The following is a 61,025-nucleotide window of genomic DNA, read 5'->3' as shown; positions in this document are numbered from 1 at the left end:
ATATTTTGTCCGCCAGGTCCATCAGAGGTTGTGAACGAGTTCCGCCGAACCGGTTGATGTAAGCGATGGTGGTTGTGTTGTCGATTACTAGGTTGAGCATCCTCCCTTGTGTTTGCGGTAGAGTGACTGCGTAGTACACGGTTAGTAACTCTTTTAAATTGATGTGTTGGTGGCGTATGTTTGGTGGCCATAGCCCTGTCCAAGTGCGCTGCCCTATGACGATCCCCCAGCCTTGGTCGGAGGCGTCTGTGTACACGTCCATCTGAGTTGGCGACTGAATCCATGACGTCCCGTTCCACTCCTTGAGTTGGTGTGTCCACCAATCCAGATCGGCTCGAGCTCTGTCGTCCAGTGAGATCGTCGCTTCCCAAGATGACCCCTGATGGCTGAGTGCTCTGTTCTTCAATGCCAGAAGATGCCGCGTCATTAGACGAGCTGGAAATACTGCTGCTGTCGTCGCCATGGCTTTCCCTATGAACGTAGCCAAGTTGCGAACCGTCGTCCATCCCTTGCTGAGCATCTTCGCTGCTTCTCGCCGTATGTCCCTGACCTTGGACTTCGGTACCGAGAGGGTCATGTCGGTGGTGTTGATGGTGAAACCCAGATGATCTAGACATTTCGTTGGCATCAGAGAGGATTTCTCCTTGTTGATGAGGAATCCAAGAGACTTGAGTTTGTCCAGGACAAGATTCGTGTGCTCTTCTGCTTGGGCTTTGGAGTTGGCCATGATCAACAGATCGTCGATGTAAGCTGTCAGCCGTATTCCTCGACGCCTCGCCCATCTCAACACCGGGCGTAGGACCTTCGTGAAGACTAACGGCGACAGTGACATCCCGAAAGGTAGAGTGCGAAACTGATACAGCTGACCCTTCCACTGAAACTGAAGGTAAGGACGAAAATGTGGATGAATCAGCACATGAAGGAAAGCATCTTTGAGATCGATGCTCGTCAAATAATCGTTCTTCTGAAGGGTATTGCATACTACCTGAATCGTCTCCATCTTGAACGAGTCTGTGATGATAAATTGATTGAGAGGACGTAGGTTGAGGACAGGCCGGAGGTCCCCTGTCTTCTTGGGGATAGTAAACAAACGACTCTGGAAACCAGGTCCCGAAGCGTGCTCTATGGCTTTTTTGGCCAGAAGTGCGATCACTTCGTTCTCTATCGCCAGTGTCTCCTCCTTGGATAGATGCGGGGAAAGGGCTCTTGATGTGTGTGTTATTGGAGGTTGTCTGTGGAAGGGAATCTGAAAACCGTTTCCAATCACGGAGCGGACCCACCTGTCGTCCGTGAGGAGCCTCCAAGCCCTCGAGTAGAGGTGCAGACGGCCCCCTACTGGCTCTTGTTGGCGCTGCCGCGTCCCCGTCCACGGCTGCCTCTGTAAAAATACTGTCCCTGCTGGTTGTTATGCATGGGCTCTCCATACCCGTAAGTGAGCTGAGGAGGTGTGGCTTGTTGTGCTTGATGATGATTCGCTGGTGAATAAGGTTGCGATTGTGATGGAAATTGCTGGAACTGTTGCTGCTGGTGGGGGTACATGTTAAAGTAAATACCCCTGCTGCGAGAACCGGAATTGCGACCGGATCCTCTGTTTTGCAAAGCTGTCTTGCGAGGCTTGCTGGCCTCCTGGTACTCCTCAGCAGCTTTAATTCGGGCTGCAATATCATCTTTAGTGATAGTTGCAGTCTTTTCATGATCAGGGGCTGGCTTGAGACCCTTTGCGTACACAAAATTATCCATGCGCAGATCGGTGATTTGGCGTGCTGTAACGGCCAGATGAGATCGCATGACATGCCCAAAATCTGCGACGATCTGCCGTAATGCAGGATCGTGCACTTTGTGAAAGTATTCTGCCAGGAATTCGTCCAAGGGTCGCGTAGCGTGGGCCTGACGTTCCTGTAGTTGGGATAACCACTTGTCCACTCGTTGAAAAGAAGTGGTCTCCTGAGGCCAAGGCAACTCAAGAGAGGGCGCTTTGTACTGCTGATCTGGGTTCTTGGGATAGAGGACGTACTCGGTGAGGATGTTATCGTCGCCAGAGTTGTCCGGGGGACGGAAGAAATGAGAGCCGTCAAGGGAAGGTACAGCCGCTTTGAGGGTATCAGAGAGGACAAGTATCTTGGCCTGTGGGCGATCAATGGTGATGGGGGAAGGGGAAGAGGAGGAAGGGTTGGCCTGCGTAAGGGCAGCCACCTGCTGACGAAGAGTGTTGATTTCATGAAGGAGTGCATTATGAGTGTTGTCGGTAGAATTGTCGCTCATTGGAACGAATAGATAATAGTCTGCAACGGATGAGTTCCAGGAGCGACGAGAAGAAAGATCAGAGTTGCAGGGCAGAGGGATCTTTTTATTTAGTTTATTTTTCTTTATTTCTCGTCGGATTTTCAATGAAGAAAGGTGACACACACATACGGACATGGTACCGTAGACAATGTTTCCCATACCATGCATGTAAACATTCCTGCACAGCCCAGATACACAAGCATGTTCTCACGGCTCCATCCTCATTCACTCCATTCACTTCATTCTTGTGCCAAAAAAAAAAAACCAATATTAAACACATTTGAAAATATGATCATTCGAACAGAAACAAAAAAAACCAATTGACCTTTAGTCGACACGCATTGTAAAAAAGAAAAAAGTAGCAAATGTGCAACAATTTCAGCTGAATGTAGACTGCCAAAGCAACAGTCGCACAAAGGCAGGCAGACGCATGCTTCTAATCTTTCATCATCTCTTCATCCTTCATCTTTCATCCTTCATCCTTCATCCTTCATCACATCAGACAATTCCAATTGCGTTTCTTTTTATTAGTTCAATTCGAATCTTTTGAAGCATACAGCATGTAAGAGACGGGCTAACATGACTGGCGCACAAGAAAACATTTTTTCACATTCACCACTGACAAATAGTCATTCTCTCTCAGAGGCGTGGATAGGATACAATCTACGAGTAAAAAGACAAGCAATAGACCATGTTTGGCAGTATCAATACCCCTTCACGAAATACACTCTCGCCAACACAGGCTCTAAGACTCTTTGACTTGTACATGCAGAGTACTCGCACCATAGACAACGATCGCGTCCTACTGACGGAGTTATGCCTCGATGCTGACTCTGTACTATCTCGTATTCAAAAGTCTTGGAAGAGGTCTTTCGCCTCAATGACTTCAGCCTCTTCAACCTCTTCAGGTTGCAATGAAGATATGGCATTGCGCCAAGGTATTGCCTCAGCCTACTATGAACTTGCTCGCTTATTCGGGCAATTGGGTCACTTAGCTGATGCACAAAGGCGGTACAAGAAAGCAAAGAAATGGGGATACATCCAAAGGAGCAACAATAACAACAACAACAACAACAACAATAACGACAGCAATAACAGCGATACCACCACCAAACAACGAGTCAGCGGATCCAGCAGTAGCAAATTGAGCAAGGTGATGGAAACAGTGCAATTCACACCAGTACAGACCATTGCAACTATATCAAAGGACATATTCAACCATGATGAACCTCCAACAGTCATCAGGTACACCTTACCAGATGTTGATGCAAGTGTGGATGATTGCTACCAGCTTGCATATTGTCTCAGTCTGTGTCCTACTGCTCCTATCCAAACAAATGACCTTAATAAGCACGAGAAAGAGTGGCGGCAGGCTATATCAAGCAATCAAGATGAGCATGATCGATTGCGTAAATTGACATCGGATGTGATTGAACTGCTCATCAGCGATGGAGTCAAGACTGAAGCTGTAGCTGAGGTTGTAACTCTGGCTCCAGTTCTTGACCAAACACAGTTCAGAGCACTGCTAGCGGCTTTGATCAATGGAATCAGTCAAAACATCATGCTGGAGACTCATATGCTAGAAGGATTAGCTCAGTTGATGCATCATGCTCCTCTTGGATATCTCGATTCGGATGACCTTGTCTCAATCCTCACCACTCTCAACTCTCGCTTGCAAAACACACATGGTCAATCTACAGACCATCTCTATCACCTTTCAGCTACAGTCTCACATGTCCTCGATGCGATGGTCAACAACCAGGTCAAGGGTCTGAAGCGGGAACAGCTCCATGAGCCACTTACTACATACCTCAAAGGACTGAAAGAGAGTACAGACCCTCACTTAGTCTATCAAGCAGCTTATGCCTTCCAAGCACTATTGTACATTCCGGACGACGAAACAACAATACAAGCCATGCTTCGACGAACATCAACAGTACTTCGAGGAGTGTTTGGAGTAGTGAGTGCAGTAAAGGGCTTGAACTTGAATATCTTCATGGATGAGATAAGCAACATCCAGAAAGAACTTCCATCAGTGACAAATATCATAGACAATAGTCTGCAGGTGTACAAGGGTAGGGCATTACTCTATGAGAGCGGAGCAACATTCAAAGAGTGTATGGAAGAAGGACTGAGCTTCAGTCACAAGTCAGGATGGTATCCAGCACTTCGAGTAGCTGATGGGCTACTTCAGATAGGCGAACTGACCAAGTTCAAGATTCTTGTGTGTGAAGTATCCTGTCGAAATGAAGTAGCATTCCAATGGGGACTATGTCAAAGACTGGGACAGATAGCAGCAGATACAAAGTGGAGCATGGATATTCGACAAGATGCCATCACATTCCTAGGAGAGATATACAAGAATGATCGGGATTGGGGAGCCCATACACACATTAAGCAGTGGATCATAAATATTCTTAGACAACTATCCTCGCTACCACCAGATGGTTTTCAAGGTATGTATTTGATTCTTGTATGGATGACAACAATCACTACATACTAATCCACATACTCTATACATGTTTTCGCTCCATCATTGTGTTCTCGTCTATTATAGCTGTAGACAGTCTTTTGAATATTCTCAAGGTGGATGGGGATGACAAAAAACGAGAACTATACACCGATTATCTTCATGGCCCATTGATACAGTTCTCCTCTGTTGCTACTCCCTCTCGTCCTGAATCTTCACAATTACTTGATCGTGCACAGAAGAAGCCTGGTGTTGAGAGTAGTCTACGGCAACTAAAGAGACGGCGGATAGATGGGAATAATCAAAGCTTCTATGTTCAGCAGTATGCAAAAGCAAGTCCTCAAGCAAGCGATAACGATCGGTTCTTGTTGATGGACAAAGTGAAAGAGTTCTTGGGTAGCGACCAGAAAGTGATGCTTGTGCAAGGGAATTCAGGAGTAGGCAAATCCACATTCAACTGCACTCTAGAGTGCACACTCTGGGAAACATACCAAAAGAGACATGGCCGGATCCCACTGTTCATCAACCTTCCAGCCATCGACAAGCCAGAGAAGGACCTGGTTGCAAAGCAACTGCGAGACTACGGCTTCGCAGACTCGGAGATTAAGGAGATGAAGATGAATCGGTCATTTGTGTTGATCTGTGATGGATATGATGAGAGCATGCAGACCAACAATCTGTATGCATCCAACCAACTGAATAAACCTGGAGAGTGGAAGTGTCAGATGGTGATCAGTTGTCACAGTGAGTATCTTGGATCGGACTATCGAGATCGGTTCCATCCTATGGACCGCAATCATCGAGCAGATAGTGGAATGTTCCAAGAGGCAGTAATTGTACCATTCTCCGAGGCACAGATTGAAGACTATATCGAACAATATGTCAACTCTATGGATCTACTATGGGGTGTGGAGGACTATAAGGGTGCACTCAAGATGGTCCCTAGCTTACAAGAGCTTGTGAAGAACTCATTCATACTATCGATGTCACTAGAGGTACTCCCACGGATGGTGGATCCAGGACAAGAGATCACCAACAGCAAGATTAAGCGAGTCACACTGTATGACCAGTTTGTTGAGCAATGGCTCGAACGAGGCAAGAAGCGATTAGGCGAGACATTAAGAGCAGAAGATAGAAAGGTGTTCAGAGTGCTGACAGATGAAGGGTTTGCACAGAATGGGATCAAGTATCTGGCGGAGCTGGCTATAGCGATCTATAAGCATCAAAATGGCAATCCAGTGGTGGAGTACTCACCATCCAAGGACAAGGGCACATGGAAAGAAGCGTACTTCAGCAAAGAGAATAGAAGGAACCTATTGCGTGAAGCATCACCACTCACACGTACAGGCAATCAACATCGGTTTCTGCATCGATCTATTCTAGAGTACAGTCTGGTACGAGCGATATTTGAACCACAACCGATGATGAGTAGGTCTGCAAGCGATGGAGGGGCAAAGGCGACTACACTACTCCTCCGACGACAGAGTAACAGTTCGGTGTATAGTTTTGAAGGCATACATATCAAAGAGAGTGAGCAAGGAGTGGATATGGTCAAAGCTGATGAGACATCACCTTTAGTGTGGAGAAGCTTTGTAGATGAGGCATCTATCCTTCAGTTCCTGGAGGACCGTGTCCGTCTTGAGTCGGTGTTCAGAGAGCAGTTGTATAGATATGTAGAACTCTCGAAGAGTGATAGCAAGTGGCGAATAGCAGCAGCGAATGCGATGACAATTTTGATCCGATCAGGCGAGTCATTCATCGGAGCAGACTTACGAGGCATCCAGATTCCAGGAGCCGATATTAGTCATGGTATTTTTGAGTATGCTCAACTACAAGGAGCGGATCTGAGGAAGGTCAACTTACGGAAATGTTGGGTTCGTGAAGCGGACCTGAGTGGAGCAAAGATGGCAGGGAGAATGGCCTCTTATCGAAGCAGGCGATTGGGCGATTGATGGGACATATTCACCCGATGGCAAGACATTCGCTGCGGTTATCGGATTTAATTATTCAACCATTGTGTATGACACATCAACATGGGAGAAACTCATGATTTTAGAAGACAATGTAACCGGTAGTAGGCCCCTATATTCACCAGATAGCAGGCATATCACTTCCCGGCGCTATAATGAGGTTTTAATTTGGGATGCAGCCTCAGGTGTATTGGTTCACAAATTGGTGAGTCATACAGGCTCAGTTAGCTGTGTAGCGTATTCGCCAAGCGGGAAGGATCTTGCCTCAGCTAGCGATGATGGCTCGGTGCGAGTGTGGGACACCCAAACAGGCATTCTCAAATTTATGTTAGAGGGTCATACAGGTGCTGTGTGGACTGTGGCATATTCCCCTGATGGAAAGCATATTGCAACTGGCGGTAGCGACAAGATATTGCGGCTGTGGGATGCGACATCAGGGCAACAGTCGATGTTGCTGATGGACCATGGCTCTGGGATTGTGCAAATTGAGTATTCACCTAATGGACAAGAAATCATAACTCGTTGTTACGAAGATCGTTGGCTGCATGTGTGGGATGTTGGATCTGACCAAAAGAAGTTCAATTTGGAACATATTTATCACGTCAATCGCATACAGTATTCACCTAATGGAAAGTTCGCTGCTTCTTTCACCTTTGACACGGTGTATCAATGGGATATCCCAGCAGGGAAACTCATTCATACTTTTGAAAAAGAATATATTTCTGTCACTGATATAAAGTATTCACCAAATGGAGAAAAGATAGCCGCTTGCTATTCGGACAATGTAATATGCCTTTTGGACGCGAGATCGGGCCAACTCATGAATACCTTCTACGGTCACTCAGGGGAAATAACATGTTTGGAACATTCACCTAACAACCACCAGATTGCGTCCTTCAGTAGAGACAAAACGATACGCTTTTGGGATACTCGACCACAACAACCCAGCCATGACTTACATAGTCATTCAGCAAGAATCGTTGGCGTCAGGAGTTCGCCTGATGAACAGCAAATAGCTTCATGCAGTCGGGACGGAACAGTGCGTTTGTGGGATGCAAGAACAGGACATCCCATCCACGTTTTATATTGCCTCAATGGATATATAAATGACATCAAGTATTCACCTGATGGCCAATTGCTTGCCTCTTGCCATTCTTCTCCACGCGTCTATCTTTGGAGTCCTCGTACAGGACTAGTTGTTCACATTTTGGAGCTACAAGATGAAGGCGCGGATGGCATCAAGGCCTTTGATTTCTTACCTAATGGCCACCAAATTGTCTGTGGTCATGAATCTGGAAGAGTGACTATATGGAACACACAAACAGGAGAGCTCATCCGCATACTATATGGCCACAAAGCAGAAATGAAGAGTGTGATGTTCTCGCCTAATGGCGACCAGATTGCTTCTTATGATAAAAGCGGTAATATCAAAGTCTGGTGTGCTCAATCAGGGGATCTCCAGCATGAAGTGAGTGATGAAGTGAGTGATAAAGCAAGCTATGACTCTTATATCGTATACACGCTTGACAGTCGAAAGATAGTGTTGTATCGCAGCTATGAGCACAAAGGCTTGGCAGTATGGAGTGCAGAAACGGGTGAGCTCTGTTACAAAACAGAGTTTGACAATGATCTAGTGTGCGTAACATTATCGCCATGTAGCCAACAGATGGTTGTTGGGGATAGGAAAGGGCTGGTCAGTGCGGTGGATACGGAAACAGGGTCAGTGTTGTGTGTGTTTAAAGGACACACCAGTCGGATCATTGAGATGGCCTATTCGCCTGATGGAAGATACATTGTCTCAAGCAGTTTTGACATGACAGTACGAGTGTGGGATCCGAAATCAGGCCACTGTTTGATTGCAATCCCATTTGAAGGTGGAGCTGTTAGGACGCTTGTATGGAATGTCTCTGAAGAGGGCCATTATCTGGTAACAGGCTGTCGAGATGGCTCTATTCGGATGTGGCAGATTGTGAAGGAGGAGGATAAATATCAATACCACTTGAAGTGGAGCACCAGGCAAACGACCCTTAATGCAAATAACGCTCGTATTCACTCTGTAGATGGATTGAGTGAAGTCAACAGGAAGCTTCTGGTACAGCGTGGAGCTATAGACGAGCAACCCTCCTCTTTGACTGTAGGGACGCCATCAATAGCATCCGAGCCCAAGAGTGCGTCCAGTCAAGTGAGCCATTCTCAAGAACCATCAACAAAGGCAGATTTAGTGTCAGATTTAGAGGTGGATATAGAGGAAGAAGGTCTGAGGGAAGGAGCACGATTGACAAGGTTGGCAGAAATAAGCCAATCGATCGGAGGATATCGGCTCAAATGCAGAGTGTGCAGCGAATGTAGTATTGCACATATCATTTCATGCGAACCTTGTGAGTCAAGAGTAAAGAGAATGGATAGACAGGATGTCGTTCAGGATATAGAATGATGTGCAAACAACGCCTCTTTACAACAATAGTATAAAAAGAAAGTGGTTCTTGAATAAAATCGGGTAGCTTGAGAAAGATTGTTGTGTTATAGCAGCATGTTTAGTAGCTACAGCTATATATTAGAGGTATGAACAATCCCAGGCCAATGACACAATGTTTCTTCCACGATTCACTTTATTCGGTCATCTCTTGTTCCTTTTTTTAAGTCGTACTTTCATTCATTTTATATTGCTCTGTTTATTTCTCTTTCTCTCTACATTTATCACTCTTTCTCATCTTTTTGTTCGCTTTCTTTCTTCACTTTTTGCTACTCGTAAATCATTTCTCTCTCTCTCTCTCTCTCTCTTCTCTTACAGAATGACGGGTCCTCCATCTCAACTAGTCATTGGGCTGGCCCAGCCTTGAGAATAGTAACCACATCCTGTGATGTGCTTGCAGGGCCAGCTCCCTTTGGGAATAATATTCTCAAACCCATGAATTAATTCGTTCTTGACAAGAATAAACATGGAATGATGGGTGGTGCTAATAGCGTTTCTTTTGGCTTAAACCTCCAAGCTATTCTCTTTTCATTTTCTCTTTTATTATATGCTTATTGTCTTCTAAAGGCTTGACAGGGCCTCCATTTCAGCTGGTCATTGGAATGGTCCAACTCTGAGGATGGTAAATACATCGCGCGGCGTGTTCGCAGAGCCAGCTACCCTTGAGAAATTGCTGCACAGTGTCATTTACTACAACGAACTCTGGCAATGTTCTCAAAACCATGAAATGATCCCATATTGACAAGGATTTAGCATGGCATGATGGGTGGTGCCGATAGTATTACATTCGGCCTAAATCTCCAAGCCATCCTCTTGGTCTTGACATAATTCTTGTTTACTTCATTGATCTTTTTTTAATACCACAGCCAGGGATCTGCAATCTGCCTAAATCTTGAGTATATAATACAAAGACTAATTGTCGATCTTTTTTTTTTAAAAAAAAAGAATCCCGTCCCCCACCTGGTAGTAATTATAGAATATATATATCTATATTTTACTCCAGACACTTGTGGGGAAGTGGATATAGAGGAAGAGAAAGAAGGAAAGGGGCCTATTGGAAACAGTTGTAGCCTCCCCTATCTTTTCTCTCTCTTTCCTTTCTTACTCTCTTGTCTTTCCTTCGCTCTCACTCTGCTCCTGTCTTTTTCTCTTCCTCTTCCTCTTCAGTGGGTCTTTTGACCTTTTCTTTTTTAGAACAGATGGTGTGGGGTATTACACATTTGGTAGACCCTGAATACAAAATTAGAGCTGTTGTTACTGTTGTTACTGTTGTTTAGCGGTTACATTTATATACATGCATGGATCGTTGGAACAAAGAGGAATGACATGGGACAAAAGGAAATTGTCGAGGAACATTCTTGTTACTCCATCATTGAAACAACCCTTTCCTTTTTTCCTTTTTATTCATCTCATAATGGTACCTATGATAATAGCTAGCATTTATACGGACTTTTCATATCTACCATAGCTTTCACTTTGTCTTTTCCTTTCTTTTATAGACCGTAAAGCATTTTCTTAGAGTCGAAAGAATGTAAGATGGGGGAGAAGCGAATGTGACACAGATGTTCGGAATGTTATCTTAAACATTTGATGTACTGAGATTCAAGCCCTATTTCTCTCCCTTGTATAGATGATCAGAAAGGTGGCTGATGCCTCCGTTCCCCCCAAAAAGAAACAGATAAAGCTAGGGTCTAGAGATAAAAAGAGACATAAACCGTCATGATCATTGACATCATCAGTGAACCATACTTCTTCTCAGTCTGCGTCAGAAGATGTACCCATACTCCTTGCCATGTAAGTTCACCTTCAGCAGCTACCCAACGTTCATAATGGTGGTTATAGTCGACTTGGCTCCTGCAGACTGAGATTGGTAACTACTAAACATTTTGCCATAAATACAACAATCTCTCTCAAGCTATCCTGACTTATTCAAGAACCATTTTCTTTTTTGTGGTTTGATTGTAAAGAGGTAATATTCGCACTTTATTCTATATCCTGTACGACTTCATGTCTATCCATCCTTTTTACTCTTGACTCACAAGGTTCGCATGAAATGATATGTGCAATACTACATTCCTTGCACACACTGCATTTGAGCCGATATCCTCCGATCGATTGACTTGTTTCTGTCAACCTTGTCAATCGTGCTCCTTCGTCCAGACCTTCTGGCTCTAAATCTGGCTCTAAACCTGCTTCCGAATCTGCTTTTAGTGATGGTTCTTGATAATGGTCCACTTGAATGGACACACTCCTGGCCTTGAGCGTTATTGATGGCGTCCCTACACTCTTGTACATCCAACGAGGAGGATTGCTCGTCTATAGCTCCATGTTGCATCAAGAGCTTCCTGTTGACTTCACTCAACCCATTTACAGAGTGAATACGAGCGTTGTTTGCATTAAGGGTCGTTTGCCTGGTGCTCCATTTTAGGTGGTAATGATATTCTTCATCCTTCTTCACAATCTGCCACTTCCGAATAGAACCATCCCCACAGCCTGTAACCAGGTAGTGGCCCTCTTCAGAGACATTCCATAGAAGCGTTTGAGCATCACCACCTTCACATGGGATTACAATCAAACAGTGGCCTGATTTCGGATCCCACACTCGCACTGTCATGTCCCAACTGCTTGAGGCAATGTATCTTCCATCAGGCGAATAAGCTATATCAACGATCGACCAGGTGTGTCCTTTAAATACACACAACACTAACCCTGTTTCTGTATCCAACACACTGACCAGCCCTTCCTTACCTGCAACAACCATCTGTTGACTACATGGTGAAAATGCAACGCATTCTACATAATTGTCAAACTGCGCTTCGTAACAGAGCTCACCCGTTTCTGCACTCCATACATGCAAACACTTGCACTCACTGATGTGATACAACACTATCTTTCGACTGTCAGGCGTGTATACGACATAAGAGTTAGAGGTTACTTCATCACTCATTTCATGCTGAAGATCCCCTGTTTGAGCATCCCAGACTTTGATATTACCATGATCACGCGAAGCAATCTGGTCGCCATTAGGTGAGAACGTTACACTCTCAATTTCTGCTTTGTGGCCATATAGTATGCGGATGGGCACTCCTGTTTGTGTGTTCCGTATGATCACTCTTCCAGACCTATGACCACAGACAATTTGGTGGCCATTAGGTAAGAAATCAAAGACTTTGATGTCATCGGCGCCTTCAAATTGTAGCTCCAAAGTGTGAACAACTAGTCCTGTACGAGGATCCCATAGATACACGCGGGGAGAAGAATGGCAAGAGGCAAGCAATTGGCCATCAGGTGAATACCTGATGTCATTTATATATCCATTGAGGCATTGTAAAACGTGAATGGGATGTCCTGTTCTTGCATCCCACATACGCACTGTTCTGTCCCGACTGCATGAAGCTATTTGCTGTCCATCAGGCGAACTCCTGACGCCAACGATTCTTGCTGAATGACTATGTAAGTTATGACTGGATTGTTGCGGTCGAGTATCCCAAAGGCGTATCGTTTTGTCTCTACTGAAGGACGCAATCTGGTGGTTGTTAGGTGAATGTGCCAAACATGTTATTTCCCCTGAGTGGCCGTAGAAGGTATTCATGAGTTGTCCTGATCTCGCATCCCATAGCCATATTGCATCGTTCACATCGTAAGCGGCTATCGCTTCTCCGTTTGGTGAATACTTTAAATCACTGGTAAGAGGACCTTCTTTTACAAGAGTATGAACGACTTCTCCTGTTTGCATATCCCACTGATATACCGTATCAAAGTTGAAACAACCAGCGAGCGAAGCAGCGAACTTCCCATTAGGTGAATACTGTATCCCTTTGGCAAGAGGATCATCATGACCCAAACTAAACTTCTTTTGACCAGATCCAACATCCCACACATGCAGATAGCTATCCAAAAAACAAAGAGCTATGATTTCTTGTCCATTAGGTGAATACACAGCATGTACAATCTCATCCTCATGGTCCGTCAGCAACATCAACTGTTGCCCTGATGTCGCATCCCACAGTCGTAATATCTTGTCGCTACCGCCAGTTGCAATCTGCTTTCCATCAGGTGAATATGCCACACTTCTCACGGATCCAGCATGGCCCTCTAATATAAATTTGAGCATGCCTGTTTGGGTATCCCACACTCGCACTGAGCCATCCTCGCTAGCGGAAGCAAGATCGTTCCCGCTTGGTGAATACGCTACACAGCTGACAGAGCCTGTATGACCCACTAATTGGTGAACCAATACACCTGAGGCTGCATCCCAAATTAAAACTGCAGCTTGATCATTGCCCCAAGAGGCGATATGCCTGCTATCTGGTGAGTATAAAAGCCTGTCGCGAGTTACATTGTCTTCTAAAACCAAGAGTTTCTCCCATGTTGATGTGTCATGCACGGTAATTGAACACATATATGATTCATCTCTGATAACTCCAATAACTGCAGCGAGTGTCTTGCCATCAGGTGAATATGCCCCACCCAATACCTCACCATTTGCTTCAAGAAGTGGCCATTCTCCAAATTGTATTCTTGCCATCTTTGCTCCACTCAGGTCTGCCTCTCGAAGCCAACATCTCTGTAAGTTCACCTTCCTCAAGTCTGCTCCTTGCAGTTGAGCATACTCAAAAATACCATGACTGATATCGGCTCCTGCAATCTGAATGCCTCGTAAGTCTGCTCCGATGAATGACTCGCCTGATCGGACCAAGATCGTCATCGCATTCGCTGCTGCTATCCGCCACTTGCTATCGCTCTTCGAGAGTTCTACATATCCAAACAACTGTTGTCTGAACACCGGCTCAAGACGGACACGGTCCTCCAGGAACTGAAGGATAGATGTCTCATCTACAAAGCTCCTCCATACTAAAGGTGATGCCTCATCGGCTTTGACCATATCCATTTCCTGCTCGCTCTCTTTGGTGTCCATGCATTCAAAACTAAATACCGAATTAATACTCTGTCGACGAGAAGGCGATGTAGTCGCCTTTGCTTCTTCATCGCTCGCAAACGTATTCATCATCGGTTGTGGCTCAAATATCGCTCGTACCAGACTGTACTCTAGAATAGATCGATGCAGAAACCGATGTTGATTGCCTGTACGTGTGAGTGGTGATGCCTCACGCAATAGGTTCCTTCTATTCTCTTTGCTGAAGTACGCTTCTTTCCATGTGCCCTTGTCCTTGGATGGTGAGTACTCCACCACTGGATTGCCATTTTGATGCTTATAGATCGCTATAGCCAGCTCCGCCAGATACTTGATCCCATTCTGTGCAAACCCTTCATCTGTCAGCACTCTGAACACCTTTCTATCTTCTGCTCTTAATGTCTCGCCTAATCGCTTCTTGCCTCGTTCGAGCCATTGCTCAACAAACTGGTCATACAGTGTGACTCGCTTGATCTTGCTGTTGGTGATCTCTTGTCCTGGATCCACCATCCGTGGGAGTACCTCTAGTGACATCGATAGTATGAATGGGTTCTTCACAAGCTCTTGTAAGCTAGGGACCATCTTGAGTGCACCCTTGTAGTCCTCCACACCCCACAATAGATCCATAGAGTTGACATATTGTTCGATATAGTCTTCAATCTGTGCCTCGGAGAATGGTACAATTACTGCCTCTTGGAACATTCCACTATCTGCTCGATGATTGCGGTCCATAGGATGGAACCGATCTCGATAGTCCGATCCAAGATACTCACTGTGACAACTGATCACCATCTGACACTTCCACTCTCCAGGTTTATTCAGTTGGTTGGATGCATACAGATTGTTGGTCTGCATGCTCTCATCATATCCATCACAGATCAACACAAATGACCGATTCATCTTCATCTCCTTAATCTCAGAGTCTGTGAAGCCGTAGTCTCGCAGTTGCTTTGCAACCAGATCCTTCTCTGCTTTGTCGATGGCTGGAATGTTGATAAACAGTGGAATCCGGCCATGTCTCTTTTGGTATGTTACCCAGAGTGTGCACTCCAGAGTGCGGTTGAATGTGGATTTGCCTGCTCCTGAATCTCCTTGCACAAGCATCACTTTCTGGTCGCCGTTTAGGAACTCTTTCACCTTGTCCATCAACAAGAACCGATCGTTATCGCTTGCTTGAGGACTTGCTTTGGCATACTGTTGAACATAGAAGCTTTGGTTATTCCCATCTATCCGTCGTCTCTTTAGTTGCCGTAGACTATCCTCAACACCAGGCTTCTTCTGTGCACGATCAAGCAATTGTGAAGATTCAGCTCGAAAGAGTGTAGCAACAGAGGAGAACTGTATCAATGGCCCATGAAGACAATTGGTGTATAGTTCTTGTTTTTTGTCATCCCCATCCACCTTGAGATCATTCAAAAGACTGTTTGCAGCTGGAATAGGCGAGAATAGGAAGAAAGGGACAATATCATTTATAGAGCATATGAATTAATATATAATCATTAACATCATCGCCACCAAACGTATCCATACAGGAATCAAGTACATACCTTGAAAACCATTTGGTGATAGCGAGGATAGTTGTCTGAGAATATTTATGATCCACTGCTTAATGTGTGTATGGCTTCCCCATTCTCGATCATTCCTGTATATCTCTCCTAGGAATATGATGGCATCTTGTCGAATATCCATGCTCCACTTTACATCAGCTGCTATCTGTCCCAGTCTTTGACATAGTCCCCATTGGAATGCTACCTCGTTTCGACAGGATACTTCACACACAAGAATCTTGAACTTGGTCAGTTCGCCCATCTGAAGTAGCCCATCAGCTACTCGAAGTGCTGGATACCATCCTGACTTGCGACTGAAGCTCAGTCCTTCTTCCATACACTCTCTGAATGTCACTCCGCTCTCATAGAGTGATACTGTTCCTTTGTACACCTCCAGACTCTTATCCATAATATCTGTCACTGATGGAAGTCCTTTCTGGATGTTGCTTATCTCATCCATGAAGCCATTCATATTCATGTCTTTGACTGCACTCACTACTCCAAACACTCCTCGGAGTACTGTTGATGTCCGTCGAAGCATGGCTTGTATTGTTGTTTCGTCGTCCGGAATGTACAATAGAGCTTGGAAAGCATAAGCTGCTTGATAGACTAGATATGGATCTGTACTCTCTTTCAGTCCTTTGAGATATGTAGTAAGTGGCTCATGGAGCTGTTCTCGCTTCAGACCCTTGACTTGGTTGTTGACCATCGCATCAAGGACATGTGAGACTGTAGCTGAAAGGTGATAGAGATGGTCTGTAGATTGACCATGTGTGTTTTGCAAGCGAGAGTTGAGAGTGGTGAGGATTGAGACAAGGTCATCCGAATCGAGATATCCAAGAGGAGCATGATGCATCAACTGAGCTAATCCTTCTAGCATATGAGTCTCCAGCATGATGTTTTGACTGATTCCATTGATCAAAGCTGCAAGCAGTACTCTGAACTGTGTTTGGTCGAGGGCTGGAGCCAGAGTTACAACCTCAGCTACAGCTTCAGCCTTGACTCCATCGCTGATGAACAGTTCAATCACATCCGATGTCAATTTACGCAATCGATCATGCTCATCTTGATTGCTTGATATAGCCTGCCGCCACTCTTTCTCGTGCTTATTAAGGTCATTTGTTTGGATAGGAGCAGTAGGACACAGACTGAGACAATATGCAAGCTGGTAGCAATCATCCACACTTGCATCAACATCTGGTAAGGTGTACCTGATGACTGTTGGAGGTTCATCATGGTTGAATATGTCCTTTGATATAGTTGCAATGGTCTGTACTGGTGTGAATTGCACTGTTTCCATCACCTTGCTCAATTTGCTACTACTGGATCCGTTGACTTGTCGGTTAGCAGTGACATTGTTGCTATTGCTGTCGTTGTTGCTGTTGTTGTTGTTACTTCCTTGGATGTATCCCCATTTCTCTGCTTTCTTGTCTCGCTTCTGTGCATCAGTTGAGTGACCCAATTGCTCAAATAAGCGAGCAAGTTCATAGTAGGCTGAGCCAATACTTTGGTGCAATGCCATGTCTTCATTGGAAGCTGAAGAGGTCGAAGAGGCTGAGGTCATCGAAGCAAAGGACTTCTTCCAAGACTTCTGAATACGAGACAGTACAGAGTCAGCATCGAGGCATAGCTCCGTCAGTAGGATGCGATCGTCATCTATGGTGCGAGTACCTTGCATGTACAAGTCAAAGAGTCTCAGAGCCTGTGCTGGTGAGAGAGTGTTTCGTGAAAGGGAATTGATGCTGCCAAACATGGTCTATTGCTTGTCTTTTTACTCGAATATTGGATCCTATTCACGCCTCTGAGAGAAGAAAAGTTATTTAAAAGAGTGTTTGTCAGCGGTGAGTGTGAAAAAATATTTTTTTGCGTGCTCCAGTCATGTTTGCCTGTCTCTTACGTGCAAAAGATTCGAGATTCGAGATCCGAACTACTAAAATGAAATGCAAGGGAGATTGTCTGATGTGTGGAAGATGAAGGATGAAGGATGAAGGATAAAAGATAAAAGATGAGGAAGGACGAAGGATGATGGAATATTTGAAGCATGCATCTCATTGCCTTTGCGGCACTGTTGCCTTGGTGTTTTACTCATTCAACTAATTGTTGCACATTTGCTACATTTTCCCTCGTTTTCTTTTTTACAATGCGCGTCGACTCAAGGTCAATTGGTTTTTGTCATTTTTGCTCGGGTGATCATTTTTTAAATTGTGTTTAAAATTGTTGTTTTAGCACAAGAATGAAGTAAATGGAGTGAATGAGGATGAACCGCGAGATCATGCTTGTGCGTCTGGACTGTGCAAGAATGTTTATGAAAGATTGAATAGTGTTCGCACAGTGATCACTTACCTGAAATATTTAGCTTTTGTTGTTGACAGCAAAGCAAGCTTGACTCATTGCGCCTGAGCTCAGTGTTGGTAAAAATGTGTATGTGGACATGAATGTGTGCGCTTGTGCCATGGTCCTCATTCACTGATGTCTTTTTTAAATGGATGTCTCCACTCTGTCAAACCATTTTACCGGTGCAACTCACGCTCCAGCTGCTTATTGACCCAGGCTGGTCCTCTGCTCTTGAAGATTGAATAACTATTCTCACCCACCAACCAATGGCCGTGTAAAGATATTTGGTAGACACGATACACCCTCCTTCATCCATCTTAGCAAAAGGCTCGTAAATGTCAGCACGAAGGTTTGATCATGGCCTCTTCGCAGCAAATATTAATCGTCTCTCTTTTTTTCATGAAGAAGAGTAGCAATGTTATCGGCATGCGAAACGATTCCAAGAATTCACTCAAAATGTTATAAAAAAAGGAAATTAGTAAGAGTCAATGGAGATGCAATGGTTGACATGATGTATACTCCATTGAAAACAGGCAACTTTAATTAAGCACAGCCACAGTTGGCTGTGCTAATCAAAACGCACTCTCTTTTATTTTCCTTCTTGGAAGCTCAAATCATCCTTTTTTTTTTTTGAATGAAAGAGGGAGAGATACGCGTTTACTGTAATTTTTACTTTTTTACTTTTTATCTTGTTCATTTTTATATGACTTAGTCCCCCATTTTTTTTTTTTTTTTTTTTTTTTGCAACTGGGGCCCTGAAATTACAACAGAGTTGATATTGTGCGTTGCCGTAGTCAGGGTGGAGACAAGCGCCATCGATGTTTTTGCTTGAACAAAATTCCCACTGTTCGTTTACTTTTTTCCTACCAGAGAACTCTTTCTGTCCTTGTCCCCTCTGTTTTTCGCTTCTCCCTACTTTTTTTTTTTTTTTTTTCCTGTGGTCGCTTTCTTCCTTTCTTTGTATGTTCTTTCCATGTTGCAAAACCGAAATGAAGAAGGGAAAGCGTGGAAAAGACTGAATCGAGTAGCCATTCTGATCGTTCTTATTTGCCACTGTATAACCCCCTCTCTTATTTTTTTGTTCCCTCCGCAGCAAGGTGTAACCTAATCCACCCCGCTCGTTATTTTTTATTTTTTTTTTTTCACTCCATGCCACTTTTTTTTCTGCACTTGACTTTGCTGTCCACACTTCCCTCACTTTATATCACTCACTGTTCAGCCATAGTCCAACGAGTGATAGCTTTGGGCCATTGCCTGTTCAGGCAGGCCCGAATACCAATTATCCGAATGAACGGTTCCTCTCGTACAATATTCAATTACTATTGCAACAACATTTCATCATTAAACCCGGCTCACGTTCCCTATTGATGGGTGAACAATCCAACGCTTACTGAATTCTGCTTCAGTATGATAGGAAGAGCCGACATCGAAGGATCAAAAACCAACGTCGCTATGAACGCTTGGCTGCCACAAGCCAATTATTATAGCCTCTAATAGTTTTTCTTTAAATCTCAGCCAAAATTTACTATATGCCATTCTAGGTGTATTTCCTAGAGGATTTTAAAAGTTGTTTGTTTTTGATTTTTTGAGATGTACTTTTTTTGTTTGGCGCAGCTGAATGTCATCCGCTGATCCTTTTTTGAATTTCTTTAGTTTATCGAGGAAGTTTACAGGACGACTGGGAGAGACGTCTGCAGAGTTGTTGTCGTCCACATTACCGATTACTCGTTTTAGCCCATCCTTGCCGACCTCTGGATCTGGATCAGGCCGCATGGCTTTGAAACTGATTACATCAGCTGGGTAGACTATTACCATATTAATATATACACCAGAAGGATATAAATCCTTCAGACTTGGTGGCTCAGATGCAATTGCTACTTGCTGTTTATCCTGTTCTTGATGGAGTTCCTTGCTGATTTTTCCCTGGACAGCACCACCTTTTGGAAGTATTTGACGTAGTTTCAACAAAAGAAAAAGAAAATGCATCAGAGGGATATATTGAGGCGAGTGGAATCAAACGTACGTGTATATAAATTAAGGTCATGTACTTGCACGAAAACAGGAGTTGGCATGTCCTCTCCAGTGATGCGAATGGAAAAAATAATATCTGGACCGGAGACGTGAGACGACGAGAAATAAAATGGAGGAATGAGTTTATTTCCTTACATTGAGTTGCCTTTGACATGTGCCTTCATGAATCCATGAGTTGTGATATCCTTATATGTGGTTACAAGCCGATTCAATTTATTGCATCCTATTATAACAAAGTTGCCATTGAGTTGATCGGGAATACTATTATCGGTAAGCAACGGCCAAGAAGTCAGAGGTCGATTTTTGAATGTTTCGATGAAAACTGGCGGCATCATGGTCTACCCACATGTTTCCGTGTACTGATGGACTGTTTGATGTCAGCATTGCTCGCTCTGCAGCCTTGATGAATAAAGAACCTTTTTCCATGAAGTAATTTTTAGCAGCGAGCAAAGCAAAGGGCTATTCCAAGTGGTTCTTGCCTTGTTTCTCAGAACCTTTATACGGTCAAGCGCTACCTCAGCTAACTGTGGATCATCCTCAAGAATACACCCGGTTTTACCAAGTAGATACCAGCGGAAAAAGAAGAACCCAAGTGTTTTCCAATTGAAGAACATGATTTGGATTGCTCGGTATGTTTGGGGACCTTAAACACAACGCGGATCGATTCTCCGCAGAGATTGCCGCGACGTTCTTTATCCTTCCATGATGTTAGCATTGATTCGGTGTTACCGATGATCTTTTCCCACTCTTTTGGTTTGTTAGTCGAAATGATGTCTTCCATTGCAGTCACCGCGGGTCTGTGGGATCGAAAGACAGTAACCGAAAATCATGAGACGAGCAAGAAATAGCAATTTAGTCAAATCACTTAATCATTCTTTTCGATCATCATCGCTTCTTTCTCCTTCGATCATTATCGCTTCTTTCTCCTTCGATCATTATCGCTTCTTTCTCCTTCGATCATTATCGCTTCGTTTCTTCCTCTTTTGATCATCATCACTTCTTCCGCTCTCGATCATTGCCTTGTTTCATCACCCGCATTAATCTCTCATTATTATCTTACCTCACTTCTACACCCGCTTTTTTTTTTATCTATATAAACGCATGCTTCCTCCTCATTTATCGCATTCTACTCTCTATTTTTTAAGCACATAACTCCTCAACCACTTTCCTATTTCTTTCATGCTTCAGGATGGAGGCCTGAATGAGGTTAAGTCAGGGATCAGGAGGTTCCCTTCTGAATTGCGGTACAACGAAGTTGCAGGCATTGAATCTGAGGAAATGAAGTCGTTCTTCAGTAATCATGCAGTCAATCTACTTTCAGAGTTTCAAAGCCAAGGCGATAAGAAGAAGGATACAACGTTGATAAAAGATGCTCGGTATGTATAATACATTGCCTATCAACTTTTGTTATGTTGGTATAGCCCAATTATATCCTTGATAATAAAGTGTTTTGATATACATAGGGTTTGTGCACAAAATAACAATACTCTTTATTCCTATGTGTTTCCTACTTTTAGAGTAGCGATAAGCTGCGTATTCAACACTATATCAGAAAGAGCATGGGTGAAAATGACGTCCCTGCGACAAGACAGTGATACCCTGCAGATCGTAAGCATGTTTTGTTCCCCCACTCCTGTTGTTGATTTTGTTTCCCCCCACTCACTTCCTCTTTAATTTCGCTTCCTTTGAAATCATTCCCCTTGATCCTATTTATCTTCTTCTCAAAATGATACCTCACTTACTTTACTCTTTCATGTTTAATGATTTAACCTGTTTATCAAGAATGGATTCCGAGGGACCTACGTCGTTGAAATGTCAGGAATGCCCTAAAGCATTCCTCAACAAGATCTACTGTCAAAAGAAAAAGCTCATATTCACGTATGGCTTTGTCAAAAACAAAGAAGGTTACTTTAAGTATCGATTTGAATTTGCGCCTAGAAATCCATCAGCAGCCGCCAAGCAATACAATCAGCTTATGGACCTTTTTCGGAACTCTGGATCGACAGCTCACCTTGAGTACGCCTCCATCAATAAAATAAAGATGACCAAAAGATGGGTTATGGATGATCTATATTCAGTAGTACATACCGATTTTTTTTGCCATTCTTTGGATGCATGTCACGGAAAAGGCGACCGACTATTATACAATTCCCCTTCCACAGCTGTAAAGTATCCAAACTCACCATCCCTCTTCACAAAGCCTGTCGTACAGACCATCTGGTCTCTATGGTTCCTAAGAACGCGGATATGCGTATATGGAGTACTCAGGCACTCTGAGAGCATTGCAGGGATGGAACCCATGAATGCATATTAATATCAATTTCACCCTCGTCCCGAGCGCCCTTTTTTTTGATGAAGTGATACTAGACATTCATAAACAAAGATAAGAGTTGACATTCATAAATAAATATGCAAGTGATACTAACACAAGGATCGGCACTCATAAATAAGATGCAAGTGATACTAACGCAAAAACCGAGCCGCACATGTCCTTACAAGGCAAAGCATTAAAGTTTTCTAACGAAGCAAGAGCAGGTCGTGATAAAGCCATGGTCTCCGGCTCGTCTTTTTTTATTTTCTTAAATTCTTACTTTCTTGAGTTTTGGGGAGGAGGGTGGAGTGGTCAAAGTTTGAGCATACTTGTATTGATCGGTGTTTCTTACATTGAGGTTATATATCAGTTCTACAAGGCCTTCAACCAAATCCCTCATATACTCTCGTATCTCTAAGGAAGTAATCAGTAACTTCTTTACCTTTCTGAAAGATTTGTCATCAAGTTGTCGTGGCATCGATTGTGGCGTTTCTCGATGAAGATACATGAAACGCCCTCCAAAGTGCTTCAAAGTTATGAATTGAATTCTTAATCCAGAGACAAGGAACCCAAACACCTCAACTTTTTCACGAGCTGTCTGTTGTTGAATACCATTTAAACAGGTCTCAGTACATGCATAATCATGCATATCTTTCAGTGACTTGGCAGTTTTCAATCCATCAGATAGGACCTTCGTTCCATAGGATCCTTCATCTTTTTTGCCTCCTTCAACAGCTCCGATCTCGAGGAGTGAGGCTTCTTTGCAATAAAAGATTGCATCAACCTTGTGGCCACTCGATTGTCGGTCATTTAGAGTGCGTGTAGCGTTTTTTCTGCAGGCGGATGCAAGAGATGAGACCTCACCTTCCTTGATCTTGAATAATCCGCTGTTCTTGATAAGGGCTCGGAAAAAAGCACCTCATAGTTTGAAGTAATCTCTTTCTGACAATGATCGCTCCAATTCAAAGCAGGATCCGTTATCTTCATAGAAGTTGTAAATTGAAGTCATGAAATCAAATATCATTTTGTTGAATGCAATGAGCTCTTTTTCTTCCACGCCTTCAATTGATGCGATCTTGATATCAGCTCCATTGCGAGTTGCTTCGTAAATTGATTGCACAGTTTCGTATCCAAGAACGATGTCGGTCTTCCATTTTGGAATGTCGTATCTTTTTGGATTGATCTGCTCGATGGCGCTGCTGCATTACTCCAATGTCTTGTTCCTTTGAAAATAATCGCAATAAGTCGTCTTGAGAGTCCCATACAAAGGAGTGAGTACAATGCTGCTTTCTTAAAGTTCTACCATACTCGCGTATGGCTTTGTCAAAAACAATTCCACTCGGCAGGTCCATAGAGGGTCCTTCATATGATTCGTAGTTATTATTAAATGCCTCCAACATAGCGTCAAGTGTGGATGAGGAAAGCGTTGATGCGGTTACAGCACTCGTGGCACTCAAAATGCTGGTATCGGTATCACTGGCCATCTGATCTCCATCTAATTAAGTTATTATCTGTATTAGTTTCTATTATTCATGTCAACTTCTAAACTTCTCATTTCCGATATTATTTTTATATATATTACCAGCAGGTACTGAACATAGATCCATAACCCATCTTTTGGTCATCTTCATTTTGTTGATGGAGGCGTACTCAAGGTGAGCTGTCGATCCAGAGTTCCGAAAAAGGTCCATAAGCTGATTGTATTGCTTGGCGGCTGCTGATGGATTTCTAGACGCAAACTCAAATCGATACTTAAAGTAACCTTCTTTGGTCCAATCTTCATAATCAATGAAGTATTTCGACCCTGGATAGCGTCTCATGGCTTCATGCAATTTTTCAAGTTTCAGTTGCTGAGTCCGAATCTAAGATTTATTGAAAGTAATGGTTAGTAAATTGAATAGCATGACATTACCATGCAATGTGAGTTGCGCTTGACACTACACAGATCACGGATTTTGAGTGAGGACCGTTACACGCTCCACCCGCGGTCGAGATAATGAGCCCACATTGTCACCCACGCAACCTGGCACAAAGCGCAACATGTCACCCCCCATTAAGCTCGAACATCCTGCCAAACTATCTACTCTACTGCATCGAAATGCACCATTACCTTTTGAGACTCATCATTTAATAGTGAATCAGACATGAGAAGGGAATGATGGATGGATAGAAGGATATAATGGATACTTGATGTAGGGCGAGAGTGATACAAGAGTAAAATAAATTTTTTAGAGAAAAATAATTAATCTATTTGACAACCCTGGCTTTTTTAGAAAAAAAGAAAAGATAAAAGAGAACAACTATAGGTGATGAATGGTGCATATCGCAGGGTGAGTGTGTTTATGTGAAGATTCTTTTTCGCAAATGAAATGTAAAAAGAAAAGAGAGTTGAGTGTGTGTGTGTGAAAAAGAGAGGTATTTGTGCAAAAAAAAGACGTATGACTGACTTGTTGCCCCTCCCTCGCAGCATACACACATACACTTTCAGTTACAATCACCCTCTGAACGCGTTATCTCTTTACATTTTAAATACTTACTTTATACTCATTCGTTTAATATTACAATCCATTTTACCAACTGAACTATTCTCAAAAAGGGTTAACGGCCGAGTTGCTTGCCGAAATTTTGCCAGCAGGTCACATTCTGTCCAATCCTGATCTTAAATAACAAATGGAAATAGACCTTTCTTTATCCCTTTCACTCCAATCATGATTTTCAAAAGTTGTTTCATGCATCAATATAGATCGCAGTAGAGAACTGAAAACCTTTTTTTTTTTTTTTTTTTTTTGATGACAGAATGAAAGCCTTGGTTGGTTCTTGTCAGGCAGAACTTTACTCATATGAGCACTCGCGCAGTATCTACTCAATAGAGCGGCGTGAATTTATGATAAATGGTGACATCAAAGGTGGCAACGGTCAAGTCAGTTCACTCGTGTTCAGCTTGCAGCCGTCCGCTGAACACAGCTGTGCCATCAAAGCAGAAAGAATGAGCGTTGATAGACTAATGCCACAGAATTATTTGTATTTCCGCCATGACGCCCTCGGTCAGATGTTCGCTATTTTCTGGTTGGTCAAAACATTTACACGGCAGAAAAGGGAAGCAGACATTGTCCACCTTGGTAAAATTAACCTTTTAATGAGTATGCAAAGAGCTATTGAGTCAAATATAATGAGTAGTACAAAATAGTGCATTGTATAGACATATAAGAAAAAAAAAGGAAAAATAAAAAGGAAAAAAAAAAGGAAAAGAAAAAAAAAAGGAAAAGAAAAAAGAAAAAGAAAACGGCATAGCGGAAATTGAAAATCGATAATAAGCGCACCTGTGATATCATTTGTCAATTTTCATATGCTTACAAGGTGGAGAAAGCGAGTGTTAATATGCCTGTGCTCTGAATCTCGTCCATTTACTTTAGCTCGCTGTCTAAATAGATATTTCTTTCTTTGTTGCACCACCTTAGCATGCAGAGAGAGCAATGTGGCTCGTGCTCTGATTGCAGCCTAATATTGTTGTTTATATGATCTTGCAGATCTTGAAGACGGAAGACGGAATGTTAGCAGTGCTTTTCCCCACCTCCACCCATGAGTGCTTTCTCTTTTCCCTCTTGTATGCATATGAAAAATGACGGATGATATCATGTATTGCGCATATTATCCATTTTCAAATTCCGCTACGCCGCTTTTTTTTCTTTTTTTCTTTTTTTCCTTTTTTTTGGCCGCTCTAGAGCTCTAGAGCGTACAAAAAGCAAGATGCTTGATATATTCATTATTCAGTCAATACTCTGAAATCGCAAATTGGTTTCACTTATCATTTTTCCTGCGCGACTTCAAAAACCACTCATCATTCATCCATTCGTCCTTTACACGCGAGTGCTTTCGATATAAAATAGACTTTTTTTTTCTTTTCTTTTCTTTTCTTTTCTTTCTTTCCCTTTTTCTCTTCTCTTCCAGTTCAGCCTCATCGACCAACATGAAAGGTAAGCAACACTCCACAAATATTCACCCTTACTAAAGTCCTAACTCTCTCACCTTATGCTGCACTGTACTTGTTCTGACTTTTCATTCCCTGTCTATCTCTCTTTCTCTCTCTTTCACACCACTGTTAGACCACAAATGATACAAACTTCTAGCCAGATACAGAGCAGAGCTAGGAAACACTCTGAACAACTCAACAGCAAACTACAGACCAGAAAAAGCAAAAAAAGCCTCACCTGGTCATTCACAGAAGAGCCCTCGCCGCTGTCATCAAGTAAGTATATAGATTATGTATGCCTTCGCTTTGTCTTGCTTGTGATTGTCCCTACCATCAAATAAGCTTAGCATACTTACAAAGTTATCTTCGTTCTTTTTTTTCGTCTTCCTCCTTCTAGCTGTAATAGGGGCCACTAGCCCTAGGCTCATGGCGACGATTGTCCCAAAGACTGCAATGGGCCCATGCAGTGCTTATCGAAATGGGGCGAAAGCGGAGCTGTAAGTACAATTTCTTTTAGAGTACATGTCGTGACTTTCTGTCTGTACTCTGCTGTGCTCTGATTACCAAATATTCTAACCACGCGTGTTTTTTTTTGTCTTCTTCCCTTAAAGGCTCATCCGCTTGGGCTCTAGCCCGCCGGGCCCTCCATCGGGCCATCCTCCCGCCTGCCCGTCGATCCCCTTCGCAGACCCCTCCGTCAAGCCCTCGCAACTCCTTGAAGGGGGATCATTGTAGTAGCTCTAGAGAGCCTCTAGCCTCTGGACCTTACTTTGATCCGAGTGCCCTTGGGGATTTCGCATAGGTAACAGATGACACACAGTTGTGGTCGTCTAAGTATGGTAAGTCAGTAACAGTGGCCTGTTTACTAGGCCTATAGAGCTCAAGTCTCGGCCCTCAAGGAGGTCCCCCCTCCAGCAGGATCAGGATCAGGACCAGGATCAGGATCAGGTGTTATCAAGGCCTGATAACACCTCAGGTAAGTATACATGCGCATACATAGCAAGGAGCATATTAACTTGATTCTACCATTGCTTTTGTTCTCTCTGTTTAGGTGGGATCTTGGCAACTCGGAGCTCTATAGTGTTTAGTAAATAGTTCATTGTTACTGACACCATACTTAGATCACCCCAATTAGCGAAGCTGCACCAGGCGCCTGGCTGTAGTGTGTAGTGCATGGCGTAGAGGCGTCATGTTGTGTGACCTGTTACCTGCCGTCTGAACCAAAGGTACTCTGGTCATAGTAGGGCTTCATAGGCTAGTCGTTCGATAGACTATTGCAATGAGACCTCTGCTTGGAGAAGCGAGAGCAAGGGTCATAAGGGGAGTAGAGGGCCTTGAGGCATAAAACTAGATCGAAGAGCGCCATGCTTCGAATGCGGCTTGGAGCGCAGGGCCAACAGAAAGCAGACAGCAGCCGAGGGCCGAAAGCCAATAGTCAAGAGCCAGCAGTCAGCAGTCAACACCCAACATCCAATAGCAGAAAAAAAAAAAAAAGAAGCAAATAACCAAAACACAAAACAAAGAACACAAAACAAAGAACAAAAAAAAAAAGATAAAAAAAAAGATAAAAACCGAAACACAGAGTAAAGAACAAAAAAGATGAGGAAAAGAAAAAAAGAAATAACTCAAAAAAAAACACTCAAAGTCAAAGGCAGCCTCAGCCAAAGCTATAACAGGCAATGGGACTTTTGCTTGGAGAAGCGAGGCCTACGGTCCATGGAGGAAAGCAGAAGGCCTGGGAAAGAGCATCAGACCGAGGTAGAGCGCCTGGAGAAATAGCCTCAGAGCTAATAACCAACAGCCAACAGCCAACAGCCAACAGCCAACAGCCAACAGCCAACAGTTAACAGCCAACGGTCATATAAAAACCCCAAAAAAACCAAAAAAAAAAAAAAAAACCAAAAAAAAAAAAAAACTTCAAATGAAAATAAAAAAAAAAAATAAAAACTTCAAAAGAAAAAAAAAAAAAAAAAAAAAAAAAAAAAACCCCGAAGCCAGAAGCCAGAAGCCAGAAGCCAGAAGCCAAAGTCAGAAGCCAGAATCCAAAAGTCAAATGCCAGAAGCCAAATGCCAGAAGTCGGAAGTCAAAAGATCGAAGCCAGAAGCCAAAAGTCAGAAGCCAGAACCCAGAAGCCAAATGCCAGAACCCAGAACCCAGAAGTCAAAAGCCAGAAGCCAGGAACCCAAAAGTCAGAAACCAAAAATTAGCAGATAGCAGTCACATCACTGCAAAAAAAAAAAAAAAAAAAAAAAGCCAACCAGCTCACTCCACTCAACCAAAAGAAACCTCATTGAAAACCAGCCAAGGCCCAAAGTCGGTAGACGGTTGGCTCAGCCATAGCAGCTAGAGACTGCCTCAGCAAAATTAAAGACAGAAAACCTTAGTCAAAGCAATCGAAGGCAGCCAGGCAACCACAATTAATCAAACACAGTTTGCTGCAATCAAGGAAATCAAAGACTACCAAAGCCAAAGTCGACCAAGGGCAACCTATAAGAGTCCCGATAATCAAAGGCAGTCAACCAAGGGAAGCTAACCCAAAGCCAGGCCACTAGGGCCAGTCAACCAAGGTTTCCAAGGCCAGTTAGCCAAGGCGCCATCAAAGAATATGCTAAAAAGCAACATCAAAAGAATCCAAGCCGACTAGGAAATGTTCGGTTCATGCAAACGTACCATGGGCATCGCCACTCTTGGGCCAGGATGCAGCTTGGAAACCACAGCATAGTAAACAATTAACAATAAATATTAAAAGGCAAGATCAGACACAATGATCTTTGTCTTTTGTCTGAAAATGTGATGGATCTATGACTATTGTGAATGCGAAATAGGAATAGAATGTTGGTAGCGATAATCAATAGTAAAGCCAATGGATTAAGCTGTGCCAGCTATCGGTAGCAAGCTACTCGGTAATATATAGCTGGCTATATACTTACATTCACTCATCCACGGCCTTGAAGAGCAACCCAATCAAGCACATGAATACCTTAGTGGAGTTGTGGACGTGTATTGTTACAGGCGCTTACCGTGTTACAGTGCGTTCACATTTGCACTGTCTGTGCCCTCATTGACTACAGCAGTTAGTAAAGGAGACCATCTTCTTTATCCTCTTCTTCTATTCTCTTTCTTCACTCTTAACAAGAGATGGGATAGACTATGTGGGAATTATACTTTGGCAGATTGCCGTTTTTCCAGAGTTTGATAGAAGATAGCACATGACAATCCTCAAGATACCTCTGCGCCTTTTAATTTTAATTTCTATATTTTCATGCAAGACAATATGGAATATGTAGATTAATGATTAGATTTTATAACTTCTTTGTTTGAAGGCGAAATAAAGTATCAACGTTTATGTATCGACCAATAAAAGGCATCCAACCGTGTCGAGGGAATGACGTGTTGTATCTCCTTGGCGTTCCGAAAGTTAAAAAAAAGGAAAAGTCTGTTCGAACAAAAATTGCTAAAGCACAGTTCCCACGATATACACAAACGACATGGCATACACGTGAGTATCAACAGTATCAACATTTCCATGAGCAACGCTGCTTTATGAGCCCTCTTTAGTGCTATACCATGCTGCCTTGGCCATCTTTTGTCCACTTGGTATTTCTCCACATTATTGTTTCACTGTCATCAAAGAGAGTGCTATATAAAAGAAAGGGCAAAATTAGGGATAAATAATAAAAATGTACATGAAGGATAATACCGCCGCCTCGCACCATGACTGTATGGACATGACTAATATTGATGTGTGGCTGTTTGCTCTCAGAGACAGGTTGCCATCATTCATGTGGCATCTGGAAGTAAAAAAGGTCAATTTTATCGAGATGGACAATGTGTCCCTTGTCTGCCGTGTGAATATTCAGATTCAAAATGGACTCTGACCAACCAGAAAAAAGAGTGTTCAAACGAACATCTGACTGAAGGTGTCATGGTGGAAAAATAAATGACATTGCGGCGTTCCCCTCTGAACGCGTTATCTCTTTAGATTTTCAATACTTACTTTATCTCATTCGTTTAATATTACAACCTACCCACCCACAATGACTTTCTTTATTGCTGGAGAATGATAGTTATCAGTATTTATTATTATTTAACATTTGGCAGCAGGATGCTCAGTTTCCTTTGCGTCGCTGTAAAATATCGTATCGACAACACAAATGGAAACACAAAGTATAAAAAATCGATAGCTATAAAGGAAATAAAAATATGCTATACCAACTGAGCTATTCTCAAAAAGGGTCAACAGCCGAGTCGTTTGCCGAGATTTAGGCAGCAGGTCACAGTCTGTCCAATCCTGATCCTAAAAAACAAATGGAAATAGACCTTACTTTACCCCTTTCACTCCAATCATGGTTTTCAAAAGCTGTTTTCATGCATCAATATAAGCCGCAGTAGAGAACTCTTTAATCTTATTTGTTGAGGGCAAAAAAATGAAAGCCTTTCATTTTGGATGACCGAATGAAAGCCCTGGTTGGTTTTTGTCATGCAGAACTTTGCTCACATGAGCACTCGCGCAGTATCTACTCAATAGAGCGGCGTGAATTTATGATAAACGATGACATCAAAGGTGGCAACGGTCAAGTCAGTTCACTCGTGTTCAGCTTGCAGTCGTCCGCTGAACACAGCTGTGTCAGCAAAGCAGAAAGAATGAACGTTGATAGTCTGGTTGTAACTGAAAGTGTATGTGTGTATGCTGTGAGAGAGGGGCAACAAGTCAGTCATACGTCTTTTTTTTTGTATAAATACCTCTCCTTTTCACACATACACACTCAACTCTCTTTTCTTTTTACATTTCATTTGCAGAAAAGAATCTTCACATAAACACACTCTATTCATATCTCATATCTCTTTTTTCCCATTGAATAAACACCGCCCTGCATCACCTATAGTCACTCTCTTTTATTTTATTTTTTTTAAAAAGCCCTTGTCCCCATAATCAGTTCAGCTTTTAACAGTACCCACTTATCAGCACGACTCAGCAGCGAGTCAACTATCGATTCACAAATATAAGGTAACTACATGTAATAAGCATAACAACACCGTTTCCGAGATGTGATGTTACCAACTTTGCCACCACTTTACATCATTGTGCAATTCTTTTTTTCTCTAATGTTACCGAGAAGAAAAGTACAGGGTGTTGAAGTTATCATATTGAAATCTAAAGCCTAAAGGCTTTGGGAGCCTCAAGACGCGTGTCATTGAAAACTGAAATAAAGAAAATCTAACTTTTGTTTAATTCTATTGGCATTTCCATAGCATCTGTCACCTCTATCAAAAGAGTCGCTATTGACCTATTGTTTGGGTTTATGTTCATCACAAGGCTCATGCCCCTGCAACACACCCTAGCAGAGCAACTGTAGCAATGAGCGGCGAGGACCATATTCCGGCAGAGGGAGCCAAGACTCCGTCGCGTAAAACTAAGACTAAATCACACAGTAAGTTTGTTTACATCTTTTTATTTCCTTTTGTGATGTCCATAATAGGAAATGTACCGTTCGATACCATTTAGTTATCCAGTATTCCAATGCTCACCCATAGAGTACTCATTCTTTTTATTTATTATTACTCTTTTCGGTGATTATTAAAATGGTTTGTGGTGATTCAGCTGGCACTCCAGTCCAGCAGCGACGTAGCGATAGAATTCGCACGAAGATGGCTGCAATTGTTAAAGATGGTAAGCATTATATATATATAGATACACTGAAAGAAATTCACGATAGACAATAGACTGACGTTAATGTTTTTCTTTTCTTTTTTTTTTTTTTCTTTAATAAAGTGGGGGACTCAATCACACCCCCACATAGGTCTTATATTCACTCCAAGTTCCCATCACATATGGGACTTCTCGGTACCTCTGCGTCTCCGAGAGGAGTCGAATTAGACCAATATAAAAGAAGGCTTCAGTTTAAGAGCGGTACGCGAAGCAACCTGACGCTGACAGACGCATATAGGAACTTTGAAAGGGATGTCAAAGTCCAAGAGTTCCATGCGGATCAGCGGGGCAAACGCAACAGTGCCCATTTAAAAAACCGTGGTTGTAAGTTATCTATCTATTTGTTTTCTTCAATTCTATTTATTTATTTATTTATTTATTTATTTATTTATTTATTTATTTATTTATTTATTTATTTGGAGAATGGAAGAGAAATGGGTATTAACTGTATATCTAATCTCATTTTGTAAATGATAATAATATTATTCCAAAAGTGGTCGTGGCTGCTGGCTCCAAAGCCCGACAAACCAGCGTAACCGCTACGCAAACTGAAGCCGGGCCAGCCAAAGTACAGGCTGCTCCACACCATACTTTGCGACCAGGTGTGGGGCAGGGCTCTGTACTAGAGTCGAATCCAGAGGTGGGCACCCTGGCCGAAACCACCCTGGAGAGACGCAGGAGGCAATATAACCAAATCAGGTCCCGCCATATTGCCTCCAATTATACCAGTTGGGAAGAGCGGGACCAACACTGGCGAGCCAAAAGATTAGCAAGCTACAAAGCTTTATCTAAGGCCGCCAGAGAGACCGCAGTGTTCAAGAAGCGAAACTGTAAGCAGTTTTAAAAGACGCAAATAACATAAGGAGTTGGATATTTTCAAAATGGAACATTGATTATTCTAACCATCTGTTTTAACTATACAATAGTGGACATTTGCGGATGGGGAAACTCGCGAAAAAATCTCGGCAACTACCTCAGTATTTGCTGGGATTATAATTCAGACCTGGATGAAGACAAAGACCAGGCTCTTCCAGAGCGTGCTCCATCCACTCTTCAATATCGCAACGCTGCCGGAACAGTTGTTGAGTCCGGCGTGATCTATCATCCGCAGACTATTGTCGACGGAGATAATGATCACCTGAATGGATACTGTTTCACAGTCCAGTCAGAGCTTGCCTTGAAGTTTGAAGCAGCACAGCGGGTCTTGTTTCAACAGGCGAGTGACCTCATTCAGGGCTCCTTCTTCCAATACAATATGGACCTGTCTTTGGATTCCAGTCTTGATGACGGATTCACCATTGATATTTTTGTGTCGTCGGCCCCTTCAAAGGATTTGGCCGACATCACAGTCCGAGGGGTGACGCAGTTCATCTTTATGAAGTCGTACATTTATGTCGACAAGATCTGCGTCGCACAAAAATATCAGAAAATGGGAATCGGGGCTTTTTTGATGGATAGGATCCTCAAAATCGCCCAGAAGCGGAACAAAGACATTCTCTTGTACGCACTTGGCCCTGTTATAGGTGCGTACAAGAGATGGGGGTTCGAATATTGTAAAGAGTGGCCGCCAATCCCCAAGGACGTTGGCGCGGTCATGCGGAAGCGTATCCGCACAGAAGGAGTCAAAGACGAATATGTTGGCCTGGAGTGGGATGGTACAGGCTTCTCTTAGGTCGCAGAGAGCCCAATCCACTTCCAGGCCAGCACGATACCCTTCGTCTTTTACTATAGTCCTTGGTTTTTGTTTTATTTCCGCGATGTATTATATATATATTTATTTGCTTATTTTTGCTATGTACCATTATCACCACCATCATTATTAGAATCATTATTATCATCATTAAATTATCATCATTAAATTATCATCAGTATTGTCAGCATTGTCAATGGCATTAATTACTCAGTGTATTCTAATAAACTTTATTAATTTATTTTCTTGTTTAAAAAAAAAAAAAGCTTCTTTCAGCAACAACAGCAGTCAAATTTGACCATCACTTACTTACACTTCATCTAATCTATTGTCTAGTTTCATTCAAACCATTGAGAGGGAGCCCACTAATCTTACGAATGAGGCAGCACACAGAGAGTGGAAAAAGACGCTTCTCATAAACTAGTTCATGAATCTGGTATTGATTAGCAGGAACGTAAGAAGCGTCTGCGGCTAATTCCACCAAGTCCACCTGCTGCACTTAATCCATTTAATGTACCGACTCTGAATGCTCTACGGAAGCGAAGAAATGAGACTAGAGAGTTCCAAAAGAATAAGAAAAAGAGCTGGAAGCAATGAAGAAGCAAGCACAAAAAAAAGGATCCTCCTACAAGGAAAAAAGCCACACTTGCAAGCTTTTGATCAAACCAGCCAGGAAGTTTTTGATGGCAGCAAAAGGGCCACAGCAAGAGAAGAGGAAATGATGGGAAAAGAGTAAAGAGGTGTTGGAGAAAGTAAGAGAGCTGGATAGATGAAAGTTGAATAAGGAGTCCTTACATTAAGCCAGTAACGAAAAAGTGTTCAGATCAAAGCGGAAGTGAGGATAAAAAAGAGGCCAGAGGGAAGGCTGGTGGAAGCAAGAAGCAAGACAGTGTCAAGTCAACTGAGAGAGAGTTGAAGAGTGAAAGAAGTTAAGCTGAAAGAGTAGGAAAGAGACTGGAAAGTGATGAGGAGGAGTAAAGTGGGAGAGGGAAAAGAAAGAGTAGAAAGGAGTGTAGTAGGAAGAAAGTGAAACCTGTCACAGGAGGCACAGACAACAAAACGTTATGAGGAAAATGAAATGAAGGGACCAAACTTCCATTACTGAATAGGCAAGTTGATCGTCCGTAGTAACTTTATCATATCCTGTATTTTGCGAAGACTCTAAAATAGTGCATGGCTGCTTTGTTGCAAAGAAAAAACTGTTTTTGCTCTCGACCGATCACTTTGGAGATCCATAGCTCCTCAAACTACTGGCCCCTAGGGCCTAGCTCTTGCATCAACCAGGAGGGAAAGTCTGACTCTACCAACCAGTGAAGTTTCGAAAAATCCAACACGGCCCCACCTGTATCCTAAGTGTAATTTCCATCCAAGTGCAAGGTGTTGTTGCACTTGTCCGCTTTAAATGCACTTGCCGCCAATTATGAGTCTATACTAGCTTAATTGGCCTTTATTATCCTCGTAGCCATGGTCCATATGTGTGATCTCTTTTATTCCTTCTGACCGAGAAAACTAAAAATAAAATAAATAAAATCTAGCGTTCGCTCTGATCTACTCTCTATCTTCTTTTTTCTCGCTCAGGAACACATCCAGCGTATTGAAGTTCCAAATGAGCGAGTATGACACTTCTGATCCAATTATACACTCTCTCCAGAGCCAGCTGGCTACACTCACCAGCCGGCTTGAAGCTCTCTCGACTAGCTCTGAATCCAGTCGATCGAACCCCTACTTGGTTCCAAAAGAACCAGCTTACGAAATTACACCTGACGACTCCATTCTCGTCCACTACCCAGCAATGGACGGGAAAGATTTTTTCAAACATAAATCTGGAAACCGTGCAGACGATCTTGCATATGCAACAGAAATGGCTAAAGAGATGCACTCTTTTGCCAAAAACACAATTCAAACCTATTCTGCACCCAAATCGGCACTCATTGACTGGCCCGACTCTTCCTCTCACCACAGTTCCATGGACAAAACAATCTCACGCTATCAATCACGATTGGCAAACCTTACAAGACCACTTGATCAATTTGCCACGGAAATGTTTTCCTACGAAGTTGACCCTGCGGTCGCACAAGCGTGTTTACAGCTCGCACAGACAATGCGTGAACATATCGCACACCTGGCACAGCAAATGTCAAGCGACAGAGAGGACCTTGTTTACCAGGCGCACAAAATTTCAGTCACCAAGGACACAGTTGATCCACCAATTGTCTCTACTTCAGACTTCATTGAAGCCAGCAAATTGGCAAAGAGTGTTCGTCAGGCTACTAACCCGACAAGACAACGGGCATACAACAGGAGGACTCAAAACCGGAGTTTCTTTAGCGCAATACTTACAGACCCACTTCTAATTCTAGCCAATCTCATCCATCGGGTCAAACTCAGACCGCCCACTATCAAAATGACAATGGTTCTTTTTTTGGGCGAGGCCAAATTCCAAGGAGAGGGGGACGAGGCCGAGGCTACCAAACCCCTCAATCCAACCAGACAAGTCAGTCACAGGCTGCAGGCCAGCAGTAGGTGGCCGTTTACAGATTTACCGGGAAGCATGGGCTCTCATAGCCGACAACGAATGGGTCAAGTCGGTCATCTCCGAGGGATTCAAGATCCCGTTCCACAAACGGCCACCGATATCCAGTTCAACAGCGTACCAAGCTCGAGTAGCAGCGGAGGAAGAGAAGGCGATCAAGAGGTTGTCGCACTCTTAGCCAAACGAGCAATAGAGGTCGCTTCAGGTCCTGGTTTCAAGAGCCGCATATTCACTATCCCCAAGAAAACCGGGGACATTCGTCCAGTCTTAAATCTAAGACCATTGAATGCCTACGTCTCAGAGCGGCACTTCAAAATGGAAACGATGGCGACAGTATGCGCAATGTTACAAAAGAACGACTTTATGACAAGCATCGACCTATTAGATGCATTTCTTCATGTACTAATCCATCCAGATTATCGTCATTATCTACAGTTCCAATGGAAGAACCGGAAATTTCAATTCCGTACACTTCCCTTCCGTCTCTCACTCTCTCCGCTAGTGTTCACCAAGGTTCTCAAGCCTTTCCTCAAATGGGCACGACGACGAGGAATTCGCATATCAGCGTACCTAGACGATTTGATAATCCTAGCCAATAACAAAGAGCAATCAATCCAGTTCACTCAACTAGTACAAGACAAGTTGGCATCGCTAGGATTCCTCATCAAGGAAGCCAAATCTACGTTGACCCCATCACAGGAGATAGATCATTTAGGCTTCACTATCAACTCCAGAGATATGACTGTCACAGTTCCGAAATCCAAAGTCAGGGATATACGACGCGAGGCGGGAAAGCTGCTACGAAAAGGCGCCACTTCTTTAAGGGAACTTTCTTCGTTCGTCGGGAAGGCAATGGCAACATCTATGGCAGTGTTCCCAGCGCGATTCATGACACGAAATCTGCTTCAGCTCAAGAACACAGCACTAAAAGCCAAGGGAGCTTCTTGGTCGAACTTGGTCACCCTCACGGAACCAGCCAAGGAGAACCTTCAATGGTGGAAGGAGCAACTGACGTCATGGAATGGTCTGTCATGGATTCAACAACAGACACAAATGGACATATACACGGATGCATCGGACACCGGATGGGGGATCGTGATCAACAATCAAACATGGAGTGGCAAATGGACTCCACAAGAGAAAGACCACCACATCAACTGGAAGGAACTACAGACAGTTCTTCGAGCTGTTCAACTACCAATAACACAGGGCAAAATGATCAACATCATATGCGACAACACGACGACGATTGCACACATCAACAGGTTCGGAGGGACGAGGTCTCCGGAATTAATGACACTAGCGGACATGTTATGGCGTCACTAGCTGGCCAAGTCGAATAACATGACGACTTAAGCTTATTATCCGAGAGCCAGGACCATATATGTCCCACCCTATACCCACCCTTTGTCTTTAGTTTTACTATTTTTTCCTGGCTCACTATCAAGAAGATGCAGATCCAACTTGGTAGCAGAGCAGATTTATATAGTTTATTTCTTTTATTTAAGGGTAGTTTTCTGAAAAGTTCGCTAAATTAGGCAATAAAAGAAGATAACACATATATGGTCCTGGCTCGATGGATAATGCCTAGCAACGGGGACTCGACTACGGACGACATACATCCCATCTGCATTCAACACAACTGGACAGAGATGGGCAACCTTTACATTTGCCCCCCATGGAATCTTCTATCAATAATCTTGGAGAGAATACAGACCCAGAAGCTGACAGCAACAGTAATAACCCCATGGTGGCCGAGTGCAATATGGTTCCCAACCATCAAGGAGATGGCAGTAGCACCACCAATCCCGATCCCTCGGGAAGCAGTCCTACCAGCCGTCGGAAGCGCAAGCGGTCTCCTCAGCAAGAATCCACTCTGGTCATTGACAGCATGGAGAATAAGAGGCGACGTAAAGATCTAGATGCAGGACTCACACCATCCGCTGTCACTCTACTAGATTCAGCGGGTGCCAACAGCAAAACACGTCGACAATATCTTCCAACTCAAGAAGCTTTCGCAGTATGGGCTCAACAAGAAGGCTTCGACCCTAGTACGCCAAATGCAATTGCTGTGTTAACTATTTATGCCATGCGCGGATTATTTATTCTTGGAGTAGGAATACCACTCTTAACAAAAAATCAGCCATCTTAAAACTTTACGAATACACATCCGTGATCACAGGCAACATTTACTTTCAACGGTTCATGCCAGCAATGAAAAGTACTGGCGTATTTCAAATGGAGCACGTATCCGCACTCGACATTTCACCCATCCTTTCATACTTCCGCATGGAGGACAATGTGGATCTTGATATGCCTAAGCTCTCTCGCAAGCTCTGTTGGCTCTTAGGCGCTTGTGCGTTTCTCCGGCCAGATGATATCGGTTGCATCGATGTGTCAAAGTCAGAGATCAATGAAAAGGGTCTTCTCCTTACCATAGTCTTCCTAAGGAACGGCGCGATGGGCAGCGCATCATAAAGTCGATCTTCGTGGGTAGACACCCTAACGACAAGAAAATTTGCCCAGTCGAGGCCTATACAGAATACACCAGACGGATAGCGGACACACCTCTCGAAATCGAGCACCACAAAGATCAGGATTATAAATTCAATCCTCTTATGCACTTTGTGAAAGACAAGTCCAAAGTCCTTAGGGTCAGTACCATAGGCACTTTTATGAATGAAATCACACGTCGGATTCCAAATCTTCCGTCGAAACGGCCTCCTCCAAAGCCACGCGCTATAGGATCAACCTTGGCAGCCATCGCTGGCGTATCAACCCAAGATATCATGGTTCAAGGGAATTGGTCGTCTGACAAGGTTTTCAACAAACACTACCGTGTTTCCCGCAAAACCCATTCAAATTTGACGACATCGGTTTTTGGTTCGCTCTGAAGTCACATATGGACCATGGCTACGAGGATAATAAAGGCCAATTAAGCTAGTATAGACTCATAATTGGCGGCAAGTGCATTTAAAGCGGACAAGTGCAACAACACCTTGCACTTGGATGGAAATTACACTTAGGATACAGGTGGGGCCGTGTTGGATTTTTCGAAACTTCACTGGTTGGTAGAGTCAGACTTTCCCTCCTGGTTGATGCAAGAGCTAGGCCCTAGGGGCCAGTAGTTTGAGGAGCTATGGATCTCCAAAGTGATCGGTCGAGAGCAAAAACAGTTTTTTCTTTGCAACAAAGCAGCCATGCACTATTTTAGAGTCTTCGCAAAATACAGGATATGATAAAGTTACTACGGACGATCAACTTGCCTATTCAGTAATGGAAGTTTGGTCCCTTCATTTCATTTTCCTCATAACGTTTTGTTGTCTGTGCCTCCTGTGACAGGTTTCACTTTCTTCCTACTACACTCCTTTCTACTCTTTCTTTTCCCTCTCCCACTTTACTCCTCCTCATCACTTTCCAGTCTCTTTCCTACTCTTTCAGCTTAACTTCTTTCACTCTTCAACTCTCTCTCAGTTGACTTGACACTGTCTTGCTTCTTGCTTCCACCAGCCTTCCCTCTGGCCTCTTTTTTATCCTCACTTCCGCTTTGATCTGAACACTTTTTCGTTACTGGCTTAATGTAAGGACTCCTTATTCAACTTTCATCTATCCAGCTCTCTTACTTTCTCCAACACCTCTTTACTCTTTTCCCATCATTTCCTCTTCTCTTGCTGTGGCCCTTTTGCTGCCATCAAAAACTTCCTGGCTGGTTTGATCAAAAGCTTGCAAGTGTGGCTTTTTTCCTTGTAGGAGGATCCTTTTTTTTGTGCTTGCTTCTTCATTGCTTCCAGCTCTTTTTCTTATTCTTTTGGAACTCTCTAGTCTCATTTCTTCGCTTCCGTAGAGCATTCAGAGTCGGTACATTAAATGGATTAAGTGCAGCAGGTGGACTTGGTGGAATTAGCCGCAGACGCTTCTTACGTTCCTGCTAATCAATACCAGATTCATGAACTAGTTTATGAGAAGCGTCTTTTTCCACTCTCTGTGTGCTGCCTCATTCGTAAGATTAGTGGGCTCCCTCTCAATGGTTTGAATGAAACTAGACAATAGATTAGATGAAGTGTAAGTAAGTGATGGTCAAATTTGACTGCTGTTGTTGCTGAAAGAAGCTTTTTTTTTTTTTAAACAAGAAAATAAATTAATAAAGTTTATTAGAATACACTGAGTAATTAATGCCATTGACAATGCTGACAATACTGATGATAATTTAATGATGATAATTTAATGATGATAATAATGATTCTAATAATGATGGTGGTGATAATGGTACATAGCAAAAATAAGCAAATAAATATATATATAATACATCGCGGAAATAAAACAAAAACCAAGGACTATAGTAAAAGACGAAGGGTATCGTGCTGGCCTGGAAGTGGATTGGGCTCTCTGCGACCTAAGAGAAGCCTGTACCATCCCACTCCAGGCCAACATATTCGTCTTTGACTCCTTCTGTGCGGATACGCTTCCGCATGACCGCGCCAACGTCCTTGGGGATTGGCGGCCACTCTTTACAATATTCGAACCCCCATCTCTTGTACGCACCTATAACAGGGCCAAGTGCGTACAAGAGAATGTCTTTGTTCCGCTTCTGGGCGATTTTGAGGATCCTATCCATCAAAAAAGCCCCGATTCCCATTTTCTGATATTTTTGTGCGACGCAGATCTTGTCGACATAAATGTACGACTTCATAAAGATGAACTGCGTCACCCCTCGGACTGTGATGTCGGCCAAATCCTTTGAAGGGGCCGACGACACAAAAATATCAATGGTGAATCCGTCATCAAGACTGGAATCCAAAGACAGGTCCATATTGTATTGGAAGAAGGAGCCCTGAATGAGGTCACTCGCCTGTTGAAACAAGACCCGCTGTGCTGCTTCAAACTTCAAGGCAAGCTCTGACTGGACTGTGAAACAGTATCCATTCAGGTGATCATTATCTCCGTCGACAATAGTCTGCGGATGATAGATCACGCCGGACTCAACAACTGTTCCGGCAGCGTTGCGATATTGAAGAGTGGATGGAGCACGCTCTGGAAGAGCCTGGTCTTTGTCTTCATCCAGGTCTGAATTATAATCCCAGCAAATACTGAGGTAGTTGCCGAGATTTTTTCGCGAGTTTCCCCATCCGCAAATGTCCACTATTGTATAGTTAAAACAGATGGTTAGAATAATCAATGTTCCATTTTGAAAATATCCAACTCCTTATGTTATTTGCGTCTTTTAAAACTGCTTACAGTTTCGCTTCTTGAACACTGCGGTCTCTCTGGCGGCCTTAGATAAAGCTTTGTAGCTTGCTAATCTTTTGGCTCGCCAGTGTTGGTCCCGCTCTTCCCAACTGGTATAATTGGAGGCAATATGGCGGGACCTGATTTGGTTATATTGCCTCCTGCGTCTCTCCAGGGTGGTTTCGGCCAGGGTGCCCACCTCTGGATTCGACTCTAGTACAGAGCCCTGCCCCACACCTGGTCGCAAAGTATGGTGTGGAGCAGCCTGTACTTTGGCTGGCCCGGCTTCAGTTTGCGTAGCGGTTACGCTGGTTTGTCGGGCTTTGGAGCCAGCAGCCACGACCACTTTTGGAATAATATTATTATCATTTACAAAATGAGATTAGATATACAGTTAATACCCATTTCTCTTCCATTCTCCAAATAAATAAATAAATAAATAAATAAATAAATAAATAAATAAATAAATAAATAAATAAATAGAATTGAAGAAAACAAATAGATAGATAACTTACAACCACGGTTTTTTAAATGGGCACTGTTGCGTTTGCCCCGCTGATCCGCATGGAACTCTTGGACTTTGACATCCCTTTCAAAGTTCCTATATGCGTCTGTCAGCGTCAGGTTGCTTCGCGTACCGCTCTTAAACTGAAGCCTTCTTTTATATTGGTCTAATTCGACTCCTCTCGGAGACGCAGAGGTACCGAGAAGTCCCATATGTGATGGGAACTTGGAGTGAATATAAGACCTATGTGGGGGTGTGATTGAGTCCCCCACTTTATTAAAGAAAAAAAAAAAAAAGAAAAGAAAAACATTAACGTCAGTCTATTGTCTATCGTGAATTTCTTTCAGTGTATCTATATATATATAATGCTTACCATCTTTAACAATTGCAGCCATCTTCGTGCGAATTCTATCGCTACGTCGCTGCTGGACTGGAGTGCCAGCTGAATCACCACAAACCATTTTAATAATCACCGAAAAGAGTAATAATAAATAAAAAGAATGAGTACTCTATGGGTGAGCATTGGAATACTGGATAACTAAATGGTATCGAACGGTACATTTCCTATTATGGACATCACAAAAGGAAATAAAAAGATGTAAACAAACTTACTGTGTGATTTAGTCTTAGTTTTACGCGACGGAGTCTTGGCTCCCTCTGCCGGAATATGGTCCTCGCCGCTCATTGCTACAGTTGCTCTGCTAGGGTGTGTTGCAGGGGCATGAGCCTTGTGATGAACATAAACCCAAACAATAGGTCAATAGCGACTCTTTTGATAGAGGTGACAGATGCTATGGAAATGCCAATAGAATTAAACAAAAGTTAGATTTTCTTTATTTCAGTTTTCAATGACACGCGTCTTGAGGCTCCCAAAGCCTTTAGGCTTTAGATTTCAATATGATAACTTCAACACCCTGTACTTTTCTTCTCGGTAACATTAGAGAAAAAAAGAATTGCACAATGATGTAAAGTGGTGGCAAAGTTGGTAACATCACATCTCGGAAACGGTGTTGTTATGCTTATTACATGTAGTTACCTTATATTTGTGAATCGATAGTTGACTCGCTGCTGAGTCGTGCTGATAAGTGGGTACTGTTAAAAGCTGAACTGATTATGGGGACAAGGGCTTTTTAAAAAAAATAAAATAAAAGAGAGTGACTATAGGTGATGCAGGGCGGTGTTTATTCAATGGGAAAAAAGAGATATGAGATATGAATAGAGTGTGTTTATGTGAAGATTCTTTTCTGCAAATGAAATGTAAAAAGAAAAGAGAGTTGAGTGTGTATGTGTGAAAAGGAGAGGTATTTATACAAAAAAAAAGACGTATGACTGACTTGTTGCCCCTCTCTCACAGCATACACACATACACTTTCAGTTACAACCAGACTATCAACGTTCATTCTTTCTGCTTTGCTGACACAGCTGTGTTCAGCGGACGACTGCAAGCTGAACACGAGTGAACTGACTTGACCGTTGCCACCTTTGATGTCATCGTTTATCATAAATTCACGCCGCTCTATTGAGTAGATACTGCGCGAGTGCTCATGTGAGCAAAGTTCTGCATGACAAAAACCAACCAGGGCTTTCATTCGGTCATCCAAAATGAAAGGCTTTCATTTTTTTGCCCTCAACAAATAAGATTAAAGAGTTCTCTACTGCGGCTTATATTGATGCATGAAAACAGCTTTTGAAAACCATGATTGGAGTGAAAGGGGTAAAGTAAGGTCTATTTCCATTTGTTTTTTAGGATCAGGATTGGACAGACTGTGACCTGCTGCCTAAATCTCGGCAAACGACTCGGCTGTTGACCCTTTTGAGAATAGCTCAGTTGGTATAGCATATTTTTATTCCTTTATAGCTATCGATTTTTTATACTTGTTGTTTCCATTTGTGTTGTCGATACGATATTTTACAGCGACGCAAAGGAACTGAGCATCCCTGCTGCCAAATGTTAAATAATAATAAATACTGATAACTATCATTCTCCAGCAATAAAGAAAGTCATTGTGGGTGGGTAGGTTGTAATATTAAACGAATGAGATAAAGTAGTATTGAAAATCTAAAGAGATAACGCGTTCAGAGGGAACGCCGCAATGTCATTTATTTTTCCACCATGACACCTTCAGTCAGATGTTCGTTTGAACACTCTTTTTTCTGGTTGGTCAGAGTCCATTTTGAATCTGAATATTCACACGGCAGACAAGGGACACATTGTCCATCTCGATAAAATTGACCTTTTTTACTTCCAGATGCCACATGAATGATGGCAACCTGTCTCTGAGAGCAAACAGCCACACATCAATATTAGTCATGTCCATACAGTCATGGTGCGAGGCGGCGGTATTATCCTTCATGTACATTTTTATTATTTATCCCTAATTTTGCCCTTTCTTTTATATAGCACTCTCTTTGATGACAGTGAAACAATAATGTGGAGAAATACCAAGTGGACAAAAGATGGCCAAGGCAGCATGGTATAGCACTAAAGAGGGCTCATAAAGCAGCGTTGCTCATGGAAATGTTGATACTGTTGATACTCACGTGTATGCCATGTCGTTTGTGTATATCGTGGGAACTGTGCTTTAGCAATTTTTGTTCGAACAGACTTTTCCTTTTTTTTAACTTTCGGAACGCCAAGGAGATACAACACGTCATTCCCTCGACACGGTTGGATGCCTTTTATTGGTCGATACATAAACGTTGATACTTTATTTCGCCTTCAAACAAAGAAGTTATAAAATCTAATCATTAATCTACATATTCCATATTGTCTTGCATGAAAATATAGAAATTAAAATTAAAAGGCGCAGAGGTATCTTGAGGATTGTCATGTGCTATCTTCTATCAAACTCTGGAAAAACGGCAATCTGCCAAAGTATAATTCCCACATAGTCTATCCCATCTCTTGTTAAGAGTGAAGAAAGAGAATAGAAGAAGAGGATAAAGAAGATGGTCTCCTTTACTAACTGCTGTAGTCAATGAGGGCACAGACAGTGCAAATGTGAACGCACTGTAACACGGTAAGCGCCTGTAACAATACACGTCCACAACTCCACTAAGGTATTCATGTGCTTGATTGGGTTGCTCTTCAAGGCCGTGGATGAGTGAATGTAAGTATATAGCCAGCTATATATTACCGAGTAGCTTGCTACCGATAGCTGGCACAGCTTAATCCATTGGCTTTACTATTGATTATCGCTACCAACATTCTATTCCTATTTCGCATTCACAATAGTCATAGATCCATCACATTTTCAGACAAAAGACAAAGATCATTGTGTCTGATCTTGCCTTTTAATATTTATTGTTAATTGTTTACTATGCTGTGGTTTCCAAGCTGCATCCTGGCCCAAGAGTGGCGATGCCCATGGTACGTTTGCATGAACCGAACATTTCCTAGTCGGCTTGGATTCTTTTGATGTTGCTTTTTAGCATATTCTTTGATGGCGCCTTGGCTAACTGGCCTTGGAAACCTTGGTTGACTGGCCCTAGTGGCCTGGCTTTGGGTTAGCTTCCCTTGGTTGACTGCCTTTGATTATCGGGACTCTTATAGGTTGCCCTTGGTCGACTTTGGCTTTGGTAGTCTTTGATTTCCTTGATTGCAGCAAACTGTGTTTGATTAATTGTGGTTGCCTGGCTGCCTTCGATTGCTTTGACTAAGGTTTTCTGTCTTTAATTTTGCTGAGGCAGTCTCTAGCTGCTATGGCTGAGCCAACCGTCTACCGACTTTGGGCCTTGGCTGGTTTTCAATGAGGTTTCTTTTGGTTGAGTGGAGTGAGCTGGTTGGCTTTTTTTTTTTTTTTTTTTTTTGCAGTGATGTGACTGCTATCTGCTAATTTTTGGTTTCTGACTTTTGGGTTCCTGGCTTCTGGCTTTTGACTTCTGGGTTCTGGGTTCTGGCATTTGGCTTCTGGGTTCTGGCTTCTGACTTTTGGCTTCTGGCTTCGATCTTTTGACTTCCGACTTCTGGCATTTGGCTTCTGGCATTTGACTTTTGGATTCTGGCTTCTGACTTTGGCTTCTGGCTTCTGGCTTCTGGCTTCTGGCTTCGGGGTTTTTTTTTTTTTTTTTTTTTTTTTTTTCTTTTGAAGTTTTTATTTTTTTTTTTTATTTTCATTTGAAGTTTTTTTTTTTTTTTGGTTTTTTTTTTTTTTTTGGTTTTTTTGGGGTTTTTATATGACCGTTGGCTGTTAACTGTTGGCTGTTGGCTGTTGGCTGTTGGCTGTTGGCTGTTGGCTGTTGGTTATTAGCTCTGAGGCTATTTCTCCAGGCGCTCTACCTCGGTCTGATGCTCTTTCCCAGGCCTTCTGCTTTCCTCCATGGACCGTAGGCCTCGCTTCTCCAAGCAAAAGTCCCATTGCCTGTTATAGCTTTGGCTGAGGCTGCCTTTGACTTTGAGTGTTTTTTTTTGAGTTATTTCTTTTTTTCTTTTCCTCATCTTTTTTGTTCTTTACTCTGTGTTTCGGTTTTTATCTTTTTTTTTATCTTTTTTTTTTTGTTCTTTGTTTTGTGTTCTTTGTTTTGTGTTTTGGTTATTTGCTTCTTTTTTTTTTTTTTCTGCTATTGGATGTTGGGTGTTGACTGCTGACTGCTGGCTCTTGACTATTGGCTTTCGGCCCTCGGCTGCTGTCTGCTTTCTGTTGGCCCTGCGCTCCAAGCCGCATTCGAAGCATGGCGCTCTTCGATCTAGTTTTATGCCTCAAGGCCCTCTACTCCCCTTATGACCCTTGCTCTCGCTTCTCCAAGCAGAGGTCTCATTGCAATAGTCTATCGAACGACTAGCCTATGAAGCCCTACTATGACCAGAGTACCTTTGGTTCAGACGGCAGGTAACAGGTCACACAACATGACGCCTCTACGCCATGCACTACACACTACAGCCAGGCGCCTGGTGCAGCTTCGCTAATTGGGGTGATCTAAGTATGGTGTCAGTAACAATGAACTATTTACTAAACACTATAGAGCTCCGAGTTGCCAAGATCCCACCTAAACAGAGAGAACAAAAGCAATGGTAGAATCAAGTTAATATGCTCCTTGCTATGTATGCGCATGTATACTTACCTGAGGTGTTATCAGGCCTTGATAACACCTGATCCTGATCCTGGTCCTGATCCTGATCCTGCTGGAGGGGGGACCTCCTTGAGGGCCGAGACTTGAGCTCTATAGGCCTAGTAAACAGGCCACTGTTACTGACTTACCATACTTAGACGACCACAACTGTGTGTCATCTGTTACCTATGCGAAATCCCCAAGGGCACTCGGATCAAAGTAAGGTCCAGAGGCTAGAGGCTCTCTAGAGCTACTACAATGATCCCCCTTCAAGGAGTTGCGAGGGCTTGACGGAGGGGTCTGCGAAGGGGATCGACGGGCAGGCGGGAGGATGGCCCGATGGAGGGCCCGGCGGGCTAGAGCCCAAGCGGATGAGCCTTTAAGGGAAGAAGACAAAAAAAAACACGCGTGGTTAGAATATTTGGTAATCAGAGCACAGCAGAGTACAGACAGAAAGTCACGACATGTACTCTAAAAGAAATTGTACTTACAGCTCCGCTTTCGCCCCATTTCGATAAGCACTGCATGGGCCCATTGCAGTCTTTGGGACAATCGTCGCCATGAGCCTAGGGCTAGTGGCCCCTATTACAGCTAGAAGGAGGAAGACGAAAAAAAAGAACGAAGATAACTTTGTAAGTATGCTAAGCTTATTTGATGGTAGGGACAATCACAAGCAAGACAAAGCGAAGGCATACATAATCTATATACTTACTTGATGACAGCGGCGAGGGCTCTTCTGTGAATGACCAGGTGAGGCTTTTTTTGCTTTTTCTGGTCTGTAGTTTGCTGTTGAGTTGTTCAGAGTGTTTCCTAGCTCTGCTCTGTATCTGGCTAGAAGTTTGTATCATTTGTGGTCTAACAGTGGTGTGAAAGAGAGAGAAAGAGAGATAGACAGGGAATGAAAAGTCAGAACAAGTACAGTGCAGCATAAGGTGAGAGAGTTAGGACTTTAGTAAGGGTGAATATTTGTGGAGTGTTGCTTACCTTTCATGTTGGTCGATGAGGCTGAACTGGAAGAGAAGAGAAAAAGGGAAAGAAAGAAAAGAAAAGAAAAGAAAAGAAAAAAAAAGTCTATTTTATATCGAAAGCACTCGCGTGTAAAGGACGAATGGATGAATGATGAGTGGTTTTTGAAGTCGCGCAGGAAAAATGATAAGTGAAACCAATTTGCGATTTCAGAGTATTGACTGAATAATGAATATATCAAGCATCTTGCTTTTTGTACGCTCTAGAGCTCTAGAGCGGCCAAAAAAAAGGAAAAAAAGAAAAAAAGAAAAAAAAGCGGCGTAGCGGAATTTGAAAATGGATAATATGCGCAATACATGATATCATCCGTCATTTTTCATATGCATACAAGAGGGAAAAGAGAAAGCACTCATGGGTGGAGGTGGGGAAAAGCACTGCTAACATTCCGTCTTCCGTCTTCAAGATCTGCAAGATCATATAAACAACAATATTAGGCTGCAATCAGAGCACGAGCCACATTGCTCTCTCTGCATGCTAAGGTGGTGCAACAAAGAAAGAAATATCTATTTAGACAGCGAGCTAAAGTAAATGGACGAGATTCAGAGCACAGGCATATTAACACTCGCTTTCTCCACCTTGTAAGCATATGAAAATTGACAAATGATATCACAGGTGCGCTTATTATCGATTTTCAATTTCCGCTATGCCGTTTTCTTTTTCTTTTTTCTTTTCCTTTTTTTTTTCTTTTCCTTTTTTTTTTCCTTTTTATTTTTCCTTTTTTTTTCTTATATGTCTATACAATGCACTATTTTGTACTACTCATTATATTTGACTCAATAGCTCTTTGCATACTCATTAAAAGGTTAATTTTACCAAGGTGGACAATGTCTGCTTCCCTTTTCTGCCGTGTAAATGTTTTGACCAACCAGAAAATAGCGAACATCTGACCGAGGGCGTCATGGCGGAAATACAAATAATTCTGTGGCATTAGTCTATCAACGCTCATTCTTTCTGCTTTGATGGCACAGCTGTGTTCAGCGGACGGCTGCAAGCTGAACACGAGTGAACTGACTTGACCGTTGCCACCTTTGATGTCACCATTTATCATAAATTCACGCCGCTCTATTGAGTAGATACTGCGCGAGTGCTCATATGAGTAAAGTTCTGCCTGACAAGAACCAACCAAGGCTTTCATTCTGTCATCAAAAAAAAAAAAAAAAAAAAAGGTTTTCAGTTCTCTACTGCGATCTATATTGATGCATGAAACAACTTTCGAAAATCATGATTGGAGTGAAAGGGGTCCGAGGTGCATACAACAGGATTGATGATCTAGACAAGACTATTCTCGAGCAAGAAAAGACTATCAAAGCTCTTTTAACGAGAACACAAGATTTAGAAGCTAAGTATCCTCTGGGTCAAGTTCCTTGACTCAGAAAAAGGGGAAGGCAAAAGCTGAGAATAGCTGAATGGTTTTCTACCAAAACTTTGATTGTATGAGTTGAATAAAAAAATAAGTAAATGCTTTTGTTGCTCATTGTGTAGGCCCAAGCTTATTTGTAAATAGACAGGAAAGAAATGTTCCTGAATTGATAACCATGAGAGAATGGTGGCGGAGCATTTTCAATATCGCTGAGAGGTAAATGTGTTTGAATGAGATAAATATAAAAAGTCAGTCAATAAAAGTTATAAATGGTAACGCTTTATTTTGTCGTCATGAAATTTCTAGCGAGGCAAGAGAAGGCCGTGGCGAAGCCATGGTATCTAGCTTGGTGCATACTTTAAAAAACAGTCATACAAATCTTCATGTAAACAATCATTACTGCTCAACCCTTCTCATTGATCTTCACCCCTGAAATGCACAAACTCTTTTGCATCATTGATGGAGTATCTTCGCCATTCCCAATTGATGTCTCAATCGATGACACTGTCGGCGATCTTAAAGATGCAATTAAAAAGAAGAGAATCAATGACTTTAGAGACATGGATGCCCACACTTTAAAGCTCTTCCACGTCTCCATTCCATCGTCCCCAACAAGACAAATTACTCTCACCAGTTTAAAAGAGGAAAACGATAGTACACTGTTTGAGCTTGGGGACCCAATAGTTGAAATCTCACATGTCTTTGCTGCACCTCCTAAAAACACAATTCATAGCTGGCCAAGTCGAATAACACGACGACTTAAGCTTATTATCCGAGAGCCAGGATCATATATGTCCCGCCCTTTTCAGCCTCCCTTTGGGTTTTCATTTTCTGTTCTTGCTCACTACCAAGAAGATGCAGATTTACTAGGTAGTCGAGCAGATTTTATATGACTTCTTTTATTTACGGTGGTTTTCTGGATTTTCGCTCTATTCGGTAACAAAAGAAGATTACACATATATGGTCCTGGCTCGATGGATAATATCATGGTTGAACGCCCGGGTAAGCAGTTGCTTTTTATATTAGTTCTTTGTATTGGCATGATTTCATTGGCGTCAAACAATTTTTATTAATACAAGAAGACTATGACGCGGCTGAAGCTCATTACAAGCTAATCAAGGATCACCTTGAAGCCCAGGAAGCCATCAGCATGGAACGCCACCTGATTGTCAAGCAACGAGCCGATTCTTCTCCCAGCGAAGTTGATATGCAGGACAGCGGTAGTCTTGATATCGCGCCTGATTACGAAATCAAGAAACATGCTGCATTGATCCGAGTTTTCAACTACAAACGGATCCCTGTCCTAGACATGATTACCAAAGAAATCGACTTCTCAAGGGTCCAGTTGGAAAAGAAGGCAAATGCCCCTACGCTTAAATTCCAGTTGGACAATGTACCTGAGAAAGAGATAGCTCTAAAGGTGGCAAGAACCGTTATCGACTTCCTCAAGGCTTTCGAGACATACTATCATAACTTCTTGACGGACGATCTCTTCGAGGACTTAGCCTGGCGATACATGGGATTTGCTCTAGAACAGATCCGCTTGGACAGCAGGTACAATCGCCTGATAAAGACAGAAGCCTATGGCGATCGCTCGTGGAAGCAAGTCAAAAGGAGCATCCATTCGATCCTGAAGCTCGATTTAATCCGATCCTGGATCACTTGCCAGATAACAGACCTTACTGTCTTGCCACATGAAGATGCAAATACCTTCGCAGACAGAATAGAGTCGATTGTTGAGGCTGGAGGGCTGCAGCCCATGGGTGTGCTCCTTTACGGCAAAATCATAACGGCGTTGGCTGATGCTGGACAAGAAAGAGTCTTCGGAGAATTCAAGTCCTTAGACGCTATAGAAGACGTAGGTCATTTGCTAGATTTTATTAGAGCGAATCCAAGCGTCCTCACGGGTGAAAAGAATAATCCCTGTGCTTGGTTCATCAATAACTTTACTACAAAAGGATTGCAGACTAATAAGGGCTCATTCTCTACGACAGGAGTTCATCCCGTCCTTCATCTGGAAATCGAACCAACAGGAAGGATCAATGACACCCATATATACAGGCCAGAAATGCGAAACCAACCAAAAGGGATGAAACGGGTTCTCATTGAAAGAAAGCTTTGGAGGGAGGGGCTCAAGAAGATATGCGCGAGCTGTAAGGAGAGTGATCACTCTGTTTTCAGAGATTCATGTTGCCTACTCGTATCTTGAAGCTGCAGCCGGACTTTCAGGCACAACGATCATTTTTGGAAGAAATTGCAAAGAAACACGGACAGCAAGTCATTTTCTATCCAAAATTCCATTGCGAATTGAACTTCATTGAAATGTTTTGGGGCGCAAGCAAGCGATACACCAGAGCAAATTGCGATTACACATTCAATGGGCTACAGGAGACCATCCCAAAGGCTTTAAGCTCAGTGGACATCATCACCATTCGAAAATACGCAAGGAAGTGCTTTCGATATATGGATGCATATCGAAAAAATATGTCTGGCCAAGTTGTTGAGCAACGACGTATCCCAGCCTGGTTCCAATGTATCCTTCATTAATCGAGAAGTTGCTAAAGGTCTCAAATTAAGGACCGCGACCTCGAAAAATACTGTAATTAAATTTGCAGACGACACTACTGGTTTTCACAATGTCGGCACAGTAGATGCTATTACTCTCTCTTGTAATCATCGGACAGTAGAATGCATAGTCAGCGTTATGCCTCTGGGCTATTACGACTTCCTCATCGGAATGGATCTATTTTACCGCTTCGGCTTTGGGATCCATGGCATAGCTACGACTGTTGTTGAAAAAGCAGATGATTCCTTAACTGATGAAAATAAACCACTACTTGTACCCTCTACTTTGAAAGACCAAGAGTTAGAAGCTGAATTCATCGAACAGAAGAAGCAGTTCTTATTAGCCATTGAGCCCTTCCTTTGCTCCGAAAGCCAGATTGGCCCTAAGAGTCACTGCCCATTAGACATTATGCGAGTCCATCTAAAAGTCAGAGATGACTGCGTGATTCAAGAACGCTCTCGTAGGTTCTACGCGCAAGTAGAAATGGAAGTCAATACAACCGTACAGAAATGATTAGACGATGGAGTTATCGTTGAGGCACCTAAGGGTAAACCCTACAACAGCTCTCTTACGCTTGCGGCAAGGAAGAACTTAGAAGGCGAAATTATTAAATACAGAGTCTGCTTTGACCCAAGAACGATGAATAAGCAGCTCGTGGATATTGATACTTTCCTATCCCTATAATTTCCGAGATATTGGAACGAGCTACAGGTCATATGTATTTTACTACAATTGACTTGTCGCAAGCATACACCACGGATTACCTCTAGACGAGAAGAGCCAACCCTACACGGCATTTAAGCACCTGAATAAACAATATATGTTTGCTCGTGCTCCATTTGGATTGAAGCCTATGACCAGTATATTCTAAAGAGGAATGTCTCAATTGCTTGGAGATCTTCACTTCGTTAGCGTTTGCGTGGATGACATTGTCATTTTCTCCGGCAGCATTGAAGAGCACACTGAACATGTCAAACTGGTGATTAAATTAAACTACTGACAAGTGCCACTTAATTATCAATAAGGAAAAAAGTAATTTCCTCCGCATGGAAGTTTTATTGCTCGGGTTCGTCATCGATGCAAATGGTAGAGGGATCAACCCAGAAAAAGTTGCGAATGTCCAATCAAGCTTCAAAACCGCTACGATGGAGTGGTTGGATCATTAATCAATAAGTAAATCTTTAAATCTTTGTCACATGGATGTTTTTGCTCTTTCGAATGAAGAGACTGATCAATGTTTTTTACCAATAAATATTTAGCCTTTGCAATCCATCTTAAAAAAGAGAATAAGTTTTCTTTCACTTGGTCAACTGACATCGATAAAGCAACTGTCCCTGAATTCCGAAAAGCTATTGAGGTGCATTTTTCTCAATACTTACATGGCGACTACTTGGAGATTCATGTATACACCAGACCTAACAGGTCTGAGATGATCCTCGATGATGCCCATTTGCGGTCTGTACTTAAGATTGTCCAAGTCCATTATCGTTCTAAACTGGTGACTGATCTAGGAAATCCTTCCAAGAGCTTTTCTTCATGGACATTCGCGGATGTTTGCGCCGAATACAACATAACATCGGTTTGTGATCCACAGCTTACTATGATTCCGTCCTATACTGGGATTGAAGCCATGGTGTTGGAATCCGATTCGGAAAAGAAGATTGTAGATCATGTCATCAACTAGTTGGATATAAGGAATCATACGATGAAATTGTTTGGTGCCAATGAAGCAACGATGTCAATGTTGGTGGAATCAATCCTTTTTGGGGGCGGCCAAAATATATGGAAAAGATCTTTATCTCGTAGCACAGCGATACCTGAGCGGACGACGAGGGCATGGTCCTGTAGATTTTTCAGTGCATTCAAGAACAACAACAGACTTTGATGACTATGCAGCACTGGGGGTTACTAATGTAAAGAGGGAAGACTCCCGTAAAGGGATTGCACAAATATTGTCCAGTTAGAAGCTGCGTTGGCACCCAAAAAGCGTAAAAGACTGGACTATGATCTGGATGGGGATGAGGAAGAGCCTCCAAGCAAACTCAGATCTTTTGGGATTGTGACTGATGCAAGGGAGTGGGTGTTCCTTGAATGCACGAAGGAAGATGACACAGTGACCTTCAAGATGTCAAGAATTAACGAGATCATAAACTTTAACGGAGATTGGCAAGAAGGCGTTAAAATTGTTTTCCGAAAGGTTGCTTGGTTGTTCTCTCAAATGAAAAATGAAATTTTAGCACATGAGAGAAGTCAATCAATGAGGAGTATGGGTGACCAGTATGAATGATATGGATAGGAAAGTGAATGGGAAACGTTCATCCCTTTATTGATCACCTCCTACTGATTTAAATAGAGTGAAGGACAATCTCTAATTGATAACTAATAATTGATAAGTGAAATTACTACTTACATGTCACAATCAAGAAAAAGGACCAGCATCAAGAAGATTGCAACAGAAGAGTTAAATGAATAGCGAAGGCTGCTTAATATACCAATTTGTTCAGCTTACATTTCGCTCTGTATGACAAAAAATGAGCTAGTGCTGAGAATGGTGAATGATTGATTGTTTTTTTGGTCACTACTTTGTATCCTTCAAGAAAAAAGAAAAATGCATAAACTATCTCTATATTTACATATCGCCTGTGCTAATATTACATGACTTTTAGACATGGCCTTAAACGTTTTTTTTTTTTTTTTTTCGAGTTGTCGTGCAGCCGTATCATCACCTGCTTGCTTAATTTGGAGTAAGTGTGCTTATTTTAGAAGTCCTTCTTTCCAGAGGTATCACACCCAACATCGGGTGTACAACGCATCATCCAAGCACGGCAATCCCAGCAGGCTGTGTAACATATCTAAGAACGACCCGTAGATGCTGAAGAGGAACAAATACAAAGCCAACAGGTAATGGGGGATGTTGAGGAGAAGCTGTATGGTAGGATCTACAGCTTCATCAACAAGTGTACGCAGCTTGCTTTGGCCGAACAAGGGGGGAAAGAAGAGGAAAAGAGTGAATAAGAGGAAAGAATACTTGAAGGAGAAAAGGCAAGCAAAACTGGGATTGCAGCCGGAATCAGCTGTAGGGCATGCTTGAACATCGGTTGATCTTCTCAATATTGATGTATTTGCCATTCTTTAAAGCAACCAGCTCCCGCAACTCCCCCACCGCCAGTTTATCGACCACAATCCCCAGAAAAGATGTATGAAGCGTATGTGCACTATCAGATGTTTGGCAGAGTTGTGATTGGAAGTGGAGCTTTTGAACTTGAAGCTGTACAAGTCAGCACTTTTCATTACAGTATGATGATTTTGAATTTTTCTCTCAGCACCCTTGATTTCATAGACATGGTCCATGCTTTTTTTTTTTTTTTTTTATATTTCTATATATTAAAGCAGGTAGAAAAATTAGGTGACTGCGAAATTATGTGACAACTTTTGGAGCATCATAAATGAACAAAACATAAATAAGCAACAGCTTGGAGCATTCACTCATCCATGGGTAAGTAAGAATCTGTGGGTGGCAAGAGTCTCATTTAATTGGAGAATGGGGCATCCAGTGTAGAGTGATTGGATTTCGGTTGTTTTTTTACGGATAGAGTCAAAATGTGATTCGCTGTCCCTTAATTAAATTTATTTTGCCCATGTGACACGACCCTTATTTTGAAACTTTAAATCAGCATGCAAAAAAAGTATCGCCATCGCGTCTACGATGCACTGTAGATTTAAAATAAACCTGTTCGCTTTGTTTTACAATCTTAATCCCTCAACGCACCTATATTTCTGAATCCTTGCTTTCATTTTCCTCAGACCTTTGTTTTTATTGCTTTCGTCTATTTTATCTGCTAAAAAAAAAAAATGCCTGCCAAACGTTTTACACGTTCGTCGTCGTTGGCTGCCACACGTTCCACACGTTCGTCATCAGCTGCACCTCCCAGAAGCCAGTTGCCTACCAAGTGCCCTCGCTCTATTTATGGTGACTCGAACCACTCGAAAGCCGTTCCTCCGTCGGACAGCTCCACTTCAGGCGTACGATGCATCATCCGAGCACGACGATCTCGACGGGCTGTACCACGTATCATCCGAGCACAGCCTGTGGAGGTAAGAGAGGAGTTACCAGGCCGGCAAGCAGAGGATGTGGAGAATGAAGAGAAGCTATATGACATGATATACGACTCCATTGACGAGTGCGCCCTATTTGAATTCCTTGAACAAGAGAGAGAAGGGGAAAAAAAAGAACAGGAAGAAAGAAGACGTAAAGAAGAGGCAATGAGAGCTGAGCTTGCAGTCAGGCTTGGCTGTGTTGTTTGCATGAACACAGGTTGTTCTTCTCAGAGCAGCTGTGTTTGTCCTACTCAAGAAGACTATAACTTAGAGCTCTCCCGGTCGCAGGAAACATTGGTCCCTTCGGCTACACCAAACTTATACCATCAAGTTGCTTCTAAGTAAATGTCCAAATAATGAAGGGTGAGCTCCATTTTGATGTTTCGATATGTAATCCTTAGCAATGCATTTTTTTTTTTTCAATCCTAAATTGCCATTTCTTTTGCAATGTTATCTTTAGTGACCCCATGCAGAATCGAACCGAGCCTGTGACGACTCGCAGACGAAGCATTAGCCTTGATGGCCCAGGTGAAAGCGAAAGACCTGAGCGAAGACGAAGGTGAGCTACTCTTGGTTCACATTTTATTGAATTTATAAACTACCACGTATTGCGTTTCTAATCTAACATCATTATCATTGCTCTCTAGGCTACAGTCACCCTGTCGGCCTGTGCAACGGCAGTGCAGTATATGCAGTCGCCCAGGACATAACCTAAACACATGTCCCGATAAAGAGTAAGTCCGACCTCCCCTTATTATTATTTTAGTGTAGAAAAATATTGTGATAAGTGAAAAAGCCCATATAAAATATTAATAAAAATTTGTGATTCTATATTCCAATAGTATGGATACTATCCCCACCGCTAGAAGGAGGTTCCAACAAGAATTAATCTCAGGCCCCAATATCGAGCGCCATAGACACCGCTTAGAGCAGATGGTCCGGTGCCCTTATTGCAATGCTATCATGTTCCTTGAAGAACGAGTGAAAAACACCAAGCACCGACCAGAATTTTCCTTGTGCTGCGGCAGAGGTCAAGTCAAAATCCCTCATCTGGAGGGTATTCCGCGCCGCTTTTTAGAGGTCTTTGGTGGCCAAGACGCGAGAAGCAAAGCCATTCGAAATAATGCACGGCAATACAACTGTGCTCTGTCCTTTACGTCGATGAAAGTAAACCATGCCAGGAGCCTTGCAAACAGCCAACAAGGCGTGTACACTTTCCGTATTATCGGAGGTATCGCTCACCTGATTGGCCCTCTGAGCCCGTCTGAAGGTGTAGATCCTCAGTTTTTACAGATCCACAGCCATATTCATGACCCTGAAGAGCAGGCCAAAATTCGCAATGGGTACTTTGAAGGTTCTCTCGACAACAGTTTGTTAATTGAGCTACAACAGCTTCTCGAACGACATCACCCGATGGCCCGTTTACTCAAGAACATTAAAGAGCGTGTCAATGGTCAAGATACTCAGTTAAGGGTCGTCATCCGTGCTGAGTCCCAACGTGACCTAAGGAGCCAAGGACGGAGACAATATGGTCCCCCTTCGTCCTCTGAAATCGCTGTTTTGATGCCTGGTGATGATAGCCAAGTTTCAAGAAGGGATATAGTTATTGAATACAAAGGGGGCGGTTTACAGCAGATCAGCGAGACTCATCCGTCATACGACAGCCTTCACTACGTTCTCTTGCATCCGAATGGTGAGTGTGGGTGGACATACGGCAAGTATAAGAAGGAAAGCGGGTCAGAGCTAGGCTCTGAAAGGTCTCTTGGAGAAAGCGATGGTGAGGATGTTGAGGATGACCAGATGGAACCTCATGAGAGCCGGACGAAAAAAACCCGAGAGTTCGTCAGCCAAAGGGAGTTCTATGCATATAGACTGCAAATCCGCCCAATCAGCTCAACAGATCAACGATCCTACATTTGGATGATTCCACGTTTGGCTCACCAATATATTGTCGACCAATATTACAAGTTGGAAACTTCTCGGCTCCTATATATCAGTATGAATCAAGCTAAGCTCAAAGCGGATGCATATATCGGCATAGTAGATGCAATTGACCTCAATCTCAGGCCAGAGAATATTGGAAAGCGGATTATCTTACCATCTTCCTTTGTTGGAGGCCCCAGATTTATGCAACAGTTGTTCCAAGATGCCATTGCCATGGTTCGGAAGTTTGGCAAGCCAGATCTCTTCATCACCTTCACATGTAATCCCCAGTGGCCAGAGATCCAGGAGGCTCTTTATGAAGGCCAAACAGCAGCTGATTGGCCTGACCTTTGCGTACGAGTATTTAATCTCAAAAAGAAGGCTCTAGAGGATGACCTCTTCAAGAAAGATGTCCTAGGGAAAGTTATTGCTTACAATTGGGTCGTCGAGTTCCAGAAACGTGGTTTGCCGCATCAGCATCTCCTCATAATTCTTGACGATGGAAGCAAGCCTCGGACTGCAGGCGACATTGACTCTATTGTGTCTGCAGAGATCCCCGATCGACACAGTGCCCCGCTTGCGTACGAGACAGTAACTTCCCACATGGTACATGGGCCATGTGGGGTCCATAATTCTAAAGCGCCATGCATGGTGGAAGGGAGCTGCAGCAAAAAGTACCCACGCTCATTTTTGGAAAATACTGCAAGAAGCGAGGATGGCTACCCGAACTATCGTCGACGTAATGATCCTGCACGCTCCTTTGTAAACTCAAAAGGCAACACTGTCGACAACACTTGGGTTGTTCCTCACAATTTATGGCTTACAACCAAATATAACGCTCATATTAACGTTGAAGTCTGTGGATCAGTGTCATCAGTCAAGTATATTTACAAATACGTGCACAAGGGTCATGATAGAGCAGCAGTTGCTGTCGTGGCTGGCAGCGGATGGAGGAAATGTTAATCTCGATGAGGTCAGCAAATACAGGGATAGCCGATATGTATCTACTTGCGAGAGCTTATGGCGTATGTATGGCTTTGCGCTCCATGGGCAATCCCATAATGTTGTTCGACTGCCTGTCCATCTGGAGGATCAGCAGCAAGTGGTCTTCGGTCCTGATGCTAACCTCGAGCAAGTCATCTCCTGTGCCCAAGACTCGCAGCTCATGGCATGGTTCAAGCTCAATAGTGCCATTGAGAAAGAAATTCCGAGGGCAGAAGGAAGCAACAAATGCAGCCAATGCCGAAGCGGCAAGCAATATAAAGGTACCAGAATACTATTTGTACCCTGATGTGCCTTATCACTACACCTGGGACAAGCGCAGTAGAAGACGGAGAGAGAGAGCCAGGACCAATAGCACGAAGGTTCTCTCTAGAATCTATTTTGTCCAGCCAAAAGAACGCGAAAGGTATTGTCTTCGGCTGCTGCTTATGCATGTCAAAGGAGCAAAGAGTTTTGCTGAGCTCCGCACCATGCCTGAAGTCAACAAGGTCTTTGATACGTTTTACTCAGCTGCCCTTGCTCGCGGCTTGCTCGAGGATGATGAACAATGGAGTCGTTGCTTGGAAGAAGCATCCACATATCAGTTACCGAGGATGTTGCGGCACCTGTTTGGTATTATGATGATCAACTGTAGCCTCTCTGACCCACTGGCTCTTTGGACTCGCTTTGCAAGGGACCTGTCAGAAGACTTCCTTCATATATGTAAAGGACTCCAGGGAGAAGCAACTGCTACTGCGGAGGGTATCGCAGAGGAACAAGCTAAGAGCTCGGCACTTTACGATCTGAATGAAGTGCTGAAGGAGCTTGGGTCCTGCCTGGCTAACTTTCCAGAGATGCCTCAAGGAATAGAAAATGCCCTACAGGAGGAAGATCAAGTTGATGACACGCAGAAGCAATGGGAATTTGAACAAGAGGCTCTCAATAACGTGATACACTTGAACTTGGACCAGAGGATAGCCTTTGAACACATCATTAAGGCAGCCAAGGGTGAGGTTCATGAGAGACTTTTTTTCATTGATGGCCCAGGAGGAACAGGCAAATCCTTTTTATACAACACGCTCATTGGTTGTCTCACTGGCCGACATAAGCGAAGTGTGATTGCTGTCGCATCATCAGGAATTGCCTCTCTTATTCTCCATAACGGCCATACAGCCCATTCTACGTTCAAGGTACCGATCCCTGTTGACTGTCGCTCCATCTGCTATCTTGGTATGCGGCAAGATGCTGCCGTAAGAATACGTAATGCTGATGTCGTCTTCTGGGATGAGGCTCCTTTGCAGCATAAGCATTGTTTTGAGGCTGTAGACAGGCTGCTTCGAGACATTATGGAACAGGATACTCCGTTCGGTGGTAAAGTGTTTGTATTTGGAGGCGACTTCAGACAGGTACTTCCGGTTGTCATCCGTGGGACACAGGCTCAGATTGAGGATGCTTCATTGAAAAGATCTTATATTTGGCCTTCGGTGACGACACTCAGACTGAGCAAGAATATGCGAGTTAACAGCCATCCTGAGAACCAAGCGTTTGTCGAATGGCTACTCCGTATTGGTGAAGGGACAGAGCCGACCGTTAGTTTTGGCCCTCATGGCGACTATATCAGGATACCTGACAACTTGGTCCTTGACGCCCCAGCTGTAAATAAGGATCACAGTCACGAAAAGCTACTAATTAGGCAGATATTTCCAGACATCGAAACTGCTGGACTCCGGCCTGAAATACTCATTGAGCGCTATATTGAGCCCTCTCAATGAAGATGTAGACAGGCTAAACCAATTGGCTACCACTATGCTCTGTAGTACTCAGCAATCAGTCAGTTATATTGGTCAAGATAGCCTACAAGACCCTGAAGCAACAGCTCCGGTCCATTATCCTGTAGAATATCTAAACAAGCTTAGTCCACCAGGCTTGCCTCCATTCAAACTGGAATTGAAAGTCGGTCAACCTGTCATCCTTCTTCGCAACTTGAATCCAAAGCGCGGACTATGTAATGGCACCCGCATGATTGTGCGTGCGTTGGGCACAAGAATGATCC

The 61,025-nt window shown here is 43.0% G+C and overlaps 8 protein-coding genes across 8 annotated transcripts; 2 read left to right on the top strand and 6 right to left on the bottom strand.

Annotated features, from left to right (window-relative positions):
• Positions 1 to 16,904: 16,904 nt before the first annotated feature.
• Positions 16,905 to 17,941, bottom strand: BCR41DRAFT_359533 (hypothetical protein). Its single transcript, XM_022025222.1, has 2 exons — positions 17,556 to 17,941; positions 16,905 to 17,459 (listed from the first exon to the last, which is right to left on the bottom strand). The coding sequence occupies exons 1-2, from the start codon at positions 17,708 to 17,710 to the stop codon at positions 17,354 to 17,356; spliced, it is 261 nt and encodes an 86-aa protein (XP_021878334.1). The 5' UTR covers positions 17,711 to 17,941; the 3' UTR covers positions 16,905 to 17,353.
• Positions 17,942 to 19,552: 1,611 nt separating this feature from the next.
• BCR41DRAFT_373288 (hypothetical protein) lies at positions 19,553 to 20,177 on the bottom strand (the record flags this gene model as incomplete). Its single annotated transcript, XM_022026758.1, has 2 exons — positions 19,553 to 19,929; positions 20,159 to 20,177. The coding sequence occupies 2 exons, from the start codon at positions 20,175 to 20,177 to the stop codon at positions 19,553 to 19,555; spliced, it is 396 nt and encodes a 131-aa protein (XP_021878333.1).
• A 110-nt stretch (positions 20,178 to 20,287) lies between these two features.
• On the bottom strand, positions 20,288 to 20,804 carry BCR41DRAFT_399304 (hypothetical protein; the record flags this gene model as incomplete). The annotated part of the gene is made up of 2 exons (XM_022029048.1): positions 20,288 to 20,422; positions 20,583 to 20,804. The coding sequence occupies 2 exons, from the start codon at positions 20,802 to 20,804 to the stop codon at positions 20,288 to 20,290; spliced, it is 357 nt and encodes a 118-aa protein (XP_021878332.1).
• Positions 20,805 to 21,202: 398 nt separating this feature from the next.
• BCR41DRAFT_399303 (hypothetical protein) lies at positions 21,203 to 22,300 on the top strand (the record flags this gene model as incomplete). The annotated part of the gene is made up of 3 exons (XM_022029047.1): positions 21,203 to 21,399; positions 21,806 to 22,039; positions 22,186 to 22,300. The coding sequence occupies 3 exons, from the start codon at positions 21,203 to 21,205 to the stop codon at positions 22,298 to 22,300; spliced, it is 546 nt and encodes a 181-aa protein (XP_021878331.1).
• A 302-nt stretch (positions 22,301 to 22,602) lies between these two features.
• On the bottom strand, positions 22,603 to 24,480 carry BCR41DRAFT_399302 (hypothetical protein; the record flags this gene model as incomplete). The annotated part of the gene is made up of 5 exons (XM_022029046.1): positions 22,603 to 23,167; positions 23,282 to 23,533; positions 23,643 to 23,829; positions 23,917 to 24,196; positions 24,445 to 24,480. 5 exons carry the CDS (start codon positions 24,478 to 24,480, stop codon positions 22,603 to 22,605), a joined length of 1,320 nt encoding a protein of 439 aa, XP_021878330.1.
• Positions 24,481 to 31,664: 7,184 nt separating this feature from the next.
• Positions 31,665 to 33,687, top strand: BCR41DRAFT_373286 (hypothetical protein; the record flags this gene model as incomplete). The annotated part of the gene is made up of 5 exons (XM_022026757.1): positions 31,665 to 31,737; positions 31,908 to 31,976; positions 32,079 to 32,339; positions 32,510 to 32,845; positions 32,942 to 33,687. The coding sequence occupies 5 exons, from the start codon at positions 31,665 to 31,667 to the stop codon at positions 33,685 to 33,687; spliced, it is 1,485 nt and encodes a 494-aa protein (XP_021878329.1).
• A 6,944-nt stretch (positions 33,688 to 40,631) lies between these two features.
• Positions 40,632 to 42,654, bottom strand: BCR41DRAFT_399298 (hypothetical protein; the record flags this gene model as incomplete). Its single annotated transcript, XM_022029045.1, has 5 exons — positions 40,632 to 41,377; positions 41,474 to 41,809; positions 41,980 to 42,240; positions 42,343 to 42,411; positions 42,582 to 42,654. 5 exons carry the CDS (start codon positions 42,652 to 42,654, stop codon positions 40,632 to 40,634), a joined length of 1,485 nt encoding a protein of 494 aa, XP_021878328.1.
• A 4,798-nt stretch (positions 42,655 to 47,452) lies between these two features.
• BCR41DRAFT_147330 (hypothetical protein) lies at positions 47,453 to 48,040 on the bottom strand. The gene is made up of 3 exons (XM_022019575.1): positions 48,003 to 48,040; positions 47,731 to 47,873; positions 47,453 to 47,609 (listed from the first exon to the last, which is right to left on the bottom strand). The coding sequence occupies exons 2-3, from the start codon at positions 47,864 to 47,866 to the stop codon at positions 47,506 to 47,508; spliced, it is 240 nt and encodes a 79-aa protein (XP_021878327.1). The 5' UTR covers positions 47,867 to 47,873; positions 48,003 to 48,040; the 3' UTR covers positions 47,453 to 47,505.
• Between the last annotated feature and the right edge of the window lie 12,985 nt (positions 48,041 to 61,025).

This window comes from Lobosporangium transversale (genome assembly GCF_002105155.1).
Source record: "Lobosporangium transversale strain NRRL 3116 chromosome Unknown BCR41scaffold_38, whole genome shotgun sequence".
Taxonomy (NCBI): Eukaryota; Fungi; Mortierellomycota; class Mortierellomycetes; order Mortierellales; family Mortierellaceae; genus Lobosporangium; species Lobosporangium transversale.
This window is presented reverse-complemented; position numbering and strand designations above follow the sequence as displayed.

What these genes read in the sequence shown, in the direction of transcription:
- BCR41DRAFT_147330 (XM_022019575.1), bottom strand. Translation starts at nt 47,866, where the DNA reads ATGATACAAACTTCTAGCCAGATACAGAGCAGAGCTAGGAAACACTCT. An exon ending in GCCCTCGCCGCTGTCATCAA is followed by an intron (nt 47,610 to 47,730) that starts GTAAGTATATAG and finishes TCCTCCTTCTAG; the next exon opens with CTGTAATAGGGGCCACTAGC.
- BCR41DRAFT_359533 (XM_022025222.1), bottom strand. Translation starts at nt 17,710, where the DNA reads ATGAGATGCATGCTTCAAATATTCCATCATCCTTCGTCCTTCCTCATC. An exon ending in GAATCTCGAATCTTTTGCAC is followed by an intron (nt 17,460 to 17,555) that starts GTAAGAGACAGG and finishes TTCTTCTCTCAG; the next exon opens with AGGCGTGAATAGGATCCAAT.